Raw genomic sequence first — 63,844 nt, forward strand, 5'->3', positions numbered from 1 at the left:
CACAGGACTGGAAAAGGTCAGTTTTCATTTTAATCCCAAAGAAAGGTAATGCCAAAGAATGCTCAAACTACTGCACAATTGCACTCATCTCACACGCTAGTAAAGTAATGCTCAAAATTCTCCAAGCCAGGCTTCAGCAATATGTGAACCATAAACTTCCAGATGTTCAAGCTGGTTTTAGAAAAGGCAGAGGAACCAAAGATCAAATTGCCAACACCCGCTGGATCATGGAAAAAGCAAGAGAGTTCCAGAAAAAACATCTACTTCTGCTTTATTGACTATGCCAAAGCCTTTGACTGTGTGGATCACAATAAACTGTGGAAAATTCTGAAAGAGATGGGAATACCAGACCACCTGATCTGCCTCTTGAGAAGCCTGTATGCAGGTCAAGAAGCAACAGTTAGAACTGGACATGGAACAACAGACTGATGCTATATTTTGTCACCCTGCTTATTTTACTCCTATGCAGAGTACATCATGAGAAACACTGGGCTGGAGGAAGCACAAGCTGGAATCAAGATTACCGGGAGAAATATCAATAACCTCAGATATGCAGATGATACCACCCTTATGGCAGAAAGTGAAGAAGAACTAAAGAGCCTCTTGAAGACAGTGAAAGAGAGTGAAAAAGTTGGTTTAAGGTCAACATTCAGAAAACGAAGATCATGGCATCCGGTCCCATCACTTCATGGCAAATAGATGGGGAAAGAGTGGTAACAGTGGCTGACTTTATTTTTCTGGGCTCCAAAATCACTGCAGATGGTGATTGCAGCCATGAAATTAAAAGACACTTGCTCCTTGGAGGGAAAGTTATGACCAAACTAGACAGCATATTAAAAAGCAGAGACATTACTTTGCCAACAAAGGTCTGTCTAGTTAAGGCTATGGTTTTTCCAGTAGTCAGGTATGGATGTGAGAGTTGGACTATAAAGAAAACTGAGTGCCAAAGAATTGATGCTTCGGAACTGTGGTGTTGGAGAAGACTCTTGAGAGTCCCTTGGACTGTGAGGAGATCCAACCAGTACACCCTAAAGGAGATCAGTCCTGGGTGTTCATTGGAAGGACTGATGTTGAAGCTGAAACTCCAATACTTTGGCCACCTGATGCGGAGAGGTGACTCATTGGAAAAGACCCTGATGCTGGGAAAGACTGAGGGCAGGAGGAGAAGGGGACGACAGGAGATGAGATGGTTGGATGGCATTACTGACACAATGGACATGGGTTTGGGTAGATTCTGGGAGTTGGTGATGGACAGGGAGGCCTGGCATGCTGTGGTTCATGGGGTCACAGAGTCGGACAGGACTGAGTGACTGAACTGAAGTGATATAACTATAATCTGATATGAGTTATGGGCAAGGACAGACAGTAAAAGAAATTTTAGGCAATGTAATTTAAGAATACAGATGAAAACAAGACAAAATGAAATAGAATAGGACATAATTTTAGGAAATTGAATTGAGTATTGTTAAAAAATATTTTTTAAAATAATAATTTATCTCAAAGATGCAGAGATAATTCAAAATCAGAAAATCTACTCATGTAATTTTTGAGTTTAACAGAATAAGCACTAAAGTCTGTATTACTGCTTCCTGGATTCCGAAACAAATCCAGCAAAACTCAATAGGCATTAATGATGTAAAAGAGCTCTTAGAATCTTATTGAAGGGAACAAGCTAAATGCCTTAAAGCGTAAGTATAAAAAAATGTCCAGCAGACCTCTAATTTATGGTGAGGCTTCAGAAGTAATCCCATTAAAGTAAGAGTAAGGCAGAATGATAACCATCACATTTAATCAGCATTGGTTAGGAGACTCTGGTCATTTTATCATTTTTCTCTGTAAGAAAAAGGGGTTAACATTGTAATAATTGGCAAAAAAGTAATAAAACTAATCTTATTTTAAGCCAATATGGTACACATAGAAAATTTTTAAAAATTATCTGAAGTCAATTGATAGAAACTAATGCTAAGATTAAGATTGCTGGATCAATGTGTGAAAAACAGTAATGTTTCCAACGGTAATAACCGATTAGGTGTATCAGGTTTCTATGGAAAAAACTTCTAAATGATACTGAAAGCCTAGAAAATGTGATGAAATGGAGAAACACAAGTGTTACAGGTTCAAAAGCCTCAGATCATAAAAATGCCAATTCTGCCCAACACATCTATTAATTTAATGCACTTTAAATTAAAATCAACTTTCCTAGAACTTGATAAACTGAAAGAAAGTGAAGTTGCTCAGTCATGTCCGACTCGTGGCCCCGTGGTCTGTAGCCCACCAGGCTCCTCCATCCGTGGGATTTTCCAGGCAAGAGTACTGGAGTGGGTTGCCATTAAGACAATCCAAAACTCATACAGAAGAATGAAAGTTCCAAAATAGGGCAATTTTGAAAAGGAACTGAAATCACACATACAAAGGGGAAATAGCAACTATTATCCATGAAGGATTATTATAAAGCTTTGGTAATTAACCAATTAACCTGGTAACAAGGGCTTCCCCGGTGGCTCAGTGATAAAGAATCCACCTACAATAAGGGAGTCTCGGGAGAAGCAGGTTCTATCCTTGGGTCGGGAAGATCCCCTGGAGCTGGGCATGGCAACCCACTCCAGTGTTCTTGCCTGGAGAATCCAAAGGACAGAGGAGCCCAGCGGGCTGTAGAGTAGGACTTGACTGAAGCGACTGAGCACGCACTCACCCATTATTGGCACAGTGGGAGACAACTGGACGAGTGGCGGAAGGACAGTTGGCTATCCAAATAGAGCTCAGACTTTGATTCCTGAGTGTCCCTGGATATGGGACTGTGTTTCCTTCCCCCCCAGACAATCACAAACCTGCATGGACGCTGAGGGGGAGGACAGCAAACCAGACACGCGGGGACTGAAGGTAGGATGCTTGGGCTGGGATGGAAGACAAGCAACTGCCTTCCTCCCATGGCTCCTGCATTCCCTCCATCCAGACATTTACAGCCACGGGGTGCTCCTTGTTCTGTCCACAGATCATGGCCAGGGAGTATTCTATATGTAGGGGACTGCCAGTGGTAACAGGGAACGATAAGGCAAGGGAGATTCTAGATGGAAGGAGAACTGTACGGAATTATTGCATTTTGGGCTTCCCTAGTGGCTCAGATGGTAAAGCGTCTGTCTGCAATGCAGGAGACCCGGGTTCAATCCCTGGGTTAGGAAGATCTCCTGGAGAAGGAAATGGCAGCCCACTCCAGTATTCTTGCCTGGAAAATGCCATGGATCACATAGCTTGGTAGGCTTCCGTTTATTGGGTCGCAAACAGTCAGACACAACTGAGCGACTTCACTTTATAGAAATAACAACCAGGGCACTTAACCACTGGAGCATAACCAGCATTGTTTTCTGAGAGGGAGACCCTGTCCAGTGAGCCTCCTCCTCCTCCATTCATTAGCCAGAAGAGCTTGAGTGACCAGATAGCTCAGGCAACTTCTCTGTGCTCTGCTTGAGGTAGAATGTCCCTCCCACTGGGAACCCATTAGGGTTTCTGTAAAGAAAGACATGACTTAAAAAGAACAGGAAGTTTCTACCACCCATAAAGAGAAATGAGTAATGCAACAATAACAGAAAACTGGCCCAAAGATATGCACAAACAGGCATTTCTCAAAAGAACTGGGGTTGGACTAGAAACATTGGAAAGTGAAAGTAAAGTCACTCAGTTCAGTTCACTTCAGTCGCTCAGTCGTGTTCGACTCTTTGCAACCCCATGAATCGCAGCACGCCAGGCCTCCCTGTCCATCACCAACTCCCGGAGTTCACTCAGACTCACATCCATCGAGTCAGTGATGCCATCCAGCCATCTCATCCTCTGTCACCCCCTTCTCCTCCTGCCCCCAATCCCTCCCAGCATCAGAGTCTTTTCCAATGAGTCAACTCTTTGCATCAGGTGGCCAAAGTACTGGAGTTTCAGCTTTAGCATCATTCCTTCCAAAGAAATCCCAGGGCTGATCTCCTTCAGGATGGACTGGTTGGATCTCCTTGCAGTCCAAGGGACTCTCAAGAGTCTTCTCCAACACCACAGTTCAAAAGCATCAATTCTTCTGCACTCATCTTTCTTTATAGTCCAACTCTCACATCCATACATGACCACAGGAAAAACCATAGCCTTGACTAGACGGACCTTTGTTGGCAAAGTAATGTCTCTGTTTTTGAATATGCTATCTAGGTTGGTCATAACTTTGCTTCCAAGGAGTAAGCGTCTTTTAATTTCATGGCTGCAGTCACCATGTGCAGTGATTTTGGAGCCCCCCAAAATAAAGTCTGACACTTTCCACTGTTTCCCCATCTATTTCCCATGAAGTGATGGGACCAGATGCCATGATCTTCGTTTTCTGAATGTTGAGCTTTAAGCCAACTTTTTCACTCTCCTCTTTCACTTTCATCAAGAGGCTTTTTAGTTCCTCTTCACTTTCTACCACAAGGGTGGTGTCATCTGCATATCTGAGGTTATTGATATTTCTCCCAGCAATCTTGATTCCAGCTTGTGCTTCTTCCAGCCCAAGTCACTCAGTCATATCTAACTCTTTTTGATCCAATGGACAGTAGCCTACAAGGTTCCTTCATCCACAGAATTTTCCAGGCAAGAGTACTAGAGTGGGTTGCCATTTCCTTCTCCAGGGGATCTTCCTGACCCAGGGATTGAACCCGGATCTCCCACATTGCGAGCAGACGCTTTTACTGTCTGAGCCACCAGGGAAACTCAAAATGAACTAAAAAAGTGGGCAAGCGGTGGGCGTTCTTAGCAAATGAGGATGCGTCTAGTACTGATTTAGAACCCAAAACAAATTCCACACCACCCCCCCTCCAAGAAAGCTGGAGGTGCCCAGGATTGAACCCAGGACCTCATGCATGCTAAGCACACACTCTGCCACTAAGCTACATCCCCATTGGAAAAGCAGCCAACCCTACTGGCAGTTGGAGAAATGCATATTTTTAAAAAGATATTATTTTAAGCATTTCTGATCAGCATGGAATTTTGAAAGATTTAGTAAAATGCAGAGTTTTTAAGGTCAGGAAAATGGACATAGCGTTCTCCTGGTTGGTGTGTAGTTGCTAATGCTCCTTGAAAGACAATTGGGCTTGTGTTCCTTTAAATGGTCGAATGACTTCCATTATACAAACAGACTGTGTTTTATTTATGCATTCAACAATGAATGGACATTTGGGTTTTTAACCACTCTCTGTTACAAATAATGAAGCTATGAATATTCATGAATAATGTTCTGTGTGGCCATATTTTCATTTCCTTGGATAAATAGGTAGTAGAAAGTTGACTTATAAAGTACTTATAAAGTTTCCTTATAAAGTAAACTTGGATGGAACATGTTAGGAATCCGCTACATGTTTTCAACAAGGAGCTCTTCTGGGTTCTCATAACTGTAATACCTCACTATCAGAGCCATGTGGGTGTTGGTATAAACATAGAATAAATGCCAACATGTGCCTACCTTTCTCCCTTGTGGACACACCACACGCAGGCTGACATGTACTCTGGCTGCCCCACCAATTGTGACACGTGCACCTGGAGCAGACATGGGGCTGTTTACCTGCCTTTGCCCTGAGTGACACAGGAGGGCTCTTAAGACCAGGCAGCTGGGACGTCAGACTGGTCCTGCTTCTGCCACTGGTGCCCTGGAATGTGGGCAAGTCCCTTGGCCTCTCTGGGTCTCAGGTCCTCTCCTGTCCAAGGTGTTGTGAGGCTTATGCAAGTCACTGGAGGTGAACATGCTGAAGCTTAACCTCAGACAGGAGGGCTCCCAAATAAGAGTTCTGTGTGGCCATTGGTCCATGTCACCTATTATCTAGGACCGCAGGAAGAGGAGAGGAAGAAAAGAAATTGGTCATTATTTCCCAGGGGATAAAGGCACAGAAAGTGTGCGACAAAGACACAGAGAAAGCAGCAGGCAGCCCGCTTCTCCTAGAGAACCGGGGACTCCCGCAGCCCTGCAGGGCTGGGCTCCAGGGGAGGAGGTCAGGTGTCAGCTGCTGTGTGTATATAGCCCCAGGCCTCCGGGGCCGGGCTCAGTGCTGAGGCTGGTGCCAGGCTGTGAAGATGAAGCTGTCCAGCGTCATCCCTTGGGCCTTGCTGCTCAGCACAGGTAAGCCTGGCCCCCAGCCCCTTGCCCCTGGGGCCTCTCTGCTTCCTGTTCAACCTAGAGAGTCTGTGCAGTTTACTTGTTGCCCAAGAAGAGGGTCTGCAAGCTGCCCTCCTCCAAGGAGATGCCACCCTTAGCCTGGCCTGGAGGAGGAGTGTCCAGCAGGATGGTCATGACCCACGGCTGAGTATACAGTGATTTTAAAACATTTTCTGGGCTGTCCATCCTTGTTCTGGTATGCATTCCCTGGGACCTCTCTGCTTTAGCCAATGTCCCCTGGGATGCCCTGTGGGACAGCCAGCCCTCAGCCCAGACCTGGAGCAGGTGAACCAGACGTGGTCAGCTTTGCAGGGGTCTTGGAAGTGTGATGGTGTGAGTGTTGTAGGTGGGACCCTGGCTGGACCTGATTGGATGGTGGCATCCAAGGGGAAGTGGGGGCCCCTGCAGAAGCCCCAGGACAGGTGGGCTGCTCTGCCTCTGCCCCCGGGATGGAGACGTGGCAGCAACACGAGCTCAGGGATGACCGGCAGGAGCAGCAGCTCCCAGCAAGGCTGAGGATGTCCTACGAGGGGAGTGGGGATGGGGGTGGGGAGTCTTAGCCCTGCAGGGGGGCTGTGTACTGGGCCTGCACTGAACATGGAGGGACCCACAAAGATTCTTGGTGCTGGAGGGAAAGAAGAGATGGCCGTGCCTTCAGGGAAGCCTGTCTCCTTCCTCATTGCTCTTTCTGTCTCCTTCCTCCTCGCTCTCTCTGTCTCCTTCCTCCTCGCTCTCTGTGGGTCTTACTCTGTCCCGCCCCCTTCTCTGTGCTTTTCTGCTCCAGCTCCTCTTTCATCGACCCACACTCTCCTCCCCTGCTCCTCTGCAGGCTACTGTGCTCATGACCAGGAGCCGAGTGGACAGCTTGGGCTTGTGCTGTCAGTGTGTGGGCACAGATCCTTCTCAGCATTTATCCCTGTCTCCTGTGATCAGGACCTTCCCATCTCCCTGGTCTGGGGCTGTGGGGGGTGGGGAAGGGGAGCCCTGCTCCTGGGACACTTTGTGGGCAGCTTATAGGTAGAAACAGGTCCATCAGAGCCCTTCCTGCATCTGCTGTTTCTCAAGCGCCATCAGTTCAAATCAACAGATCAGGATGGCATGTTTTGGGGTGACGTGTTCTGAACTCCTCCAAGGGGCTGCTTGTTCCCCTGCTTCAAAGCCGGGACCTTAGATTCTAGATCAGAGGAGGTCACTGTATGTGCAGGTCTGTGGTGGGAAGTTGTGTGATTCTGCCCTTGAGATCTGCTTTCAGAGAAACCTCGATTTGTATTTTCCAGAGCAGACGAGACGAACGCTCCAGGGTGGGGAGGTTTCCTTTGTGGCCCCCAGCCCTGTGCCACTTCGGTACTCAGGACGGGCAGCTGGAGATGGACCCCAGTGTCCTGGTTGACATCTATGGTCACATAGCTTCCAGAGCGCTTGTTGATTTCGATCTACTGAGGAAAGCAGTGTCTATGGGAAAGGAATGTGGTGGGAGGTTGCCAGTGGCAGGGAGCATAGTGGACAGCCTCTCTGGGATGGGCACCGAGCTGTGTGCACGTGAACTGTCCTCTGGAACCAAGGAGGCTGTTACTATTAAATTTCCAGTTTACAGGTGCATGGACTGAGGTTTGTGAGAATAAATACCTTGTCTAAAGCCACCCAGCTCTCACCCGAGGCGCACTGGGCCCCAGTCTGTTTCCTGAGCTGGCTGTGCCCACTTGTCATGCCCTGAGGATAAACTACAAGCCACAACACCAGAGGAAACAGTGATTGCTGTCAGGTCACTGCCTCAGTTCCCTGATATGGTGAAACTTGCATAAATTAAGAATTCTTATTTCTTCTCAGCTGAGATTTTTATTCCATGTATTTACACCAAAAGCAAATTCATCATTGGTCTCATTGAAGAATTACAAAAAATACTCAAGTTATTTTTGAGTGCCCCTCTGTTCTGTTTGGCCCGGGACTGAGAGGTTTCCTAGGAAACAGCAGGTTCAACCTGCTGAGCAGAAACTCCCAGGTTAACTGGAGAAGCCACTCAGCCTCCTGAGAGCTGACTTGTCTGACTGTGGCTCCAGAACCAGAACATTCATTTTCACTGAGTGGGCCTGAGAAACAGACAGTCACAGCTGAATAAGCGAGTCCTGATGGCTGAGCGCCAGACTTCCTTCCTGCTCTGTCCCTGCAGGACCCAGCTCTTCCGAGGATGAGGGTAGCCAAGTATTGTGTGCCCAGCACGATCCCTGGAAACACAGCCCCTCCTCACAGGGTGCTCACTGTATGTGCTATATAACCTTGACACTTCAGTAACTTCCAGCTTTTCATTTGTTGTTCTCTTTTGATGTCTTTCCAGCCACAGTGGATTCAATGGACTGGCTCCCCCGTAAGTACCGTCTTAATGCTTTACCACTTTATGCTCCTCACGGGGAGCAGTGCTTTAGGGCTTCAGTTCAGATGCCTGTCCTGGAAACACTGGTGTCGTTTACCTTTTGGTTAAAGGAACTTGGCGTTTCCGGAGCTGACCGTCAGCCTTGGTCTTAAAAATCCCTGGGGTCCCATAACCTGACCTCCTACGACTCCCACCTTGTTCCTTCTCCCTCCCCTCCTCACCTCCACAACCCAGGAGCTTCCCCTGCCCTCCTGCCTGCACAGCCTCATGAGGCAGGAATGGGACCACCTCTCCACAGCGCAGGTGTCCCAGGACTATGGAGCCACCTTCAGTGGCTGGAGCCTGGAGGGCTGAGGGGCATCACCATGTCCAATGTCAGATATGAGAGCCTCCAGGCAGAGGGTGCTTTGGCATCAGGGGGGTGCTGGGCAAAGAGAAAGCTTGCCCCCTGATGTGGGGGCTGATAGATGATTGAGTGACTGATGATTGATCAATCGATGATTGACTGATTTCCCTAGTGATTTTCAGGTCCAGGTAAAACTTGAACTCATTTGATCAAAACACCAATGACGAAAGTGCTATTTTATCTTCACTTTGCAAACAATGGGCTTCTCTGGCGGTTCAGCTGGTAAAGAATATGCCTGTAATGTGGGATACCTGGGTTGATCCCTAGGTTGGGAAGAGCCGCTGGAGAAGGGAACAGCTACCCACTCCAGTATTCTGGCCTGGAGAATTCCATGGACTGTATAGTCCATGGGGTCGCAAAGAGTCGGACACGTCTGAGCGACTTGCACTTTCACTTGACAAACAATGTTTTGCTGACAAGGTGTTAAACTCTTATATTTTTCAGGGATCAAAACAAACTGCAGTAAAGGGTATGGATCTCTTTAAAATTCTGAAAAGAGTAAAACCTTGAAAACCACATTTTCCTGGATGCTCAGACTGCATGGTGGATGTCTGTTTGTGATTGGGGAGTGGGAGTCAGGACCACCTGCAGTGGGGTGGGCGAGGGGTGGCACAGAGCCCAGCAGCCTGGTGCACCTTCTGGGAGACTGGAATCCTTTCTTCTGTTATAGGGAATACTAACTGTGGGGGAATCCTCAAAGAGGAGTCTGGAGTGATCGCCACCTATTACGGACGGAAAACGAACTGTGTCTGGACTATCCAGATGCCACCAGAGTACCATGTTAGGGTGTCTATCCAATATCTCCAGTAAGTACTCAGTTGAGTGTTCTTTGCTGATGGTGTGGTTTTATGGGAAGGTGTCCCTCTTTGCCCCTTCCCGTTCCCCCTGCACCACCCAGCACACACATCCAGACACATCCTGACTCCAGCTCACTCCTGCTGATGACCCTGCATGGCCCCCTGCCCTCTGCATAGAGCTGACCCTCCTTGCATGGCTTTCAGATCCCTCCAGGGGACCCCGACCTCCCCTCCCTTCTAACCTCTTCTCCCCTCTGTCCCCTCTCTGAGCTGAGCCAGCACACACTGAGCTGTGGACCCATCAGACTGTTGGGCAGCTCTAAGCCTTTGCTCACACTGTCCCCTCTGCCTGAAAGGCACCTTCCACCTCTCCCAGACTCACCACCTGCTGCTTAGGGTCCTCATTTCCTAGTTCACGAGTTCACTGGAAGAACTTTTCCATCACACATGAAACCCCTGCTCTGACTCTGTCCACAGCTGGGCAGATATTTCTCGGATTTGTGCTCCATATATTACCTGCTTTGGGAAGATCCCCTGGAGAAGGGACTGGCATCCCATTTCAATATTCTTGCCTGGAGAATCCCACGGATAGAGGAGCCTGATGGGCCACAGTCCACAGGGTCTCAAAGAGTTGAGTGACATGACTGAGCGATGATGCACGCACCATTCCTGCCCATGTCTGAGTTTGTGCCTACAAGAAAGGGAGTCTTATTTTTGGCGGTTAAGAAATGTTTTCTAACTAGTGACTGAGTGGATGAATGAAAGACTGAATGAACAATTAAAGGACAGGGTGAATAATACTGCAACAGAAAGCACTGTCAAGGTAGCAATAAGCTGCAGCTTTTCTATAGAAGGTTACTCTTCACAGATATTAACACAGGGGCCACATTGCCACCAATTGCAGACCAAGTGATGTATTGTCCACAGTGGTGGCTGAGACACGTGATGTTATCTTGTGACTGAGGGCCCTGTCCCTCCAGACCTTCCACAGGGTCAGGTCTCCACTAGATGGAGGAGCTGCTCTGTGTGAGGACCACCTGGCAATGCCTGCCTCACAGCAGGGCTCAGACCATCTACCGAAACCACACACCAGGGCTGAAGGAAGCAGGCGTTTCCTACATCACCATCTCTGTTAGGATCAGAGGGGTAGATTATTCTTAAAATTTTCATTATTGTTCCTTTGACCCTCTCCAAGGCCAGTTTTGTATATGACTGTCCTTGGGACCAGGAAGAATCAGTCTGTCCAAGAGCGAGCTAGTATAGAGGGAGCTGAGTGTGTGTCCTGGTGAGATGTCCCTTCCGTGTCTCGTTTTAGCCCAGAGAGGCTCCAACCTCGCTCCTGGCTGGGACACACGCTGGTGGCTGAGAGAGGAAGACAGGGTGGGGTGAGGTCTGATGGGCAGGAGGAGGAGACAGAGACCTCAGCAGGAGTGTGACACCCCGAGTGTGCACTTTGCCCACAGCAGGGAGAGCTGGACGCCCCTCTCGCCTCTCTAGATCCTGGAGGCTAATAGGGGGTCCTGGGTTCCTTGTGCCAGGGGTGTAGAAGGTAAAGCAGGAGTGGAGTCACACACGCATGTCTGGGCCTCAACTGACTCCATTCTTGTTGCCCAAGGAAACAGTCCTCAGGGTTGACTGTACTATTCCCTCCAGTGGCTCCTGATCCCAGAGTCCTGGGTGGGCTTCCCTGAGCCCCATCAGTGGGGCTGCTCAGGAGGCAAGGAGTCACCTGCAGCCCTGGTGTGGGGAGGGTCCTGGGTGACCACCATCTCCTCCTCCAGAAGCGTGAGTCTCCTTCCCTGTGGGCACCATGCCTGGGAAGTCTGGTGAGCAAAGCTCTGTGATTGCATTGGGTCTAGACAGGGGAGGCTGCCTGCCAGAGGGACCATGATTCCAAAGGCTGATGCCTGCCCTTCTTTCTGCTCCAACAGACTCAACTGTAATAAAGAGTCTCTGGAGATTATAGATGGGCTGCCAGGATCTCCTGTCTTAGGGAAGATTTGTGAAGGTTCACTCATGGATTATAGATCTTCTGGCAGTATCATGACTGTCAAGTACATCAGAGAGCCTGAGCACCCAGCTTCCTTCTATGAAGTGTTATACTTTCAGGATCCACAAGGTAGGTAAAAGGAGGCAGGCACCTGCTGATAAGTCCTCCTTCTCTGTGCATGGTACAGGGAAGTTGGGCGTGTGGTATTTATATGATTGTTGAAATAAACTCCATTGTCAGCAGATGAGCCAGAGGCAGTGTGACCTAGTGAAGTGAAGTGAAAGTGAAAGTCGCTCAGTCATGTCTGACTCTTGCGACCCCATAGACAGTAGCCTGCCAGGCTCCTCTGTCCATGGGATTCTCCAGGCAAGAACACTGGAGTGGGTAGCCATTTCCTTCTCCAGAAAGATCCACCAGTTCTATGACAGCCTTTCTGCATCCACAGATCTTGCAGTTGTGAAGATCTGACATGAAAATTCTTTTACAAGTTTTATTTTACATCTAAACAAGATGATCATTTCCTCTCAAATATAAAATTTCCCTTCCTGATCATATTAAAATCCTTTAGGCATATATCTGGAGAAGGCAATGGCAACCCACTCAGTACTCTTGCCTAGAAAATCCCATGGATGGAGGAACCTGGTAGGCTGCAGTCCATGGGGTTGCGAAGAGTCAGACACGACTGAGCGACTTCACTTTCACTTTCATGCATTGGAGAAGAAAATGGCAACCCACTCCAGTATTCTTGCCTGGAGAATCCCAGGGACCGCAGAGCCTGGTGGGCTGCCATCTATGGGGTCACACAGAGTCTGACACGACTGAAGCGACTTAGCAGCAGCAGCAGCAGCAGCAGCAGCAGCAGCAGGCATATATCAGTCAGTTCAGTTCAGTCACTCAGTCATGTCCGACTCTTTGCGACCCCGTGGACTGCAGCACACCAGGCCTCCCTGTCCATCACCAATGCCCAGAATTTACTCAAACTCATGTCCATTGAGTCAGTGATGCCATCCAGCCGTCCCATCCTCTGTCGTCCCCCTCTCCTCCCACCTTCAATCTTTCCCAGCATCAGTTAGTTCTTGGCATCAGGTGGCCTAAGTATTGGAGTTTCAGCTTCAGCATCAGTCCTTCCAATGAACATTCAGGACTGATCTCCTTCAGGATGGACTGGTTGGATCTCCTTGCAGTCCAAGTGACTCTCAAGTTTTCTCCAACACCACAGTTCAAAAGCATCAACTTTTCTGCACTCAGTATTCTTCACAGTCCAACTCTCACATCCATACATGACCACTGGAAAAACCATAGCCTTGACTAGAAGGACCTTTGTTGGCAAAGTAATGTCTCTGATTTTTAATATGCTGTCTCTGTTGGTCATAACTTTTCTTCCAAGGAGTAAGTGTCTTTTAATTTCATGGCTGCAGTCACCATCTGCAGTGATTTTTAAGCCCCCCCAAATAAAGTCTGTTTTCACTGTTTCCACTGTTTCCCCATATATTTGCCATGAAGTAATGGGACCAGATGTATATGTAACCTAAAACAAACCAAGCACAGTCCCTCAAGAGTGTATTTTTTCCTCATTAATGATTGACTGCAATTTCACCCACATGTCAATTGGAAGAAAATGCTCCTTAAACTCTACTTAACCTGTTCTCCATCCCACAGCTTAGTGATCTCTGCTCAGGCCTGAGTGGACAAGCGTTGCAAAAGAGAACAACATTCCTTGAAGACCCTCTGGAATCAGCTGCCCACAAGGAGAAGCATCTTCTGATCACCTGCTCTCAGCCTGTCACCTCCATCCTTTCCAGCCCCTGGTCTCCTAACTGCAGAAAGATTCCTTACTACTGGGCTTTAGATTGTTGCCACTCTTGTGGTTAGTTCCTTCTCTTTATCATTATAATCATTTTGAATAATGTCTCTTTACCTGAGTCTGGATTTTGTTTTAGTTTGTGAGTCCTGGTGTCACAGGGTTGGAACCCCAGGCATCGCTGAGAGTAGTTGAAACCCCTCCTGAAGGTCTTTATGCCCAGAGGGCTTCTCATTGGTCTGAGGTCTATCTCAGGACAAGAGCTCTGTCTATTTATGATTTTCCTCGCCTGCACAAGGAAACCCTCTACAGCATAGCCTTGAGACGCTGGCCTGGCTCCCTGCCAAGTTTCAAGCAATGTGCTTGAGGATATAGAATCTTTAGTGAGGATATGTTGAGTATCTTCTGATTCCCACCATCTAACTATCAATTATATTGCATCATAGTCCCTTTTAAAGGTCTGCAGAGAGTAAAAGATAAAGTTCACATGGTTTGCGGGCTCATTAAGTCGGGTGATGTTGCATTTTTTCAGACCAGGAGTTGGGAGGGTCAAAAACAGGGCTGGCACAGCCCCTTATAAGCCTGGAGCTGCTTCCGTGTCCCTTTCTTCTGTTCAGAGAGGAGAGGGAGTGTGGGGGTCTTTTCATGAACTTGTGGGGAGAACCATCAACTCCCTCAGGCACAATAATCTATGTGTGTGGACCATCCTGTTGAGGTCAACTCAGAAAGTCACGCTGGAATCTCCCTTCCTCAAGTGAGTTCTCTGAAGGTGATTTTTCTTTGTTGATATTGTAGATTTTAGGATCTTTTCCAGTTCACCCCCCGTCATCCAGCATAGGCATCAAACCACAATCCAGTTCCATTTTTCACTTCCTGTTGAAAACCAGTCCGTAGAGTTTACCCACCTTAGCAGAGTTTTATCAAAGCCTTCTTCACCTGACCTTCCCTCCCTTCTAATGTCTTCTCCCCTCCGGCCCCTCTCAGGGCTGAGCCATCACACACTGAGCTTTGGACACGGCACACCTTTGAGCAACTCTGAGCCTTTGCTCACACTGTCCCCTCGGCCAGGAGTCCATCCTTCCAACCTTCCAGACACATCTGTCTGCTGCTCAGGGAGCCCCATGAAGCACATCCTGGTTCAGCTGAAGGGCTGACTCCACCATTGCATCTTTGTGCCTCTCTCACTTGCCTCATGTAGATCTCGATGAGATTTAAGTATACAGGGGCTGTTAGTCACTCGGTCATATTCGACTCTTGGCGATCCCACAAGTGGAGCCTGGGTCGCCTGCATTGCAGGCAGATTCTTTACCATCTGAGCCACCAGGGAAGTCAAGTATACAGTATCAGTTGCTTATTTATTCAGTGCGTACCATTGTGGCACTCGAACTTTAGGGTCCTACTAGTAATTCTTAAATGAATGAATGAGTGATAAGGTCAGAGTTGTGTTTTCAATGTTCCAATGAGGCTCTGCATTTCTCTCCAGGCAGTCTTCAGCGTTAACATGGGAGTCACGTTTCCCTCAATGGTAGGCTAAGCCAAACACAGACCAGAAAAGATGCTGAGACAGAAGATGTCATCTGTGTGAGGAAGGGTCTCTGTCCTTCCAGATTTGACGTGGGGTCTAGACCTACACTAAGTTACTCTCATGTGCCCAAGGATGAAACGCCTTGCAAATGGCTGCAAAACGGGGTTTAGACTATTCAAACGTTGCTTCTGTAAACTTGAAATAGTGTGGTCAAGAATCAAGACTGGGGTGCAAACTCAAGGAGGTGGGATTGACAACACACGCATTTCCCATGGTTTATGTAATTTCTCGAGGGTTCAGATGGTTAGATGGCTCTGAAAACTTCCCTGCATTGGCCCTTTGCCATTTTCAGAGATTTCGGGCTCTTCCTGTCCTTATCTCTGGGAAGGCTCTGTTTGGTTAAGGGTTAAACCTGTACAGAAGGTCCTGGTTCTTCCTGGACATGTCCCCTGCCTCCTGCTGGATTCCTTAGAGCCTCCAGCCTGTCTCTTGTGAGCAGGGCATGTGCTTGTGGCTAAGTGAGGATAAAGGAAGGGATCGGGAGTTAAGAGCAGAGAGGGCTTTGAAGGCCAGAGAGAGAAGCAGAAGGACCTCCTCAAGACTAGGATGGTGCTCCACAAGAATATGGACACAACTTGTGCCTCTGATCCTGCTCTTGGACGCAAGATTGGCTGCTGGAGCCGGCAGCCCCACCCCCAACCCCATCTGCCAGAGGAGTGGGGGGTCAGAAACCAAGGAGTGGCTACACACTCAGGTCAGAAGGAAAGCTCTGCTTCTGAGGACAGAACAATGAAAGGCTTTATTTTCTGCAGAAGCATTCATCCATCTCTGCGAGGCACTCGTCGATTGCTTCCTGGGAGTTCCTTCTCCAGGGCAGCACTGTTTAACCTCAGTTGGTGTATTATGTTGCTTTTCCCTAGCATCTACCTAGAGAAAAGAATTCCTGGGTAAACAGCTCATCATGAAGCCCCTTGATGATTCAAGGGTGTGGGGATGGCAGGCAGGTGACAAATGGAATGCTAGGGACCGGCTAGGGCATGGCTATCTGGAGCAGAGCCCCTCGGAGACTCCCCAGGCATTCGTGTACAGCCCAGAGTCCTAACACCTCCAGGGTGACCATGGGGTTGTCATAGGCCTGAGGGAGACTGACTGATGGTCTTGGGCGATGTTGCTATAATGACCTCTGGCTGTCACAGAAGGGGCCGTGGACATGTGGACAGAAAGCCTTTGGCCACACTGATGTGGGCAATGGCCATGCATCGGGGTGTCCCCAAATGCCATGGGTCAGAAAGATCATGATGACGTTGACAGTGACTCCTCAGAGGAATCATGCGAAACATCGGCCCAGAGTCTATTTCTCAAAGTTGCTTCAGCTTTGATTCCAGCTGGACACATCTGTGCTTTAGATCTAACCTTCCTTCTCTCTCACACAGATGCCCAGCCCCAGACCACACACTGTCCAGGTGAGAACCCAGCATCCCATCTCAGAATGTCCCTTCTCTCTCTGCCCTTCCCCCACTATATAAACCAGTCCATGAGTCCCTTCTGGACATATGGCTTATTCTACCACCGGCAATATCCACGCTCAATAGGGCTTCTTTTCAAGGATTTGCAAGGCCTTGCAGAGTTTACACTTGCTTTCTGTGTGTGTGTGTATGCTCAGCTGCTTCAGAAGTGTCTGACTTAGTATGATCCCCTGGACTGTCTCTGCACTGGCAGGTGGATTCTTTCCCGCTGTACCAGCTAGGAAGCCAAAATGAGCATGGAAGTGAAAGTCGCTCAGTCGTGTCCGACTCTTTGCAACCCCTTGGACTAGAGAGTCCCTGGACTTTTCCAGGCCAGAATCCTGGAGTGGGTAGCCTTTCCTTTCTCCAGGGGATCTTCCCAACCCAGGGACTGAACCCAGGTCTCCCTCATTGCAGGCAGATTCTTTACCAGCTGAGCCACCAGGGAAGCCCGAAAAAATATTAATATATATGACTGAATCACTCTGCTGTACACCTGAAATATTGTTAATCAACCCCATTACAATATAAAATAAAAATTTTTTTTAATGAAAAGTTCTTTAAAAGTAAAAAAAAGAAAGAAAAGAAAGAAAAAGACACCTGGGCAGAGCTGCAGGAGTAAGAAGGACCAGCAGGCTGGGTTACCATGCAGATAAATAAAGCTTTAATAATGATGGGGAGCAACTTTGCACATGTACTCTTTCCAGGCATTCTCTTCTTCCAGACGGGTGGCCTGTGATGCGTAACTGGGGTAGATCCCCCGAGACAGAAAATCCTGATTCATTAGCATGAGGTCGCCAGGAAATTCTGACACGTGCAAAAGACTTCTGTTTGTTAAGCCAGTGATGGACCTTTCTGCTTTCTTTGCAGGGAAGAATGGTTTTAGATCGTTTGGATGGTACGTTAGGCATTTTTGGGGTTCTTCTGACTTGAAAATGACGTTCATTTTAATTTCCTGTCTTTTGGAGGTTTTGCTCTCCGCCTCGCCTCTCCCCTTTTGATGCGCATCGTTGCCATCGTCGGCGTTGCCGTCATCCTGGCCTTCCCCAGCCCTGGCCCTTGCCATGGGGCCCAGGCCCCCTGAAGGCAGAAGCGATGAGCCCCTAAACCTTTCGATGTAGGGTAGCAGCTGCTTGCTCCGCAGGGCTCTCGCCAGCTGCATACGCTCTATGTGCTTGCTGACGTTCAGCCTCTCCCGCCGGGGCATCCTGAACTCCTCCGGGGACACGATCACCTTGGCCGTCCACATTTTCCCCAGGGACCCACAGGTGGCACAAGGAGGGGTGTGTTGCCTTCTACAGCCCACCGCCCGCTTGTAGTCTGCAGACAGCGTCTGTAGTTCCTTGAGCATTTTCCGTTCTTCCTCTTGCTTATAAGTCAGAAACCTCCGGGCTGCGACGGTGTGAACGCCACCTAGACGCTGACAAGTGGGAAAAGGTGTGTGAGTCGATCAGTCGTGTCCGACTCTTTGCAACCCCATGGACTAGAGCCTGCCAGGCTCTGCTCCAGGCAAGAATACTGCAGTAGGTTGCCATCCCCTTCTCCAGGGCCAATGGGCAGGGGGCTGGGGGGTGAGTGGGGAGAGGTGGTGGTTAAAATCTCAAGGGGATTGATGTGTTCATTTGTTTGTTGGTTAGTTTTTTATAATCCACATGTGGGTGAATTTCTACAGTACTTGTATTTCTCAATCTGATTTATTTCACTTAGTATGGGCTTCCCTGGTGGCTTAGAGGGTAAAGTGTCTGCCTGCAATGCAGGAGACCCAGGTTTGATCCCTGGGTCAGGAAGGTCTCCTGGAGAAGGAAATGGCAACCCACCCCAGTATTCTTGCCTGGAGAATCCCACGGACGGAGGAGCCCACCAGGCTGCAAAGAGCCAGACATGACTGAGCAACCTCACTTCACTTAGTTTGGTACATCAAGGGTTAGTAAAGGGGAGAAAACAAGAGTAGTGGTTACCAGAGAAGGAAGAGTGGGGAGGGGAAGGAAAAGAGGGTAAAGGAGATGAGCTGTAAGGTTATGGAGAAAACTAAATTTTGGTGGGGAACACATGTAGCACATAGAGAAATATGAAACCCAGCGTTGTACACAAGACGCCAATGTAATTGCTGAGTCTTGCTGCAGGTCACAGGTGTGAGGCCCTGTACCAAGGCCACAGAAGCAGAGCCCAGAACCAAAGCTAACTGAGCCCCTTTGTAACCTTACCAAAGCCAACCGGGCCCCTTTGTAACCTTACCAAAAGTCCCCTTGATCATCACTAACAAGCTTCCTGATTCCCAGTTAGGCAAAGACGCCCACTCCAGTAAACACCCTGTCACACTCCAATCACCTAACGCCAACCTTCCAGTAGGAACTGTCTTTGTCTTGAGGCTATAAAAATTGGCTATTAACTCATGAAAGTGGTCAACTCTCCCTGGCTTGTCAGGAGTTGTCAGCCTGTTGCCCTCGAAATGCCCACTTTATCTCTGTTATTTTTTTTAAATAAAAGCACTCCTTTCTGCAGTACTCTGTGTCTGGAAATTCTTTTCCCACCTGCTCTCAGACTGCCTCAACAATAATGTCCTAAATCAATGTTACCTCAACAACAACAAAAACATAAAAATATAGCATTTACTATGGAAAATTTTAAAAAAGTTCTCAATGGGACAGGAGCAAAGGACACCCACAGAAAGAATTATCTAGTGGCTCCCTTGCCCTCCATCCGTGAGGGTGCCCGAGACCCTGTATAGTGAGAATGAGGGTAGATCTTTGGGAACAGATGAGCCTGGGTTCAAATCTGACTCTCCTTCTCACCTACTATGAATCTGAGAGAATTGTATTGATCTTACAGGCCCCTGTGAGGTCTCCATGAGATAACATATATGAAAGCGACTAGTGCAAGATAAGGGCTCAAGAAGAGGCCGCTTCCGTGATTCGTTATCACTTGTAGTTACAGTCCTGCTTGGGACTTTGTAATAAGAGAGTATTTTGCTTTTGCTAGGCAAATATGGAAGCCACTAGTTAACTCAGCCAACTCTCCTCCACTGCTTGGGAGACTCACACCTGTGTTGCTGGTGGTTTTTGAAACTCTGACTCTCCTAGCCTAACTGCCTGGATTCCGTGGGGCCTCCCTGTATATAAATTTCACAGCACTTACTAGGATCTCTTTCTCCAAGGGGGAGTATTTCCCGAGGGCGATGCGTGGGTCTGACTTGTAGAACTTGGTCCATATCCTGGAAGGCAGAGAGGTGTATTAGAACTCGGAAATGGTCTTCCTAGTGTTGCCTTTTGGAGTGGGAAATCTCACAAAGGGTGATGCTCTGTGATCACGGTTTCTACAGCCACAGGGTGGGCTCTTCCATTTGGCTTCAAATCTGACATGGGTGGGAGGGAATGGACCAGAAGCACAGTTACACTCACCCCAGTGGTGAAGCAGGGCATACATCCCCTTGGGAGGACAGGGACTCTTTATTCAGGAAGGAATCGCTTATATTGAAAACGCGCGCCGGTATTCCATTCTTATTTAACTTCCCCTCTGTAGTCACCCTCTCTTGGGCCCTTGAATCTCTAGCCCTCTGTTTTCCAATCTTCGGACAGCCATTCTCCCATTCTCTGATCATACTCTGGCTCCAGGCTAGGATGGGAGGTGTCAGTGCCTGGAGTTTCTTCCTAAGACAGCTTTAATGAGAACCCAAATGACAGTCACAAACATCTTGCATCATAACTGGCCTACGTGGCAGCTATTGTGAGGTCTGAGTTTAGGCATCAGATGATCCCCTGGGGTGAAATGGACACACACTACCATGGTCTCGGTATGTTGGAGTCCAGAGGAATAGAGTGGGCAGAGAAGTATAGCTGGGAGACGATCTGACCACGTCAATGCCACTTATAAGCCCATAAAGACTGCTCAGCTCTTTCTGGATGAACACTCATCACCTGAAGTCTCTCCCTGGTATTGGCTTGCCTCTCCAATCTTAGCTCCAATCTTAGTTCCTCATGCTCCATCCATGAACTCTATCCATGGTTCTTGGAATCAGCTTCTAGACATACTCCCCTCTTGTCTCAAATACGCCTCTCTGCCTTGACAACTTGCTTATCTTTTAGGGCCCAGCTTACCTGGAAATATCTCTGAGAAATACTGTTAGTGCAAAAATCAAGGCACAAAAGTATATAAATTGTAGACAACCTTTTTGTATTGAAAAGGAAAAAATAAGCATGTATACTTGCATTTGCATAAAGAAACACTAGAATAATACATGCAAAAAATGTCATAAATGGTTATCAGAGGTGGGTACCTGGCAGATATGGATAAGGTGGTAATGCGTCTTTTCATTGTGTACATTATTGTTTTGTACAGTATTGTTTAGAACCATGCGAGCCTATTACCTTTTGAAAAAAATGAGTTTAAAAAGTAAAGAAGCAGCTCATGGAAGACGATGTCTCTGACAAGTACTGGTCCTGAAGCTTTCCTTTGCTTCTACCAGAAAACACCCCTAAGTGGGAATATGTCCAGAGCTCATGCCCACAGCAGCCATCTGAAACACACCAATGCTCCTCTCACACACCCAGGCAATTTCAGTTCCCTAGAACAGCTGTGAACCTGGAAATCAGCAGCCAGTGCCGCGGAGTGGTATAGACAGTGCCTCTTGCCCTGTATGCATCGACTCACACATTTGTCCTACACACAGCCGTTTGCACAACCCACACAACACCTGGCATATTGCGTGCACAGCACAAATGTTTGTGGAACAACCAATGACTGGTACATGATGGAATACTAAAGACTGTACTTTCTGGTGGTCCAGAGGCCAAGCCTGCACTCCCAGTGCAGGTGGCCTGGGTTCAATCCCTGGTCAGGGAACTAGATCCCACACTCTTACTAAGAATTTGCATGCCTCAACTAAAGATCCCACTTGCCACGGTGAAGACTGAAGACTGTGCCGCAACTAAGACTTGGCACAGCCAAAAAAATAAATTTAAAAAAAAAAAGATTATTATGGACCTCGGTTCAGATGGTAAAAATATCCACCTGCAATGCAGGAGACCTGGGTTCAACCCCTGGGTTGAGAAGATCCCCTAGAGGAGGGCATGGCAACCCACTCCAGTATTCTTGCCTGGAGAATCCCTATGAACAGAGGAGCCTGGTAGGCTGCAGTCCAGAGGGTCGAAAAGGGTTGGACACGACTGAGCGACTAAGCATGGCACACATCAAAAAAATCAAGTCTTAGTCAAATTTCCAATAATACACTCGGGATGTAATGTGATATTTTTTTAAAGACCATACAAAACTTATATAGAGTATGATCTGGCTGTGTCAATACAACAGTATTCAAGAAGAAAAAGGACTAGAAGGAAAAACACAGAGATACGAGCAGTGGACTGTGGACTAGTGGAGGATATTCTAGGACTGGCCATGGACCTGCAGCCTGGTCCCATCCAGGTATTGAGATGGAGTAGCTATGGCCTTGTCTCAGCAGGTTCAGGTAGAAAAAGGTGGCACAGCTCCTCCAGGCATCAGAAAGTCAGTGATAAAGGGCACCCTGCCATGCTGCCCAGAAGTGATGTCACCATGACTATGGTAGGTTTGGGGTGGGAACTGGAAAAAGAGAGAAATTTATTTTAAGAAATTAGCTTACATGATTGTAGAGGCTGGAAGGTCCAAAATCTGCTGGCGTGGTCCAGCAGGCTGAAGACTCTGGGAGAGCCCATGTAGAGGTTCAAGACCACTGGGAGAATTGCCTCTTATTCAAGGAATGTAAGTCTTCAGTCTATTCATGCCTTCAGCTGATTGGATGAGGCCCACCCACATTATGGAGCAAAAGGCAATCTGCTTTACTCAAAGTTTGCTGATTTAAATATCAATCTCATCCAAAAACACCCTCACATAAATATCCAGAATAATGGATCAGACCAAAGCATGACTGGGCATACACGTGTGCTAAGTTGCTTTGGTCGTGTCTGAATCTTTGCGACCCTATGGACTATAGGCTCCTCTGTCCATGGGATTCTCCAGGCAAGACTACTGAAGTGGGTAGCCATGCCCTCCTCCAGGGGATCTTTCTGACCCAGGGATCTAACCATGGTCTCCTGTGTTGGCTGGCAGGCAGTTTCTTTACCACTAGCGCCACCTGGGAAGCCCTGGCTGGCACTATGACCCAACCAAGCCAACACATGAAAGTAACTCTCAAATCTACTTCTAAGTATTAGGTTTTAATGATTTGCTTAATTTTTAAATAGCTTTTTAATATCAGGGTTTTCATTTTTGTGCATAGTTTTGCCCATATTTGAGCTTCCTATTAATAGATTCATACAGTATGAATTCTTTCACACCTGCATTTCCCCTCAGCATTGTATTTTCCAGGCTGTTATGCTTGTAGTTCAATCATTTTCATTGTTATTTAGCATGATCGTCTTATTTATTAAACAGTCTTCTGTTGCTTACATTTGGATTTTTTTTTACTTTGGGGAGCATGATTGTACAGGTTTCCATGCAGTTACTCTGTTGGGTGCATACCTAAGAGTGAAATTGGTAAGCCCTCAGATATGTGTTGGAGAAGGCAATGGCACCTCACTCCAGTCAGTACTCTTGCCTGGAAAATCCCATGGACGGAGGAGCCTGGAAGGCTGCAGTCCGTGTGGTCGCTAAGAGTTGGACATGACTGAGCAACTTCACTTTCACTTTTCACTTTCATGCATTGGAGAAGGAAATGGCAACCCACTCCAGTATTCTTGCCTAGAGAATCCCAGAGATGGGGGAGCCTGGTGGGCTGCCATCTATGGGGTCGCACAGAGTCAGACATGACTGAAGTGACTTAGCAGCAGCAGCAGGGTATGTGTAACTTCAGTTTCCTAGAGAATTCTCAGCTCTGTTCAAAAATGTCTTTATAATTCACCCTCCCACCGATAAGGTATGAGAATTCCTTCTTGCCAACACTAGTGGGTATGTTGTGATACGTCATTGTGGCTTTAATTTATACTTTTATGATTACAAATGAAGTCAAATACTTTTTCTATTGCCCATTGAGATTACCCTTAGTGAAATGTCTATTCAGGACTTTTGTCCATTTTTTCTAGTAATTGCTTTTCTTATTGATATGTACAACTTCTTTACATATTCTTTTTATAAGCCTATTGCCAGTAAAATATATTGCAAATATCTGCTCCTACTCTTGACTAGCCTCTCCCCTTTCTTAAAGACGCCTTTTGGGGGTGAGAAGAGTTGGGCGATTGGGATTGACATATATGCACTATTTATACTATGTATAAAATAGATAACTGATGAGAATCTAGTGTATAGCACAGGGAACTCTACTCAAAGCTCTATGGCAACCTAAATGGGAAGGAAATCCGAAAAAGAGTGGATACATGTACATGTGTAACTGACTCACTTCTCTGTACAGCAGAAACTAACACAACACTAAAGCAACTATACTCCACCAAAAAGTAATTTTAAAAATATACACACTACTGTATATAGGACAGATGATCAACAAGGACCCACTGCACAGCACAAGGAAGTCTACTCGGTATTCTGTAATAGCATATATGGGAAAAGAATCTGGAAAAGAATGGATATACGTATATGGATAACTGAACCGTTCTGCTGTACATCTAAAACTAATGCAGCATTCTAAACCAAATATACTCCAATACAAAATTAAGTTTAAAAAGACGTCCTTTATTCCAGCTGCACTCCAATTTATGAGCCTTTTCCTGAATGGTTATTGCTTTACATGGCTTGTTTAAGAAAGCATTTCCTGTCCTAGGTAGGAATGATAATCTATATACATACTGCATATATATTTATGATTTTTCATATCCTTCTCTAAAAATTTCTTTTCTTTTGAACTTCTTAACTTCCTACCTTTTTTCTTTAAGTACATTTTCCAACTTAATATTATAATGACTATCAAGGAGTGCTCGTACATGTGTGTGTTTGCGTGTGTGTGTATGCAGGTCATACACAAAAAGTCCAAGATTCTCTTCCCCCGCTAGCCACACCTGTCCCTGCAGTCACCTCCTGGGCTCTGGCGCCCTCTGATGGATTTTGCCACTCAGTGACAGCTGGCTCTGCAAAGACCCGCCAGCCACTCCAGCTCTCCAGGGCTAAGATTCCCTACAGACATGGCCCCCTTGGTTTATAAGAATGGTGCTCTTTTCTAACATTGCACTATATTCAGACGTTTATATGAGAGGCTGTGGGCTTTAGAATCATAGTTCCCTTTACAAAGCCATTGGCTCTAGGCAGACCAGCCTCCTAGAAAGGTCTTCTAGGCCAGTGATTCTCCAAAATTTATGTGTATATAAATCCCCTGGCGAGTGTTACTCACTCAGTCGTGTCCAACTCTTTGCCACTCTATGGACTGTAGCCCATTGGGCTCCTCTGTCCATGGGATTCTGCAGGCAAGAATCCTGGAGCGGGTTGCCATGTCCTTCTCCAGGGGATCTTCCCAACCCAGGGATCAAACCCAGGTCTCCCGCATTGCAGGCAGATTCTTTACCATTTGAGCTACCTGGGAAGTCCATATAAACCTCCTAGAGATCTTATTAAAATGAAGTCACTGACACATAGAAAACACTTAATAAATATCTGTGGAATGAAAGCAAAAAGCTTAACTAAGATAGCACTGTAAAGTGAAGCAGGGAGCTCTGGGCCATAGAGAGGCATGATGTCCTTCTGTGGGCTGGGGTGTAAAAGGAGGGGCCGCAGGTTGAGTGAAAATAGCCCTCAGATCCGGACAGTATGCATCTCTAGGGCTTGTTTCTGGTTGCCTGGTTGAATCACTTAGGTGAGGCCACACCACTGTGTACAGGAGGTGGAGGCATCTTCCTGAAAGCATCAGGGGTGAGCCCAGTCCTCTGGCAAGAAATGGGTGCATGGAAGGGCTTTAAACTAAAAGAATTACTGCCACTCTCCTGCATCTAGATCTTGGAAAGGTCTAACCACTCTTGCCGGTGGCCCTGGTGGTGAGGAAAAGGTGGCCTCTAACCACAGGGAGCCAGCTCGGAGCAAAGTCAGGAGCCAGACTGAGAGCCCCATTGTGGCGGCCAGAGATAAGCTGAACCTCGTGGTTCCATGTGCTTTCCTGATTATGTCTGCTTCCCTGAAGGGCGAGCCCGTGCTCTGACTGCTCCAGTCTGGTCTCGGTCTAGGATTACGTTGGGGCTGCGGGGAGGGGTGGTGGGGCAGGAGTGTGGACTGTGCCTCGGAGGCCAGGACCCTGGGGTCAGCAGTGGTTAGTGAGACCCCTCTCAAGGGGAAGCGGAGATCCAGGAAGGAGCGCTTGGGGGTGATCCCTGAGATCCACACTCTCATTCCTGGGCAGTCCCTCCCCTGCCCACCTTGGGGAAATCTGGGCTGGATCTGATCTGTCTGTAGATGAAGTGACACATGCCCTAAGGACCCATCAGGAGGGCAGGAGGGGTGGGCATTCCACACAGAGGAAAGAGCAAAGCCAGAGAGAGCCTGTGAGTTCACGGAACTGTTGGCAGAAAAGGGCGTGTGGGGACAGGACAAGGGGCCAGAAAAGGATGCAGGCAGAGACTAGAAGAGCCTGTCAGGGCGTGCAGACAAGTTGGCACTTTCACCCTGAAGAGACTAGCATTGCAACTTCCTTCGAAGGAGGCAGCATGCGTAACAGCTTAGTTCTTTAAAAACAACTTTATCAGGATAAACTTTTGTTTTTGTTTAGTAGCTGATGTCCAACTCTTTTGCAACCCCATGGATGGTAGCCCGCCAGATTCCTCTGCCTATGGCATTCTCCAGGCGAGAATACTGGAGTGGGTTGCCATTCTCTTCTCCAGAGGATCTTGCGGAGCCAGGGATTGAACCTGTGTCTCCTGCTTGGCAGGCAGATTCTTTACCACTGAGTCATCAGCGGGAAGCCCCAGAGTAAACTTTATCCACCATAAAATTTGCCTGTTTTAGACATGTCATTCTCTGATTTTTAATAAGTTTACTGAATTGTATGATTGTTTTCACAATTCAGTTTTGGAATGTCTCCCCCAAAAGATCTCTCCTGCCCATTTACAGTTAATCCCCTGGAAGCCAGTAGTCTGCTGGTCTACTTTCTGTCTCTACAAATTTGCATTCAAGTGCTTTCTTTTTGAAGTGATCCCTTTCCAGTATTCTGGCCTGGAGAATTCCATGGACTGTATAGTCTGTGGGGTCACAAAGAGTCAGACACCACTGAGCGACTTTCACTTCACTTGACTTCACTTTCTGGCTTTCAGCTGCAGAGTGCCTTGGGGGTTTTGTTGCCCCTCCGTCAACGCTGGCGGCACTGCTAAATCCTGGCTCATTAAACCGGAAGTACCAGCCTGGGATAATATGTCTGAGCTCACTCTGAGAGTCAGGCTGGGGATGGTCCTATCTTACCCTTACTCCAGCTTAGCAGTTCCGAGACTCCATCAGATTACAGAGGAGGGTGTGAACTGTGGTTTCCTTTATCTTTAAATAACAACTTCCTCTGTTAGGCTGGCGTGAAGATGGCGCCAGACAAACCAGACATTGATTCTGCTGGTCCCACTGCAACCAGACAAGGCAGGAGGTGGGGGGATGGGCGGCCTTCCTGTATTTAGAATGCTCCTTCTTGCCTGTCACTCCTTGTGAAATCTGGACATAGATAAAATAGGAGAAAAGACCCTCCTTGCTGGGCCACACCAAGTCAAGTCCATAGGCTGTGATGTTCCTTTCTCTCCCACGAAGTGGGGGAATGGGAAGAGGATGGGAAGGGTATGACAAAGCAGGGTCCAGGCTCCATTCCTGTCTTGCGTCCCAGCCCTGCTGACATCTGATTCAGCTCTGTCCCCCATCTGGGTTGCTACATACCCCACCTGAGAGGCAAACAGCCAAAAAGAGCATATCAGAGGAAAGGAGTTGGCCGTGTCTGGGAGGTACGTCCCAGCTGCCTCACCAGATGCAAGGCTGACAGGGTGCTCATCCGACCTGTGGAGACTTAGAGAAGGAGAGAGAAAGAGGAGTCACTCAAGACCATGTGGTCTAACGGCAGATCTGAGTCCCCAGGGCAATGAGAAGAGGTTTTAAAAAAGAGAGAGACGATGAATTACTAACTGCAAATGAGAAAAACATCATTTTCGTCCTCTAACTAAGGCAACGTGCACCCCAGCAGTGGAAACCCAGGGCTGCTGATATGACCAAAGCCCTTAAGTCAGCTCAAGGCTCTGCTTCCAAGGGTGCCCCATACAGATGAGCCAAGAAGGAAAAAAGCCCCGTCTTCTTCATCATTTTGAGAGGGAAACTGTAGCTTCTGGTGAAGAGATTTGTCCCAGGTTCAGCTCTCAGCTCTGCCCCTCCCGTTCTGCGGGTGCTTGACCCGTAACGGGAAAAGGATCTGAAAAAGAGGGGATATGTCAATCTATGGATGTGTAACTAGTTCACTTTGCTGTGCAGCAGAGAGTAACACAACATCAAAATTCAACTATACTCCAATAAAAAACTTTTTTTTCTAAGTGAGACGTGGCCAAGATATAGCAGGGAAGGAATGATGGGGAAACTGGGAATCAACTTACAAGGAAGCTGAGCCCAGTGCTCTGTGCTGACCTAGAGGGGTGAGATGATGGGGGTGGGAGGGGGGCTCGAGAGGGAGGGGATACACGTCTAACTATGGCCGATTCACATTGTCGTACAGCAGAAACTAACACTACATTATGAAGCAATTATAATCCAGTTTAAAAAAAAAAGAATTTTTTTTTTAAATTTCAAGGAGGCAGACATGGCCCCAAAAGAGAACAAACAGCTCTCCCCACACAGAGAGAAGTTACAAATATGAATGATTTTGCGTTTTGGGGTCTTGACCTCCAGGAAGTCCCATTTATGAATCTGGAAAAGAAGACAGCAGGAAAGGACTCACAGAAGTTGTCTCTAATGTTAACACAGTAAACAGGGCTCTCAGCACTGTTGCACCGGGGTCTCTGGGCAGCCCCCTACTCATTCTTCCTCAGAAGGTCCTTTGATGGAGTTTTACAGACAAAGAAGTTGGCCACTTTGGGGGAAAGTTTCAATGATTTGCCCAAGGTCACACTATTTAAAACTAGAAAAACAAAAAACCCACCAATCTCAGTACAATCTGAGGTTAGAGTCCCTCCAGGAAATGATGAGGTGCTGAATGGATACAAATTAGTCTGATAAATCTGAACAGGAAGCTAATGAAATTCACACAGGAAAATGGTTAGAGGCAAGGGTTTAGCAGCCCCAAAGTCACCACCCCTAAACCACAGGTCTGATCTGAAATAAGGAATGCCACCAAGATTAGCAATAATAATTAACACCCACAGAGCATTCACAGATAGGCAACAGTCTATCAACTATACATGCCTTAAAATATTTAAATACTTTAAATATGCATATTTATTTAAAACAATATTAATGAGAGTTCTAGAAGGCATTTGCTTCCAAAACAAAGCATATTAAGAGCTTTAGTAATCTGCTATGATGGTGTGTGTGTGTGTGTGTGTATGTGTATGCTCAGTCATATCCGACTCTTTGCAACCCCATGGACTGTAGGCCACCAGGCACTACAATTCCACTCTGTTCATGGAATTTTCCAGGCAAGAATACTGGAGTGGGTTGCCTTTTCCTAGTCCAGGGAGATCTTCCCAACCCAGGGATTGAACCTGTGCCTCTCGCGTCTCCTGCATTGGCAGGCGGATTCTTTACCACTGCGCCACCTGGGAAGCATAGTCTGCTATGATAGGCCAGATGATAACAGCAAGGTTGTAGCCTTGGCACAGGGCAGATCGAGGGCTGCTGAGTAGATGTATTTCTGTGTTTACGTTTTATGTAGGGAAGGTCTGAACTCAGGAAATGGGCTGAATTCCAAGTGGTTCTAGGGGCATGCAGGAAGCTCCTTACCCACCAGTAAGAAAGGTCTACAGTCTTTCTATGATGGTAGAACTACATATGGCACCCTGGTGGCTCAGACAGAAGAGAGTCTGCTCGCAGTGTGGAAGACCCAGGTTCGATCTTTTGGTGGGGAAGATCCCATGGAGAAGGAAATGGCAACCCACTCCAATATCCTTGCCTGGAGAATCCCATGGACAGAGGAGCCTGGTGGGCTACAGCCCACAGGGTTGCAAAGAGTCGGACACAACTGAGCGACTTCATTTCACTGATGGAAGACCAGCCCTGCTGGCAAGTCTCAATTCTCAACCATCTTCCGTTTTTCTGGAAACTTCACCAGGTATCACGAACATCTTGCAGTGGAACTCCCTGTATGTTTCATAAAATGTAGAGTATGACCTCCAACTGTTTCTTCCTGCCTGGAAATGTGACGGTTCTCTATTTAGAAGTACCCCTGCTTGCTTTCCCTGGGCTTGCAAGTGACTGTGTGAAACCCTGGCTTTTTCCGCCAATTGAGACGCAGCTTAAGAGATGTTTGTAAGGGCTTGGGTTTTCTCCATATCATGAGACGATGGTCTTTCTCTGAACTTCCCCAGAAACTCATTGCCCCCTGGGGACTTACCCAGGGAGGAAGCATGTTCTTTTGCAAAGGCTGAACCCAATCGAGCATGCATAAAAAGATTTTGTGAGCCACGGTGTACAAACATGAAACCATCTTATCTTAAAACCCCAGTTGGCAAAGCATCGCCTAGAACTCCCATGGCGGGTAAGAGGGAGGGAGTTACAGTCTATCTCCTTTAGGATCTAACCCCAGAAAGAGTACATGCTCATGGTCTTTCAGTTGTGTGTGTTGGAACAGAGTCCTGGGAACAGACCTGAATGGCTAGGGTAGAGAATCCCAAATTGGCAAGAGGAGTTCTTACTCGAGTTGTGCAATGCTTTGTCTCTTTTTCATGGAAAAGCCCATCGGTTCTATAAGTGGGAAATTAATGGTTAATATTTTTTTAATAGCAGTGTTCAAAGCAAACACCATCTGTGGAGTGTCACCACGGCTGCTGGCTTCACCATCCCCTTCTGCTTTGTCCCTCTGACCCTTGCAGTCACAGGCAGGGCTTCAGCTTCTTGTAGCTGTGCACTGTTCCCCGCTAAGGTGCCCTCATGGCAGGCTCCACCACCCCACCATCACCCCATCTCCTCAGTCAGTGGTGGAGCCCTCAGTAGCAGCTACAGCCACTGCCGTGACTATGGCCACTTTAGAGGGAGCCGTCAGTGCGTCTTCACCAGCTTCGCTGGCACTGCACCCCGACTGCAGCCACTGTCGGTGGGCACTTGAAGTATCAGGCATGACCAATGTGGCATCCAGAAGTGGACACATCCCGGCAAGGAGGCCAACTGGCCATGAAGCACGAAGGATAAAGAGGATGGAGAGGGTGCTTTGAGAATGGTGATGTCAAGAGATGGGTCGATGGCAAAGCAGATGAGTGCACTCGTGACCCTGACGGCCCCCAGGAGGCCAATCGAGCCTCAAGAGGAGGGATGAGAGGAGGAGAGGGCAGAAATGCAGGTGAAGAGTCATGACGTGGCACGGTGGTGAGGACATACCACTTGGTCTTGGATGGCTTTCCCCTGTAATTGAGGATTTTGTATTTGCAGCTGTGTGGTTTGACTTTGCTGATGATGATAAAGACTTCAGCCTTGTCTGTGCTGGCTGCCCATTCAGTCCATGCCATGTGTCGTGAGCTGAACTGTCTTCATCCCATAAGTCAAAGTCCTGACCCCTAGGACCTCAGAAGGTGACCGTATTTGGAGACAGCAGCTTTATAGAGGTAATCGAGTTAAAATGAGGTCATTACCGTGAGTACTAATCCAATAGGACCAGGATCTTTTTAAAAAGGGGAAATCTGGAGGCAAACAGGCACCCAGGAAGAACACAAACTAAGGAAAAAGGCAGAGACTGAGGTTGTGCTTCTACAAGAAAAGGAACAAAAAGTACAGATGAACCTGTTTGCAAAGCAGAATTAGAGACAGACATAGAGAACAAATGTATGGACACCAAGAGGGGAAAGGCAGGGTGGGATGAACTGGGAGATTGGGATTGACATATACACAACTACTTTGTATAAAGAAGGCTGAGCACTGAAGGACTGACGCTTTTGAACTGTGTGTTGGAGAAGACTCGAGAGTCCCTTGGACAACAAGAGAGCCAACTAGTCCATCCTAAAGGAGATCAGTCCTGAATATTCATTGGAAGGATTGATGCTGAAGCTGAAGCTCCAATACTTTGGCCGCCTGATGCGAAGAGCTGACTCATTTGAAAAGACCCTGATGCTGGGAATGATTGAAGGCAGGAGGAGAAGGGGACGACAGAGGATGAGATGGTTGGATGGCATCACCAACCCAATGGACATGAGTTTGAGCAAGCTTTGGGAGTTTGTGATGGACAGAGAAGCCTGATGTACTGCAGTCCATTGGATCGAAAAGAGTCGGACATGACTGAGGGACTGAACTGAACTGAACTGAATGGGAACTGACTGCAGAGCATTAACCTACTCGGTGCTCCGTGGTGACCTGAAACAGAAAGAAATCCAAAACGAGGGGATGTATGTATATGTGTACCTGATTCACTTTGCTGTACAGCAAAAAATAACACAACATCGTAAAGCAACCATAGTCCAATAAAATTTTTTTTTGTTTGTCAGCAAGCCACCAAAATCTAGGGGAGATTCATAAACAGAGTCTTCTTGATAGTCTTCAGAAAAAAAAAAAACAACCCTGCCAACAACTTAATCTCATCTCCAGCCTGAAGAACCGTGAGACATAAATCTCACAATTTACTGCTGTTTAAGCCACCCCGTTAGTGGTACTTCATTATACCATCCCTAGCAAACTAAGACTTCATCAAGTTCCCCCATACAGACTGTGCCCAAATAGAACTCACATTCTACTAGGAACTTGTTGATCTTGCTAAAGAGCATGCTTGTCTCAACCAACCTCTGTTAGATAAGGGGATAAAGTCCTCGTTGTAACATAAGAGCCTGGAGAATGTGAATTTAAAAGAAACCAAGAGCTGAAGAGAGAACTGCTTGAGGGAAGGAAGGAGAAGGCAAAGCTGGAGGAGAGAAGGTTGAAAGAAAAGGTGATCTTGCAAGAGTGGTTCTTGACCCCGGTTGCATGTTAGATTCACCTACAGTGGGGAGGTACGGTGATGTGAGAGGCTACACCAAAATCACATCAGAACCTGGGCTGTAGGAGCCAGACATCAGTATTTTGTAAAGCTCTCCAGTGTGCAGATCTCTGTGACTCCAATGTGCAGCTAAGGTTGACAACTGTTGTCTGGAGAGTTCCTCATTTTTGGTAAACTGTGTTTTAAAATGTTTAAAAACATGCTGAAACTATTCTACTGCTCCCGAATAGCCCAGAATTATGTTTTCAGAATAGCCCAGAATCATGTTTTCGGATGTTGGTGAGTCTATGATTTTCACAGCGGTATTTTTTCTTGAACCTAATGGTATTTCACAAATGAGGTGCTGAAAGATAAAATGTGGCCAGCCTAGGAGTTTGAGATGAAACGTACACACTCGTATAATTAAAATGGATAACCAAAAGGCCCTACTGTATTAGCACAGGGAACTCTGCTCGATGTCATGTGGCAGCCTGGATGGAAGAGGAGTTTGGGGGATAATGGATACATGTTTACGTATGACGTAGTTGCTCTGCTGTCCACTTGAAACTAGCACATTGTAAAATCCGCTACACTTCGATATAAAATAACAAGTTTTAAAAAAATAAAGTTTAAGAAAATGAGGCCAGCCCACTCATTCTGGTTTCTTCTCCAGAGGAACAGACAAGCCAGGCTGAGTGGTGCGTCAGCCTGCCCTGGAGAAAAGGAAAGAAGGCCGCTCGGAAAAGTGACAGAAGGCAGTAAAGATGCAAAGGACATGGAAATGTCTGAGCAGTGAGTAACTTAGCTTCCCTTTGGGCTTTCCTGGTGGCTTAGATGGTAAAGAATCTGCCTGCAATGCAGGAAAGCCAGGTTCGATCCCTGGGTTGGGAAGATCCCCTGGAGAAGGAAATGGCAACCCACTCCAGTATTTTTGCCTGGAGAATTCCATGGACAGAGGAGCCTGGCGGGCCGCAAAGGGTCGAACATGACTGAGCAACTAACACTTCCACTTCCACATCAGCTTCCCTTTGTCATTTCTTCAATTATTCTTGAGAGTGGAGATCTGGATACTTGTGTTGAAGCTACCTCTGCTGTAGATTACAAATCAGAGCACTTTCTCCAAGACTATCCAGTCCTGCAATCAATAACTAGTTCGTAGGAGATCAAAAGATAACTGTAATAGAGAAACTCAAGATGCTGGTGATGGAAGGGACCAGAAAGGAATCAAAATACATCCATACCCAGCAGAGCACAAGCTGTAGTGGGTCAGAATGTGTGTATATATATATCTTTGAGAAAAACCTTGAATGTAATTGCCTGAAATTTAGCTCTCTCTATGACTTAAAGCTCGCATTAGATTTTTCTTGTTCAAAGAAAGAAAGCCTTTTGGTCAAAAATGAGTTTAAAAAAAGAAAAGAGCGAGAGCAAGCCAGTTTCTCCTACTTGGAACTGGGATCATACACGGATGCAGTCTGTTCTGTAATGTCTGTTCACTGTCGTTATAATTCGATCTGATTAGAAGTGGGGTTAAAGATGTGAGATTTTTTAGAATTGGCATCTGAGATCACTATTTATTTAGAAATAAAGGTTTTTAGAAGGACCAATGAGTGGTTTTTAGGTCAACTTCCCTTAGTGTGCCTTTGCCTCTTGGTCAGGAAAACACAAGAGACAATAATTGTCTCTCTGGGCAAGAGACATTCCACTTTATTTCAAAGATCTCTCGAGTAATAGAAGTCTAAAATATCTAACAGACCCACATATCATGTTCGTAATATTAGTTGTTTGGTGATTTACATGACAGTCAAATGAAGTAGCTATATGAAGTTCGTCTTTTTATCACTAGACAATTAAAAACTGTTTATTTTAAAAAATTAGTAAGTGGGGACTTCCCAGGCAGTCCAGTGGTTAAGACTCTGAACTTCCATGGCAGGCGGCATAGGTTCCATCCTTGGTCAAGAAACTAAGATCCCACACGGCATGTGCAGTGCAGCCAAAAAAAGTGTTTTAATACATACAGTGCAATCTCTTTATACAGCTGGCCGAGGATACAGGGTGTACATCTATCCACAGGCCAGGCGGGCCCCATGCTGTGCAAGAGGGTGTGGTAAGTACCTGGGCTGGTGGAGCCACGTAACCATGACCACCATATACACAACCATCATGTCTACCTAGAGTTTTGAAACTAAAGCTAATCTCATAAATTATAATAAAATTCTAATACATCGTGGAGAGAGAGAGTGCCCATCCAGTCTCACATGGCCTTTTCAGGACACAGGGACAGAGAACACAAGAGCCAGCCGACCTGCGTCCTCATCCTACAGCTTCCTTCCCTCACCAGCTGACCTCAGGCATGAGAATCCATTTCTCCTTGCCTTAGTTTTCCCATCTGTAAAATGGAGAGAAGAATATCTGTTCTCCTTACTCACAAAACTCTTAAAAGAATTAAGTAATGAATGTGAAACACTCAGCATGATCAGTATATACTAGGAAACATAAGGGGTTACCCGACTCTTACTTTATTTATATAGCAAATGCCCTTTTCAGATTTATTGTTTTAGCAATTTTGGCGCTTCATCTTCTCTTGGCTTCTGGTTATTTTCCTAGACTTATTTTTAATTTTTGCTTTACTCCAGACTCATTTAGTTTTCTTCTACTTTTTTTCATCTTTTTGAAATTTGTGTGCATTTTTATATCAGCCTTAAGTTGTTTTGTATTGTTTTCCTGGAAAAAGGTAACATGAGCAAAAATAAAGAAATAATACATTGGATTCACCCAGCTTGAGGAATCATCTTGATGAGTAATATTATATTGGAGTATTTGGTTGGTAAAACACTTCCTTCCATTTCCTAGAGCTAGACACCTGCTCCAGAAGGTATGTTCTCTGCCCGAAGACTGTTATGGGACTTTCCTGGTGGCATATTGGATAAGAATCCTCTTGCCAATGCAGGGGACATGGGTTTGATCCCAGATCTGGGAAGATTCCACATACCACGGGGCAGCTAAGCCTATGCACCGCTACTACTGAGCCCATGTGCCCAAGGGCCTGTGCTCTGCAACAGGAGAGTAGCCCCTGATTGCTGCAACTAGAGAAAACCTGCACTCAGCAATGAAGACCCAGCACAACCAAAAATAAATAAATAAACACAATATCAGATGAAGAAGAAGACTGTTGTATCCCAAGGCTCAGAAGAGAGAATTCATTGAGATTATGGGATAATTTGTTACTGTCAGTCAATGATCTAAGCAGAGAGAAAATACCCATTAAGGAAGCAATAATTTGAACAACATCGGATGTCAGTGAGTACTTCAAAGTTCTGCAGGTATTTCGGTCCAAGGCATCATGCTAGGCAATAAAGTCAGCAATATTATAAATAGGATATAAATAATAAAAAGAGAAGTCTTGCCCTGAGAGAATTTACAAGCTAATGGGGAAAACAAGACTAAAACACTAGCAACTACAATGCGGAATGTTTTGAGTGACGTAAGAGTGGAGAATGCAATTTGAGAATGCAATTGAGAAGGGAAGTGAAAGTCGCCTAGCCATGTCTGACTCTTTGTGACCCCATGGATTATACAATCCATGGAATTCTCCAGGCCAGAATACTGGAGTGGGTTCAGTTCAGTTCAGTTCAGTCACTCAGTTGTGTCTGACTCTTTGCGACTCCATAAATCACAGCACTCCAGGCCTCCCTGTCCATCACCAACACCTGGAGTTCACCCAGACTCACATCCATCGAGTCAGTGATGCCATCCAGCCATCTCATCCTCTGTCATCCCCTTCTCCTCCTGCCCCCAATCCCTCCCAGTATCAGAGTCTTTTCCAATGAGTCAACTCTTCGCATGAGGTGGCCAAAGGACTGGAGTTTCAGCTTTAGCATCATTCCTTCCAAAGAAATCCCAGGGCTGATCTCCTTTAGAATGGACTGGTTGGATCTCCTTGCAGTCCAAGGGACTCTCAAGAGTCTTCTCCAACACCACAGTTCAAAAGCATCAATTCTTCGGTGCTCAGCTTTCTTCACAGTCCAACTCTCACACCCATACATGACCACAGGAAAAACCATAGCCTTGACTAGACAGACCTTTGTTGGCCAAGTAATGTCTCTGCCTTTCCCTTCTCCAGGGGATTGTCCCAACTCAGGGATTGAACCCAGATCTCCCACACTGCAGGCGGATTCTTTATCAGCTGAACTACAAGGGAAGCAAATGAGAAGAGAAAACTCAAAAAAAAAAAAAAAAAAAGGAGGAGGGGTAGATTGGGCATTGAAAGATGAGCAGATGTCAGCAGCTTCTTCTACTAGGAACTATCACCTGCCAAAGAAATGATGCCTTCATTGATATATAGGGCTCCTGGTGGTCTCTGTCTCCTGATTAGGAGCTGGAAGGTCCACCTGCATAGCCAGACATCAAGCCACAACTTGTCTTTTTTTCTTCTCTCTGATTTCACCTCCCAATGGTTCCATGAAACGCCTCTACTAATGGAATCACCCTTTCCCCGTTGCAGATACACACCAAATGCCACAACAAAAAGCCTGCCAATCCAAGTCTGAAAAGAGCATCAGATTGCACTGCCTGCCCCGCCACCCGCCTCAGGGGAGACTTGAGAACATATAAAGCTGAAACTCCATGTTTCCCAGGAGCTGGAAGCCTTCCCAACATGGGCCGCCCAGTCCTCCTCCTTTGGCTGCTGCTCTTCCAGACTGTTATTCTACAAGAAGCAGGTACCAGAGCCAATGCCCCCAGGCTGTTTTGCTCCTACCTGTTCCAAGCTTGAAAGGGAAAGGATGGTTATTTGCACATAGTTCACCAGCACACTGGAAGAAAGCTTAGCATTAAATCCAGACAAATAGAACTTTACTGTTCAACGCAATCCAACCACCATTGAGATGTTGCTGGAATAGTAACCAGATGCATAATCATGATTGATTAAGGGAAGTTGCATCGAATCTTTTCTATAAGATTTTTTCTTTTCCATGGACAAGGCACTGGCCAATTTTTTTGTTCTTTAAGTCCATGGCTCTGTTTTTAGGATTTGGGGGAGAAATAGATAATGGAGAAATACTTGTCTGCAGGATAATTAAATAGGAGTTTTGAAAATGTTCTTTGGCTTCTATATTGATATCTACTGCTTTTTTGTTGTTGTTTAGTCACTACATCATGTCTAACCTTTTTGCAACACCATGGACCATAGCCTGCCAGGCTCCTCTGTCCGTGGGATTTCCCAGACAAGAATACTTGAGGGGGTTGCCATTTGCTTTTCCAGGGGATCTTCCCCACCCAGGGATTGAACCCCAGGCTCACTGAGCCACCAGGGAAGCCCTATTTAGCTCTAGAGGTACTGAATTATTGCCATGATTTCTTTACTGTTGCTGAATGGAGTTAAAAATGTAAAGTAAAATAATATCTTAGCCTGAAGTATTGGACTTGGCACAAAATTATCTGGACTAGACTCATGAAGCCTTCTAATCTGAAAACCTGTGTCTTTCCAAATCGATTTTACTTTCTTAGTCTTAATCTGTATTCCACATCTAGCCCTCTTCAAGAAATTTTAATTTACTTTAGAATTAAAGTAGTTTAAAATATCTATATAATTTCAGTTATTTTTATTCATTATTTTGTGGCTCCGGGGAGAAATATTAAAGTCCTTTACTATTTAGCTTTCCCATTTATACTAACAAATGGAAATTTGGAAATACTCTTGACCAACTAATAGAATGTAATTTTCATTAATTTTAAAGAAAAACATAACAGCAACCACAGAATAATGTTTGATTGTAAAGTTTATACTTTTTTTATTTTTTAAGTAATTGTATAGATATGTTTATTTCAGACACTAAAACATTATTTATTAAAACACATTAGTGTGTTAAGAGATTGAGTGAGTCTTTTAATCCTTTGGGGTTCTGGGCCTTATTTCTCACGTATATGCCTGAGGAGGTATGAGTCTGGAACTACAGCTTATTTAAAGCCAGAAAGGTCTGCATAACTCTATACTCCTCACCATCTGAACTTGAGCGAGGTTTTTCATCTCTCCATGCTGCTATTTGTTCTTCCACAAAAAGGGGATAATTCACTGTATTGTTGGGGAGATTCAATATTCATTGTATTGTTGTTTTGTGGGCTTCCCTGGTGGCTCAGCTGGTAAAGAATCTGCCTGCAATGCGAGAAACCCTGGGTTGGATTCCTGGGTTGGGAAGATCCCCTGGAGAAGCAAAAGGCTACCCACTCTAGTATTCTGGCCTGGAGTGGATTCTATAGTCCATGGGGTCTCAAAGAGTTGAACACGACTGAGTGATTTTCACTCACTCACTCACTCATTGTTGGGGAGATTTAAAGAAATAATGTTTGTAAGTTACTTGAAAGAGTGTCTCAGGTACAGAAAACACTCTTTCAAGATTAAATGTTATTATAGAGGCTGTAAATTCTAAGTTGTGCATTGTAAGCTGATGAAAGATGACTATATAGATTATGAGATTTCGATTTTAACATTTTACCATGATATTTCCATTCCCAAGAAACCAAGAATTTTCCCTTTCAGTATTTCAGTCTAGGTTTCAACTTAATTAACTGGTTTAATATTGTCAGTATGCATAGCACAAAAGGAGTTCTTTTCTTCTAGCACATCAATACTAAGCAGGTAGGTGCTCTGGAGATTCATGAACTAAACTGAATGTAGGTTGGAAAATGGGGCTTTCTGAAACATATTTGGAAATTTCTGAGAAAATTCAATTCTTATTTGCTACAATTGTGGCGAAGACGATGCTGACTTTGATGGTGCTGAAAGTAACAAAGTACTGCCTTTGAGAATATAGTTACAGGCAGGACTGAAAGTGACCCCTGGGCCAGTCTGGAATGAGGCTCAGTGAGCTCTGTGCCCAGGGCCTGACTTGAAGTATATTGCTACTCTTAGGAAGCAGACGTGCATATGATTTAATGTGCCTGGAATCAGATGCCCGAAGGATTTAGGATGGACATGAAGGAGGCAGGGGGAAAATGGAGAGACAACCTCCAGTCTGACATAAGCAAGTTTAATAATTTCTGGGAACTGGAAAAAAAATGCCATCTTAAAACCTGGTGATTTTCTTAAGACAGCACCCCAATAACTACTTAATAATGTGTTGAGAAAAGCAGAGGATGAGTCCCTGGGAATAAAGATCAGCCTCAATTCTAACCCCATCCCCTACCTCCCATCACATTGAAAAACCAAGTATCCATGAAACAAATCAGCCAAAGGAAGGCTATTTATTACATTGAATTGGGCATGGTGATAACTGGGCTTCCTTGGTGGCTCAGACGGTAAAGTATCTACCTGCAACGTAGGAGACCTGGGCTCGATCCTTGGGTCGGGAAGGTCCCTTGGAGAAGGAAATGGCAACCCACTCCAGTATTTTGCCTGGAAAATTCCATGGGCAGTGGAGCCTGGCAGACTGAAGTCCATGTGACAACCTGGTTACAACAATATTCAGCTCTTGTCTCCTTCTGTCTTATCTTGCTTTCCTTAAAATTTGAAAACTCACCACCAAATGTCAGTGCTATTTGTCATACTGAGGGTAACACATTGTCACATTTATGAACCCATTTCTTAGCGCAGTTCCTGACACAATAGAGGGCTCTCCATAAGTAGTCTGAACAAATGAATGAACAAACAATGAGCAGGAATGCTTGCAAATCATGTCTATACGCTCTACTGGTATCTGCTTACTGGATCTTCTCAAAATAAAGACAGTAAGATCATGGGGTTGTTGCCCCTGTGTTGCTTCAAATCTGAGGATATTTGAGAGGCTCAGTGGATCTTAGACACCACTTGCCAGTATTGTTTACACCAGGGCCACTTTCTCCCAGACCTCTGGCTCCTCCTTAATCTGCACTCCCTCCTCCAAGCCTTTTAGCTGGGCTTATCCTCTCCCCCAGGATGAGCACCTCACCCTACAGTCTATAGGGAGGTGCCCCTGAGTCTCCAGGGGCACATGGATTAGTGGCTGATATGATCCTACAGGCTTTGCCAGGCTCCTCGTGTGGATTGCACAAGAGACGGGCAGACAATGGGGCCAGTGAGAGCTTCGGAGAACAACCACCCAGAAACACAACTGCAGTTCAGGGCAGTCCTCCTGGATATCAGGAGGAATTTGGGGACCTGCAAGCCACTGGAGTTTGGTTGATACTAGGGTGATTCATGCGGAAAAGGTGAGGACAAAGGACAAATTGTTGACTGCCAGAGAAAGCAGGGCTATTTCTGAAAATGTGATTGTTCCCTGTGTTGACTTCACCTGATCAACACAATCCAAGTGAAATATTTTAACAAAATAGTCCCTAAAAACCACCTTGCAAATGGAGTTTGGAAAGTTTTGATTCTCAGCCTGATTAAACATCAAATCCCTTAATGGGTGAGCTGCTAATCATGCCCTTCCTTTACATGCACGGTGATTCATGATCCTGTCTAATGACATTCCAAGACCGCTTATCTTTCTCTGGTAGTGAAGATATAGACTCAAATTTCACCGATATGTTTATATAACTGCAGATGCTCAAACCTGGAAGAACAGGATTTTAGAAGAATGAATAGAAACAAAATGTAAACAAAATTTAGTCCAGAGCAGGCTAAGATACCACATAATCCACATTCAGAACTTGGTTCCACTAGTAGGGAGTTGTGTGGTCACATAACCTCATACAGTCTCAACTTCCCCACTGATAAAATAAGAAGAAAGAGAGCACCCAGTTCACAGAGTTTCTGAAAAGATTCTCTGGTGGGTCCAGTGGTTAGGACTCCAGGCTTTCACTGCAGTGGCCTGGATTCAGTTTCTGGTCCAGGAACCAAGATCTTGCAAGCTGCACGGTGTAGCCAAAGGAAAAAAGAGTAAATCATGGACAGCACTTAGCCCTGCATCCAGCTCATTGCAGAGGGTGGTGTGCTCCACCCACACACTCAGCGCAAATCCCCTGAGTGGTCCCTGACTCCGCCTTCTCCCACAGCCTTTACCCAATCCTCCGGGAAACCGTCTAGTCACTTCTTATCATCCCACCTTGACTCACTGTCTCATCTTAGATGGGGCCCCCACCTCCTCTGCCTTGATTCCTCCAGTCACTGTGGCTGGTCTCCCGGCTTCCACCCCGTTCTCCCAAGTCAGTTCCCAACACAGCAGCCAGAGTGATCCTCTGAAACTCAAGTCAGATCATGTCAGTTTTCTGCTCCAAGCCCTGCAAAGCTTCCTTGCCTCACTCAGGGTAAAGGTCAGAGGCCAACAAAGCCCTCGAAGGCCTGCTCCCTGGTTACCATCCCCACCTCTTTTCATTCCTTCTCATGCTTCTCTGTTCAGGCTCCTCAGTCCTTCCGTTGCCCCCCCGGGAACATGGTGGGCAGGCCAGGGGGTGCTTTGCCCTGGACGCTCCCTCTGCCTGGCACAGTCTTCCCCACATATCAGCAAGTCTTACTCCTTACTGCCTGCAAGTTTTTCTCAAATGTTAATTTCTCCTAAGACCTACTCTGACCATCCTTGCTTTAGTCGTGTTCGACTCTTGTGCGACCCCACAGACGGCAGCCCACCAGGCTCTCCTGTCCACAGGATTCTCTAGGCAAGAATATTGGAGTAGGTTGCCATTTCCTTCTTTGTAATTTGCATGATAAATACTAAAAGCCTCTAATAGTCCTTGGCACATAGCTGGTACCCAATGCTAACCTTTGAATAAATGAATGTAGGTGTTCAATCAGTGTTAGCTGATTTTTTTCTCTTTTTATTTACTTATTTATTTGGTTGTGCCAGGCCTTAGTTGCAGCATAGAGAATCTTTTAAGTTGCAGCACACGGGATCTAGTTTCTCAACCCGAGATCAAACCTGGGCCCCCTGCAATGGGAGTGCAGAGTCTCAGCCACTGGGTCACCAGGGAAGTCCCTGATTTGTTTCTTTTTTGGAAGCAAAACATTGAGATATTATTGGGTAGAATATCTAATATGTATTCCCCAATTCAAAATATTTTCTTTCACTCAGTCCTTATTAAAAGAGGGTTTATTGTTGTTCTCTCAAATACCTGATTGCCTCAAAATATTGAAATCATCATCAACCTCTATTTTCATTCTTTTCCAATTCCTATCTTTCATGGATAACCAAGCCACAGATTTTCATGTCTATGATTATCACATGAGAAGTTTACATAAATATGTTTATATAAATATGAGCCATAATTTACAGAAAAGGCCTAGGAATCAATATTTTAAGCAGTTTCTCAGGTAATTCTGATGAAGGCCGCTGGAGGATTAACCTTCAGAAACATTGTCTTACATTTTGTTTGCTCTCCTCTATATACTTGGAGCTGCCATCACACACAACCCAAGCCTTCAGGGTTTCCTGGCTTATCCACTAGCGTCATCTGCACCCCGGTTTTCTCCCTGCCTTTGTCTCTCACTCACCTCTAGCTACCCCTGCACTGGGCTATTTGTCATGTCCTTTCTCTGAGCAAGAACCCAAAATGGTGCCTCCACTGACAACTTGAAAAGTCTGGACTTACTTCCAAGGATTCAAAATCTTAAAAAGTGAAAGCCTCCTCTTTGTCCCTCCTTGTGCCCACTTTTTATCCAACACAGCCACTGTTCTAGTTCAGATGGTTCCCTTTTGAGTCCTACATTTAAAAAAAAGTCTCATACCGATCTACCCACTTCCTCTAAATTTAGCCAAGCCATTCTTCAAGGCCGGCTTGACATCCCACCCCATTAATTCATTTGCTAGTCAATTTGGCAGTGTCCAGTAGGTTCCAGGCACTGTGCAGGGAGGATGGTCCCTTCCATCCAGGCCCACCAATCTGCTGGGGGAGATAAGACACGAACACAGGTAGCCCCAAGTTAGTTGCCAGCCAGTGAGTTATTGACACAGTATTATTTGCTGTTGGATCCCGAGGGCTTGGCACATAGAAGGTACTCAGTGATGCTTGTTAAGCTTGAATGAACTAAGCATAAGTACTTTGGGAAGTTAGGTTTCCAGTTGAGGGAACTAGGAAATACTTTATAAGAGTTTCCGATTTGAGATTGGTCTTGCTCAGGATACCATGTTGATATGAGGGGGTAAAGACATTCCAGAGAATTTTGATAAGTTAGGAAAAATCATATGAGGTAGGCAGAAGGAGCTTCTTTCTGAGGAGAGGAGAACACTGTGTTAGTAGGTGAGAAGCTGGAAAGGAGGCTGTGAATCTGATTATGGAGGGATCTTAAATTGAGGCTCAGAACTCTGGATTTTATCCAGTAGATGGTGAAGATCCATAGTAGGCTGAGGGGTGATGCTAAAGTGACTTTTCAGATGAGTAAACACTTAGTTTGGACTAGAGTGAGAAGAGACTGAATGAGGGGAACTGGTTTCTTAGACTGATTATGGTGGTTCACACACACATTAAAAAAAAAAAAAAAAACCCTAAGTAGAAGTGTCTAGCATGGGTTTGGATGGTAGGAATAGAAAGCCTGCTTTCTTTTCTTCTTTTATTTTTGAATGACTATCTGTAATTCAGAAAACGAAGATCATGGCATCTGGTCCCATCACTTCATGGGAAATAGATGGGGAAACAGTGGAAACAGTGTCAGACTTTATTTTGGGGGCCTCCAAAATCACTGCAGATGGTGACTGCAGCCATGAAATTAAAAGACGCTTACTCTTTGGAAGGAAAGTTATGACCAACCTAGATAGCATATTCAAAAGCAAAGACATTACTTTGCCAACAAAGGTCCGTCTAGTCAAGGCTATGGTTTTTCCTGTGGTCATATATGGATGTGAGAGTTGGACTGTGAAGAAGGCTGAGTGCCGAAGAATTGATGCTTTTGAACTGTGCTGTTGGAGAAGACTCTTGAGAGTCCCTTGGACTGCAAGGAGATCCAACCAGTTCATTCTGAAGATCAGCCCTGGGATTTCTTTGGAAGGAATGATGCTAAAGCTGAAACTCCAGTACTTTGGCCACCTGATGCAAAGAGTTGACTCATTGGAAAAGACTCTGATGCTGGGAGGGATTGGGGGCAAGAGGAGAAGGGGACGACAGAGGATGAGATGGCTGGATGGCATCACTGACTTGATGGATGTGAGTCTCAGTGAACTCCGGGAGTTGGTGATGGACAGGGAGGCCTGGCGTGCTGCGATTCATGGGGTCGCAAAGAGTCGGACACGACTGATCGACTGATCTGATCTTATCTGATCTGTAATCCAAGTCACCTGGCTGGGCTTTACCAGCACAGTCACAGGGCTTCTTTGATAAAATGAGACAATGGGTGGAGAAGGTGCTTTGGAAAGGGATAGTTTTGTGCAGACATAAGGGAAAATCATACCAGGGAAAGGGTAACTGGGAGAAAGACCTGACCAGATGGTAGGAGATGGGAGGTGTGGAGGGAAAGAAGCGGGAGTGCCCAGGAACATGAGAGGCTGGGGAACTTAGTGGCTAAATGTCCAGATTCTGGAACTCAAATCATTGCATTGCCTCTTAATAGCTGTGGGGTCTGGGAACGTTACTTGACTTCTTGCGTCGATTTCCTAATCTGTTCAATGGGAATAGAAACAATAGAGTAGTTCTCAATAAGACATGGAAATTGCTTAGCCCCATGGCAAGCACATAGTAGGTGCTGAATAAGGGTTAACTATTATTAACAACACCAACTTCGTTGACTTCCAGAAGTCTCTCCACCCCATGGGGAGACCTCTCTTAGGTCTTGCAGCCCAGACCACATATCTAGTCACTGGGTTACACTGGTCTGGTCTAGTGCTCAACCGGTATAGTGAATGAATATAGATTTCTTTCCAGCCATGGGTACCAGGCTCTGCATGTCTGTATGGTCGCAGAAGCTTAGACTTGTCTAGTTTAAATGGACAGCTGTGAATCTCCTCAGACCTGACAGCATCACAGCCTTTGTCCTTGGGTGTGTTTACAGAACATGGTTGAAAGAAAGAGGTGGCAGCTGACAGAGATACTCATGGTGCAAAAATCTATCAAAGGGACCACTTTGGAAGATATTTCTTATTTGTTTGGTCAAAGCAATGGTTAGACCAAAGTTATTGTACTTAACCAGAAAGAGTTAGGAAAAACAAGACTGCTTTTTTTGTGTGGCTACTGCTGCTGCTAAGTCACTTCAGTCGTGTCCGACTCTGTGCGACCCCATAGACGGCAGCCCACCAGGCTCCCCCATCCCTGGGATTCTCCAGGCAAGAACACTGGAGTGGGTTGCCATTTCCTTCTCCAATGCATGAAAGTGAAAAGTGAAAGTGAAGTCACTCAGTCATGTCTGACTCTTAGCAACCCCATGGACCGTAGCCTACCAGGCTCCTCCGTCCATGGGATTTTCCAGGCAAGAGTACTGGATTGGGGTCTTTTTGTTGAGCAACAGATAAATAGCTCATCCTTTACCCAAGCTACCTTTAAAAGACAAATGCAAAATGTAAAATTAATTAAATAATATTAATTAAAAACCCAGCCAACAGAAAAATCTATGTTGAAGATGAAAATAGAAAAAATTTTTAAAAAGCAAAAAAGGGAGAAACAATTGTAAAAAGGCAAACTCAGGAGATATTAGAAAACATCCAGTTAAAACTAAGAAGCATGATTGAATTTACATGTAAAGTTTAATTAAATAAAATGCCTCCAGATTAACTACAGAATAGATAAAGACATGTAATAAAATACATTGACAAAAAGTTGGAATAGCTGATGAAAACACTTATTTGATGAAAAGTAATAGTTAACAGACCAGCTATACACTGCAAGGTAAGAAAGTCATTTCCCAACTTGGCTGAACAACAGAATCACTGGGATTGATAAAAATTCAGATTCCCAGGTCCCACTCTGCTGAGCTTGTGTGTCAGTGGGATTGGAGTGGGGCCTGGAAGCTGCTGTCTGATGCCAGACCATGATCTCTGCTGGGAGGTTATTTCTCTCTCCCTGTTCTGAACACTCAGGTTCTAACATGGCTCATGCATCTCAGTTTATTCCAAGGGGGATGGCAGAGGACCCAGAGAAAACCTGTGGAAGAGACTGTCTAAGAGAAGCTCCATGCCGGGCACACCTGCGGAGCAGAGAGATGGTGAGTCAGAGCCAGATGGTGGCCTGGGTGGCTTGGCCCTGCAGGGCAGAGGATGCAGAGAAGCCCGGAAGACCCCCTGGGGATGGGATGGGTAGTCCCCAACCTGCAGGGCAGGCTGCTCTCCCCTGGAAATAAAGACACTCCATTTTTACTTCTGCTTAACAAGCTAGGAATGCACTCAGATCTTTATCTCATTTCATGGTTCTTACACATTAAAGACTCACTTACGGGTCTCTATATCAGGGGCTCTTACATATCGGGATATACCATAGTCACCCCCAAGATCTTGTTGAACATGCAAAACCACAGACCCCAGTCCCAGGTGTGCTCCAGGGGTCCACTTCCCCAGAGACTCGAATGATGGAGGCTGGGTGAGGACCACACTTGGAGAAGCGCAGCTCTGTGCTGCTGGGGAGTCCAACCTGCTGAGGGCCCTCGGTCAGCAGCCGGCCCTGGGAACTTTTATCAGTCTAGTTGCCTCTCTCATTCCTGGGTAAAGAGGAGATAATAAAAATTGCTGCTCATCAAGTGGCTATTCAGTACCTGGACCTTTATGCATACTTGGTTCATTCATTTCCTTAGAGGCAGGTACTGTTATCAGCATCCGCGTTTTGCAGACAAGCAGAGTGGGAGGTTACCTGCCCACACAGGCCACACAGCTACCGAGACGAGAAGCAAACCCAGAGTCCGCTGGGCGCTCTGAGACCCTTCCCTACCTGCTCCTGGGAAAGTTGAGGTGCCAGCGAGGTGTTCCCAGCAAAGTCCTCGGGAGAGGTGAAGGGCGGGAGCAAGCTGATGGGAGAGAGTCCCACACTCTGCGGAAGATGTACAGCCTGGAGCCGGGCAGGGAACAGCGCCCCGGAGGAAAGCACAGCGCATGCGTCTATTGCAAGGGCTTTTTTTTTTTTTTTTTCTGGTAACTTCGGCTACACGCCGGCCATGACTCAGTGCAAAGCGTCCTAGAGTCAAGAAATATTTAAGCTAAAATAGTAAGGAGCCCTGAGCTTAGAGCTTCTGTCTTCTTAGATGTAGATATTCTTGCCAGTGGGGATGGGAGGATCGAACGGGAAGTGCTTTTGAAAAGAACAAAGCAAAGCCGGATGTTCCCCCACGAGGCCAGCCGAAGTCAAGTGGATGACCCCAGCCATAGCTGAGGACCCTATAGCAACCTGATGGAGGACCCCCGGGAGCTATCGGGATGCGCTGTGGTTCCAGTTCGGTCCCTGTTTCCTCCTCCTTGGTCAAATGGGGACAGTAATCCGCGATCAGGAAGTCCTGAGATGTCCGCTGCAAAGGGCTTAGCCCCGTGCCAGGAACCCGGATGGCACCTGATGAACAGTAGTTTCTGTCTGGTGATGACGGGGGTGAGGGAGATATTGGCTCCGGTCACCAACGCTTTGGCGGGGACTGGGGGACTGCCTTTCTCCCAAAGACTGGCTCGTTGTGCAGCTCGTGGAAGGTTAGGGAAGGTGCTCTGGCCGCATCGAGGTGTATTTTGAAGGCGTGTGGTGCACGGTGTGTGATGACCTGAGGGGCGAGAGTGACGCGCAGGTGGTGTGCCGGCTCTGGGCTGTGGGGCGGTCGTCTCGGCCCCCGGAGGGGCCCGCTTCGACCGGGGCGCCGGCCCCATTTTTCTGGACCAGGGGCGCTGTTCTGGGGTGGAGTCGTGCCTGGTGTAGTGCTCCCACGCCGGCTGGCTCATTCTCAACTGTGCGCCCGGGGAAGACGCCGGCGTCATCTGCTCCGGTAAATGGCTCTCTTTCCCGAGAGTTGATGTTTCATTTTTTTCCAGTCGCTTCCTCAGTTTCTCCTTGACTCACCTTGTCGTTCAGTCACTCAGTCGTGTACGACTCTTAGTGACCCCATGGACTGCAGCAGGTCAGGCTCCCTTCCCTGTTTTTCACCATCTCCTAGAGTTTGCTCAGGAAAAGGCGATGGCACCCCACTCCAGTACTCTTGCCTGGGAAATCCCATGGACAGAGGAGCCTGGTAGGCTGCAGTCCATGGGGTCGCGAAGAGTTGGACACGATTGAGTGACTTCACTTTCACTTTTCACTTTCATGCATTGGAGAAGGCAAGGACGACCCACTCCAGTGTTCTTGCCTGGAGAATCCCATGGATGGGGGAACCTGGTGGGCTGCTGTCTATGGGGTCGCACAGAGTCAGACACGACTGAAGTGACTTAGCAGCAGCAGCAGCAGCAGAGTTTGCTCAGACTCATGTCGGTTGAATTGGTGATGCCATCCAGCCATCTCATTCTCTGTCATCCCCTTCTCCTCCTGCCTTCAATCTTTCCCAGCATCAGGGTGTTTTCCAGTAAGTTGGCTCTTCAGGTGGCCAAAGTATTGGAGCTTCAGTTAGACACTCTAACTCTAACCCCAACCTTCTTGTGTCTGTTTGAGAAGCCAACAGTAATCATTCTAGGAAAGACTACTAGGTTTGAAGTGAAAAGACTTAGTCTAGTTGCAATAATTGCAGATACCAGTGAAAAATGATTATGTGCATCTTTTTACAATAATTATTGAGAATTTCAAGCGCCATCATCAAGAGCCAAGCACCCATTCATGGATGCTTGGTGGGCGACCCAGCAGTGGACACAGTGTCCATCTCCTGTGGAATTGACTATTCCATGACTTCCAGACTATTCCATGTGCCAGCTTCTGTCACAAAGGAGTGGACTCACTTCTCTTGGTGACGACTGAGACAAAACCTGCCCTTCAGGAACCTTTCCCGCTGAAGGTGGCTCTGGCCTGAGAGTAGAATAAGGGAATGGAAGAGGATTCTGGTCCATTAAACAATCATTCCCAACCGTCTCATCACCTCCGCCTCCCCGCCCAGGGCAAAGGCAGTTCTGGTCCCTCCAAACTCCTGGTCCCCTGGCACCCACTTCATGGTTAGACCATGCCAGACACTCCCAAGACCTTTCCTGTACAGGCAGAATGGGCTTTGGCATGTCTGGGTGCTCCAGGGGGCTTGGCCCGGTGATAGGAGGAGTCTGCTAGTCTATTCTACAGCATGTCCTTGAGGCCAAGCACCTAGGTTGGTGGTGGGGGGTAGTGCTGCATACAGAGAGGGGCTGAGAGTAGCCCAGTTAGCGAATCATTAAAGTCGCTTACTTCGGGGGAATTGAAAACCACGTTTCAAGTAGGATTTTGAACAGTTGTTCTCAACCAGGGGTGATTTTGTCCCCCAGGGGATATTTGGCAGTAACCTCAGATATGTAGATGACACCACCCTTATGGCAGAAAGTGAAGAGGAACTAAAAAGTCTCTTGATGAAAGTGAAAGTGGAGAGTGAAAAAGTTGGCTTAAAGCTCAACATTCAGAAAACAAAGATCATGGCATCTGGTCCCATCACTTCATGGGAAATAGATGGGGAAACAGTGTAAACTGTCAGACTTTATTTTTTTGGGCTCCAAAATCACTGCAGATGGTGACTGCAGCCATGAAATTAAAAGACGCTTACTCCTTGGAAAGAAAGTTATGACCAACCTAGACAGCATATACAAAAGCAGAGACATTACTTTGCCAACAAAGGTCCGTCTAGTCAAGGCTATGGTTTTTCCTGTGGTCATGTATGGATGTGAGAGTTGGACTGTGAAGAAGGCTGAGCGCCAAAGAACTGATGCTTTTGAACTGTGGTGTTGGAGAAGACTCTTGAGAGTCCCTTGGACTGCAAGGAGATCCAACCAGTCCATTCTGAAGGAGATCAGCCCTGGGATTTCTTTGGAAGGAATGATGCTAAAAGCTGAAACTCCAGTACTTTGGCCACCTCATGCGAAGAGTTGACTCATTGGAAAAGACTCTGATGCTGGGAGGGATTGGGGGCAGGAGGAGAAGGGGACGACAGAGGATGAGATGGCTGGATGGCATCACTGACTCAATGGACGTGAGTCTGAGTGAACTCTGGGAGTTGGTGATGGACAGGGAGGCCTGGCGTGCTGGGATTCATGGGGTCGCAAAGAGTCGGATACGACTGAGCGACTGAACTGAACTGAACTGGAGACATTTTTGATTGTCACAAGGGGGTGCTGCTAGCATCTTGTTGGTGGGGGCCAGGGATGTTACTCAACATCCTGCCGTACCCAGAACAGCCCCCTTCCCCCCCGAGAGAATGTTCCAGAACAACGTGTCATTAATGCTGAAGTTAAGAAACCTTGCTTTAGAACCAGGCATGTGCCATTGAATTTGTTCATTTTAATAAGGACTTATTAATTTATATTCATTGGTGGTAAATAATTAATCATTGTTTTACTAATGAAGCAGACTTAGCTACAGTTCCATCTTCAAATGTCCGCTTCAGTCCAGTTATTTTTCCAATAATTTCCTCCGATTCTCCCGCTGTGGATTAAAGTTGAGTAAGTTTCCTCTGTCATTTTTCTGGGGAGAGGAATAATCTAATTTCTTTCCAGTATGATATGTTGACAGACTGACTGGATCTTTATTGTAATCTTAGCCTGTTGCTTTTTCCAAGTCCAGGTGCTTTGAGTCTCTTGAACGGTTTTGCCTGAGAGCCTGCCTTAAGCGGTCAATCCTGACATGACTCATTAATCCCAACATAACCCATTTTCTAGACACCTTCTAGGGCTTTCTAGACACCTTCCAGCCACTATCCCTCGCCATCCTTACCAACTCAGGGGGGCTTGTTTTATGATCTCTGTTTTACAAATAAAGAAACTGAGGTTCAGGGGCAAGGTTAAGTCAAGGTCATGTTCCTCAACCAAAGTCACATGGCAAATATTCAGGCCTCTGGACTCCACATCATGTATTCAGTCCCCTTCACCACATATGCCTGCCTTCTGGAAAAAATTGCCCTGGGCCTAAACAGAATTGGCAAATGTGTGGAGTTGTCTTTGTTGCTTTGCTGCTAACCTCAACCTTCTCCCTTACCTCATGTGACCCCAATCTCCCCTCTCCCCCCACCAAACACACACACAGTCACACACCCTATAGTCTGGCCAGCTCCCCAGCCGCCCTCATTTATTAAAACCAGAGTCTCCAGACCCACCTTCTCCTGTCTTTGCAACTCACTCTACCGTTTCCCTTTTCTTGAAGTGCTCTTCCCGCCAGGGATGTTGGAAGAAGGTCAGTGTATGTTAATTGGAGAAATGAGTGATTGACTGGTGGGTGGGTGAAGGGACCAGTTTGAATGGAGTAACCAGTTCCCGTGTTTCTCAAACAAATGATCCTGAAAGCGTGGCCCAGAGTTGCCTGTCCAGAGCAGAGACTCTCTTTGAGATCCTATTATCTTAAAAAGTCACCTGGAGTTGTACTTCTCAGTCATAACAAAACCACATTTATCGTGGTATAAAAACAGTGCTTTGAATATGTGACATTTGGTAACATTAAGATGCACCTGTTTAGCCTGCAAGTGTCTCCAACCCCAATCTCAGGTTGAGAAACAGAAAAACCAATCCTAGTTGAATGTGTTGTGTTATTCCTGAGTATGAAGTTCGGGGCTTCCCTGATAGCTCAGTTGGTAAAGAGTCTGCCTGCAATGGAGGAGACCCCAGTTCGATTCCTGGGTCGGGAAGATCCGCTGGAGAAGGGATAGGCTACCCACTCCAGTATTCTTAGGCTTCCCTTGTGGCTCACCTGCTAAAGAATCTGCCTGCAATGTGGGAGACCTGGTTTGGGAGACCTCGGTTCAATTCCTGGGTTGGGAAGGTATCCTGGAGAAGGGAAAGGCTACCCACTCCAGTGTTCTGGCCTGGAGAATTCCATGGACTGTGTAGTCCATGGGGTCGCAAAGAGTCAGACATGAGTGAGTGACTTTCATTTTCACTTTCTTTTTTTCATGAAGTTTGGATTAAGATGTTTGTATTTCAGCAACTACTGAAATAGTCAGAAGGCCTTTCCTTCCAATATTCCTTTTTGGAGAAACCGTATAAAAGACTAATTCCAGGCTGAACTGCTTCGCTGGAGTCTTAACAGTGGGATGATAGCTGAACCGTCCAGCAAGTGCAGGACATTCCAGAATCTTAACTGTCTCTGCTAGACCCAAGTTACAATCAGCTTTCTTTTCTTTCTCACAGATGATGAATACGAAACTTCAGGAGCTTTTGGTGAGAAACATACCTTAGTATATCTTTAACAGAGCACCCCAAGCGCCCCATCCTCTGATGATATTTGCCAGCATAACCCACTGCAGGAGGTGGGGGAGGGGCCGAAAACAAATAGTGAATTTAACCGAAAGGACTAAGTAAGGGAAAGAAAAGAAGCGGTCGATCCCTGGCCTTGAACCATGCATAAAACATTTTCTCCCCTTACTGTTTTGTTCTTGTTGCCTAGATGCATTTTAGAAAATTATGGAGAGAGGCTATGGATATGATTTAATCGTCATTCAAAGATATAATTAAACTAAAATCAGACACAAAAATCCTGACTTCAGCTGCCCCAGTAATGCCTGTGGCTTTGTGGGTGCTCATCATATCTTACGGAAAAACCCAAACGAACTTTTTGGCCAACCCGATACTACCAGTTTCTAGAAAGAACCTACCAGATATACGCCTGGAATCACGCTTTTAGCTTAACGTCTACTCCACGGGGCTATCATCGCATACGTACAATGCTCACCAAGAAACTTGGGTGGACTGTTTTTCAGTGACAGCAATGATATCCCGTTTCTTCCTCTTTGCTCTTAGATGCTGAGATGCTGACACCATTTCCCGGGGGTGAGTCAAGGTTTTGTAACTCCTCATTTGATGTGATTTGGTGGGTTGTGCGCTTTTAAATGGTGAGTAGGTCCCAACCTTACAAGTACTACCAAACAGAATGATTGCATCTGGGGATTTCTATGCATTCTCATCACTCATAACTTCTGCCTTTTCTCAATGCATCAAGGAAGGCTCTGCCTCTACTCCATCCCTCTTTATCTACTTAACTCCGTCCTTCTCTTCCTCTAAGCCTCAGGTCTATCATCCCTCCTTAGAAAAGATATCCTGGAACCCCTACCCCTTATGCTCTCAAAAGATTATGAACATCTCCACTTTCGCTTCTTAGCACCTTGCAGAATTGTAAGTTTAAACTTAATGTTGGATCAATGGGGCTGCCTCCTCTAGTCTCCTCAAACTAAACTCTAAACTTTGGGCTGGGAAAGACCAGGTCTGGTCTGTGAATCATAGTAGCCACAGGGCCATCTACTGGGATCCAGCATGTGTTCAATAAGTCTTTATTGAACAGCTCAACAAACGGGTTAATGCAGAAAGTGTCCCTTCTCCTAACATGCAATGTTTTTTTTTTTGGAAGACTGGCTGCAGTTGCAGCTGGTGAATGGGGCAGGCAGATGTTCTGGAGGTGGGGAGGTTTTCTACCACGGCCAGTGGGGCAGGGTCTGTGATGACCACTGGGACACACATGAAGCCGAGGTGGTGTGCCAGCAACTGAGTTGTGGGCATGCCCTGGCAGCCCTGGTGAAGGTCCACTTGGGGGCAGGGGAAGGCCAGTTTCTGCTGGATGGTGTGGACTGTACAGGAAGAGAGAGTTTTCTGGGACAGTGTCCCCATGCCGACTGGTACATCCGTAACTGCAGTCCTGGAGAAGACGCCAGTGTCATCTGCTCAGGTAACAGTCACCTCTCCCGCCAGGGACGCACATCCCATCATCCAGACAGCATCTCCACTAGTCCCATCAGCAGAGCTTGCACTTGTGTGCAGTATTGTTGGAAGTGTGTGTGTGCATGTGTTTGTGCGTGTGTTTTGTTTTTTTTATCATATATTTTGTTTCTCTTTTTCCCCTCTTTGATTTGCCTTTGTTTTGTTCTATTAGTGGGGTTTTTGGTTTAGAGTGCCATAAAATCATGTGTGTAGACCAACTATGACCACTTGTAGGAGCCCAAAGTCAAGAGGCAGTTGTCAGGTGAGGCATTCAACTTGAGCGCAGGAATTTTCTAGCAAATAGATGTTGAAATGGATTTTAAACAGAGAAATATAATGGAAGGTACTGGGGTTTCCATTACAAGGACTGGATTCCAAAGTGACTGTGAAAAAACACCGGAAGTCAGCAGTGACATAATCATTCACTGAGTGCGTTCTATTTCCACAGGGCACGGTGGGGAGCTAAAAGATAAGCTTTTCCCACTAAAAAGTATGCAGTCAAATGAAGGTGTAGAAACCAGGAGTTTAGGAAATTAGAATAGCGCTGAGTTTTGTTCTATTGACTGTCAGTCCAGGCCATGTATTGCTAATCACAAGTCTTTGACCAGTTAGTAATTGTCTTGATTGTTTTAGCCCAGGGTTTCTCAGCCTCAGCACAATGGATGTTTGGGGCCACATAATTCTCTGTGATGAGGGCTGCCCTGCACATTGTAGGATGTTAAACAGTGTCCTGACGACTACCCACTGAAGGACCACCCCCCAAACTGTGGCAACCAACCATGTCTTCAGACATTATCCAGTGTCTGCGGGGTGGGGGTAGGGGAAGTTGCCACTGATTGAGAACCAGTGGTCCAGACAAACAAATGAATTTCCACCAAACATGTGACTGATACTTACACAACCAACCCTGAAGTCACAAAGGTGTGTACCAAAGGAAACAAAGGAAATCATCTAGCGGATCTAGAGCAAATAACTGGGTTATTTGCTAAAAATCCCAGTTGTATTCAACCAGAATGACTGTATCCATGACAATGTAAAAGTTTCTAAAGTCCATTCAGGCAGCTCAAATATTGGTGGAAGTGTGTGTGTGCGTGTGTTTGTGCGTGTGTGTGTTTTGCTCTTTGTCATACATGTTTTGTTTCTTTCTTTTCCCTTTGATTTGCCTCTGTTTTGTTCTATTAGTTGGGTTTTGGGTTTAGAGTGCCGTAAAAGCAGACAATTCTGTAGAGCCACTGGTTCCACCTGTTTTGTGTGTGTCAGGACCATCTGCCTCCTATTTGGGGACATTGCAGAGTCTCCGGGAGGAACTAGCACCGCCACGATCGTGTAGGATGTGTTACTAGACACACTGGGCTAGTATGTGTCCGTGTGTCTGATGGTTAATTAAAGTCATCTGAACTAAGGCAGGGAGCATCAGCATTTTTATTTCCGGGAATCATAGTCTTTCATTTTAAAATTCATTTTGAATTGAAGCCTCTCTAGAAACAATATCCCTTTTCCTAAAAGCAATCTTTTCTTTCTCCATATATTAACAGAGACTGAAAATTTAAAGCCAGCATGGGGTAAATGCATGTTTTTGTTTTATTGACTTGACATTTTTCATTCTATGAACCACCCAGGAAGGTAATAGGTAGATCATAAAGTAAACCGTAGAATAAACAATGGGATGGATCAGATTGCCATTTTTTACTATCATTATTTGCTGTTTCCACTTTCTTGAGCCATTGACATGATCCCACCTGTAAGTTTTTATTTACAAAATATGCAGTATGCTCAGCTGGTAAAGAATCTGTCTGCAATGTGGAAGACCTGGGTTCAATCCCTGGGTTGGGAAGATCCCCTGGAGAAGGGAAAGGCTACCAGCTCCAGTATTCTGGCCTAGAGAATTCCATGGAGTGTATAGTCCACGGGGTCGCAAACGGTCAGACACGACTGAGCAACTTTCATTTCACTTCACTTCACTTCACTTCTCTCTGCCCAGTTTGGCTCATCAGTTCCAACCAAAAAAAAAAAAAAACAAACCCTTTAACTTTTAAGTCAAAAGGAAAATTTGCATCAAGTAAGTTGAAACTGCTATTGGGCCACTTTCATCCCTCCATAAGAGTTAGCTTCATTTTCTTTTCAATCATAAGGGTTTTAAGTTATCAACTAGTATTAATATTTTCTTTTTGCCAATGGAGTTGCTACTAAAAGCCTTATTGCTAACACCGTATTAAGGGAAAGTCTTGGTAAATCTTCGTGTAGCTTATGCAGCTGTTCAACCTATGTTCATTCCCACTATGTGGGTTCAGAATGAATATTTTACATCTTAACAGCCACTGAAGTCTTGACTCCTCTCCTTGAAAAGAATGCTAATGAGTCACTGCCATTGCCACAAGGTAGAAAGTCTTTTCACGTTGAATTTGCAATATTAGTCCTTATTTGATGCAAAATTTCCTTTTGACTTAAAACTAAAAGCTTTTCTGGTTGGAAATGATGAGCCAAACTGGGGAGGGAAGACATACTACATATGTTGGACATGAATCATCCATTTATTGATGGACTAGGACACTGCTGGGAGAAGGCAATGGCAACCCACTCCATACTCTTGCCTGGAAAATCCCATGAATGGAGGAGCCTGGTAGGCTGCAGTCCACAGGGTCGCTAAGAGTTGAACACGACTTCATGCATTGAAGAAGGAAATAGCTACCCACTCCAGTGTTTTTGCCTTGAGAATCCCAGGGACCGGGGAGTCTGGTGGGCTGCCGTCTATGGGGTCGAACAGAGTTGGACACGACTGAAGCGACTTAGCATTAGCATTAGCATTAGGACACTGCTGAGTCTTGCATCGTGCAACTGGTAAACTCAGTGGGAACGTGTTGAAGACAGGCGTGTATTACCCAGCTGAGCTGTGGGTTGAGGGAAAGACCATGGGTTTAGCAGTAGAATCTCCATGTTTGAGTTCCACTCTGCATTTTTTGGGCTTCCCTGGCAGCTCAGATGGTAAAGAATCTTCCTGCAGTGCAGGAGTCCCAGGTTCAATACCTGGGTCGGGAAGATCCCCTGGAGAAGGGAATGGCTACACATTCCAGTATTCTTACTTGGAGAATCCCATGGACAGAGGAGCCTAGTGGGCTGCATACAGTTCATGGGGCTGCAAAAGAGTCAGATACGACTGAGCAACTAACACTTTCACTGCCATTTATTTAGTGTAGCTTTGGGCAAGCCATTTTTTTTACGGGGATTAAAACATCTCTCTCTTTTCTTTTTTAATAAAGAGGACTAAAACATCTGCTTCACTGTGCTCCATTTGGGTTAAATGAGATCATGTACATGGAATGATAAGAGCAAACTGTATTGAGTGTCAGTGACACTTGGGGCATAGTTCTAGGTCTTGGCGTGCAGAGTTATTATTTAATTCTCTAGTTTGTTCATGATAACTAGCCCGCTCTCAGGGGGTGAGCATTCTTTGGAGCCAATATCACAGGTTGAAGCTACTACCTTTAGAGTCTCTTCCTCAAATCAATCAAATCAGCAAATATTTCTGAGAGTCTATTATGTCCAAGGGGCTGTATTTCAGCAGGAGTTCACTATGTTTCACATTTGGTATTTTTGACCTGTCACATTATTGATTTGTTAAAAATGATTAAGTAGGTGAGGTAGAAGTTATTTGATTTAATTGAGCATTAAATATTTTCATTTATTTGTACCCAATAGGTGATGGAAATTCAGAAACTGTACTGTCAGGTAAGAGAACATTTTTGTGCTCTTTCCTGGGACATTTCTGATTGCTTGTCAAAATACAGGAGAAAAATAAATGAAAGAGTTGCTGTTGAGCCATTTTGCTGAGTGATTCATTATGTGTGCTGTGCTTAGTTGCTCAGGCATGTCCAGATCTTTGAGACCCCATGCACTGCAGCCCGCTATTGATCCTCTGTCCTTGGGGATTCTCCAGGCAAGAACACTGGAGTGGGTTGCCATGCTCTCCTCCAGGGGATCTTCCCAACCCAGGGATCAAACCCAGGTCTTCCACATTTCAGGCAGATTCTTTACCGACTGAGCCACCAGGAAAGCCCAAGAATACTGGAATGGGTGGTCTATCCCTTCTCCAGGGGGTCTTCTCAACCCAGGACTCAAACCAGGGTCTCCTGCACTGCAGGTGAATTCTTTACCAGCGGAGCTACCAGGGAAGCCCAATTCATTATAACCTGCCCTTTATAATGTAGCTTGTGTGGGGTGATTTTCAGAGTGTTGCTCCAGCTGATTCTTAAAAAAAAAAAAAGGGAGATAACAATGTCATTATTTTAAACAAATACTAGAAACTATTTTGAACATCAAAATTTTATAATTAAAAAAAATAATTATTTTTTAATTTAATTTTATTTTTAAACTTTACAATATTGTATTGGTTTTGGCATATATCAACATGAATCCGCCACAGGTATACACATGTTCCCCATCCTGAACCCTCCTCCCTCCTCCCTCCCCATACCATCCCTCTGGGTCGTCCCAGTGCACCAGCCCCAAGCATCCAGTATTGTGCATCGAACCTGGACTGGCAACTCGTTTCATATATGATATTATACATGTTTCAATGCCATTCTCCCAAATCTTCCCACCCTCTCCCTCTCCCACAGAGTCCAAAAGACTGTTCTATACATCAGTGTCTCTTTTGCTGTCTCGTATACAGAGTTATTGTTACCGTCTTTCTAAATTCCGTATATATGCGTTAGTATACTGTATTGGTGTTTTTCTTTCTGGCTTACTTCACTCTGTATAATAGGCTCCAGTTTCATCCACCTCATTAGAACTGATTCAAATGTATTCTTTTTAATGGCTGAATAATACTCCATTGTGTATATGTACCACAGCTTTCTTATCCATTCATCTGCTGATGGACATCTAGGTTGCTTCCATGTCCTGGCTATTATAAACAGTGCTGCGATGAACATTGGGGTACACGTGTCTCTTTTTTTAATCTTCATCTTCGCAACTTCTCTGAGAGTTTTCAAAATCCCTTAATTTTCATAAATGATACATTTCAGTTTTTCTTTGGAGGAAGCATCATTTGATCACATGTAATATTTGCTTATTGTATGAGTTTCTGCCTTAAAAGATTGCCATAAACTTAGTGGCTTAAACAACACACATTTACTATTTTACAGTTCTGAAGGACAAAAACAGGTCTTAGTGAGTTAAAACCCAAGGCTACACCAGGCATTGTTCGTTCCAGAGGCTCTAGAAGCGGAGATCCATTTCCTTGCCTTTTCCAATTTCTAGAGGCCACCTGCATTCTTTGGCTCATGGCCTCCTGCCCATCTTCAAAGCCAGCAATGGGAAGAATATTAAGACCCCAAACATATCATTATTGTAAAAAAAAAAAAAAAAAAACTGAGCACCTGAGCTTGGCCATCAAGCGTGAGACAGAGAGAGAGAAAGGGGCTGGTTAAATCTCACAGGACTGAGGACGGGTGGCTGAGAGGTGGTCTAGTATCTCTGTCAGTCCCACTCTGTACAGAGTGGGAGGAAAAGGCAGGATTGTGTTGTGTGGGGGCGTGGGGGTGGGTCTGTGTGTCAATGAATGAGAACAGGAGGTTCCTAAAGAGTCACCTCATATCTTTAAAATTTACGAAATAAATCAGAACATCTGGCCTGATGTCTGGGAAGTGGCCAACCTGGAAAGGTTTCACTGTTTCCCTGAGTCACTTGAAGAGGGGACGCGTCTTCCTGGTCATGGTGTGTGCAGTCACCACACAGGTCATTTTATCTTTGCATGGTGCGAGTCCATGCTCTCTTCCTTCTCCATCATCTGTGAGGCTGCCATGTCAGTTACACCATCAAATGATTCACGCCCTGAGGATGCTGATGTGATCTTCAGTGAGCCCTCGGACCTGCGTTCCATGTGGCTCTGTGGGGCTGAAACCCGCTGTGCATGTCAGATACACCCTGGATCTTTGGTACCCTAGGAAGAATGTAATACTGCTTCATCAGCATTCTTATATGGATGGCATGTTGAAATGATCAAAATTTGGATGTATTGGGTTAAGTAAGGTACATTACTGAAATTAATTTCACCTGTTCCTCTTTACTTTTTAAAATGTGGCTGCCAGAACATTTTAAATTGCCCAGGTGACTCATGCGCTGCGCCTGGTGGACAGCACTGCCTTCCTCCACATCAGTCCCTGTGTTCACTGCCCCACATGGATTTTCTTATCTGATCCTCCTGACAGTCAAATAAGAAAACTTCCGTAATCTCCCTTCTCTCAACAGGGAAACTCATACTCAAATAGGTTAAATATTATCCCCAAAGGCAGTGGAATGATAACACAGGCAATCTGACTTCAGAGCTTAGAGATTAATCTCTGAACTATTTTTTTCTCCCTAAACCACATTCAAATCCTATTAACTACTAAAAACACTGACTAGGCATGCGGCCTATTCAGAGATTCTGAGATGAGGAAAGTGAAGAGTAAAGAGAAGGGACCTCTCCAGTCCCCCACCCCAGACCGGCAGCTGCCATCCCTCCTCTGGACTCACAGTTCTCTGTCCTCACTTAGCTCTATTCCTTTCCTGTACAGTTGTGTGTCCATTCATCTCTCCAATGATGTCATCAGCTTCCGGGAGCAGAATCCGTATCTTTCTCATCTTTGACATTGTCCCCAGCCAAACACACACACACACACACACACACACACAGGGTCTCAAGAATAGCATCTGCTGTTTGATAGGCATTCAGTGCTCATTAAATGAATACATAACTAAATGCTTGAATAGTGAATACTGCTCCACCGATCCCAGTTTACAAATGTGCATTCACTTCCAAATGTTTACAAAAGAAAAGGTGGGCCCAGTCAGTTCTTCCATCTCCTGTCTAAGTGGCTCAGATTTCTTCTGAAATTGGAGGGGCATGGCCCAGGCTCTTGGCAGGATGGTGCTCAGTGCCAGCTGCTGGTCTCTGGGTTTGGAGCGCCCTCTCCTGCCCCCCAGCTGTGGGACCCTCACCGGGTTTCTCTCCCCCTTGGTGCTTCAGTTTCTGTTCTGAAACATGGGCTGATGACTGTGTGTTTCAAGGAGCGTTTGTGAGCGTTAAGTCAGTGAGTTCGTGTTAAGAGCCTGGTGCCCAGTCAGGCACCGTGAGCCTGGGTTTCTGGGCCTTGAGGTGTGTCCAGTGCGATAGTGTCTCTCTAGAAGAGGAGATTCTGCCCCATGGTACTCAGTTGGGTCAAGAGCGTGCAGCAGGTCTGCTCTTTGCTAATGGCCTCAGCCATTGTGTCATCACAAGTCCTCCCCCCAGCACTTGGCCGCCTCCAACTTGCTTTCTATCTCTACGGATGTGCTACATCTGATTAGTTCCTATAAGTGAAATCATACAACGTGTGGTATATGAAATCATACAACATGTGCCTTTGGTGTCTAACACAGTGTTTTCAAGGCTGATGGTTCCTTTTTAAATGCTCTGTATTGAATGACCTTGTCCACAGCTAATTGAATTCTTCTCCTGGAAATGTGAAGCAGGTGAATAAAGTCCTTCTCTTTCTGTGCTGTGTTTAGTCACTCAGTCGTGTCCGATTCTTTGTGACCCTGTGGACTGTAGCCTTCCAGGATCCTCTGTCCGTGGGATTTCCCAGACAAGAATACTGGAGTGGGTTGCCATGCCCTCCTCCAGGGGATCTTCCCAACCCAGGAATCGAACCTGCATTGCAGGCGGACTCTTCACCATCTGAACCACCAGGGAAGCCCCCTTGTCTTCCTGTTTGGTATTAAACGTCAGGAGTCATTTCTCTTATACTGTTGCTTTCCCAGCAGCTCTCTCAACTTCTGCCGTCCCAGAAGATGTGAACTACCCAGCTGTATCCTCAGGTAGGTCAGTGAACTGTGAGGTAAAGCAATGAAGATGGGTGTGGTACGTTGTTACATGCCACTTCAGCATTTTAAGCCCAGAGGAAGGATGAGTTGTAGGTCAGGGCTGGGGACAACTCACTGCCAAGGGCTCTATAGGCAACGTGGTGCCCAGTGTCACCTTCGGAACCAGATTTTAAGCTCCAGAGGACAAGGGTTTTATCTGCCTTTCTCATCACTGTATCTGCAGCACTTGTCACAGTGGTTGGCACATTAGAGGCACCCAGGGAAAGTTCATTGGATCAGTAAATGAATGTGTAAGCCCTGCATGGGTTTCCCAGGTGGCATGGTAGGAAAGATTTCACCTGCCAGTACAGGAGACACAAGAGATGCAGGTTGGATCCCTGGGTCAGGAAGATCCTTTGGAGTAGGAAATGGAAACCCTCTCCAGTATTCTTGCCTGGAAAATTCCACAGACGGAGGAGCCTGGCAGGCTACAGTCTGTGGGGTTGCAAAGGGTCAGACATGATTCATCGACTGGGCACGTGAGCCCTGCATGTGTGGATGGGCTGTCTGGCCCTGCTGGGGTAGCTCTGGTCTTAGTTAAGAACAGTCCTTCTAGACGGTGCATAGTGGCGGCAAGTCCCTCTGCTCAAGAGACCCAGGCATCACTCTGGAAAATGCTGGTAGCCCCCTGTTGGTGCTCACATCCCTCCTCAGAAAGAAGTGCTAGGATTTCACATGTGAGCAAACTAATGAAGCCAAATTCCACCAAATATTTTTGTTTTTTCATCTCAGCAGATAATGAAGAGTTACCAACTGACATACCAGGTATGACAATGATTTCATCACTGGATCTACAGATACACAGCCTTACTGTGCAGATGGGTGGTACCTGGATGGTCATGTCATCAGATTACACAGTGTCTTCGGAGGGGTCGACGATCAAATCTGTCTGGATACTATGATTCTTAGAACTTTTGCCCGATTCTTCCATGATTGTTTTATTACTGCTGAGCATCCTTATGCAGAAAGGGGACAAGGCTTTGGTTGGGGGGGGGGGGGCGGCGGGCAGCAGAACACATTTACAAGCTTTCTAACAGCAGCCTGAAGGTCACCCCAGCCTCATTAGAAACAGGTCATTTGTTATGACATGTGGCCAGCCCAGAGGTTCTGGTAGTGCTGTGGCATAGCTGGCAGCTGTTCACCAGCTGCTGGTTGAGTCCTTTTCCAAAGTGCTCTTGTGTCTGGTCTCAGAAAGAGATGCTTCGGTCCTAATCACTGTTTCCCTGCTGTTCTAGTTCTACCTGTGGTCGACTCACCAGCACAAAGTCGAAGAGCCAGTTTTCCTTGGCCCAGCCCATCAGGTCAGAACCTTCCTGGCAGGATGTACCACTGCTCTCGTGAAACCCTGGGGGGATTATCAGAGTCCAGGAAGGACCCTACGGAGTTGCACGCTCAGAGGCCTCAGAGGAGCTCAGGGCAAGACCATAGTAAGACAAGAAGGGTCACGGCCTCCAGGACTGGGGTCGGTCAGCTAAGCCTCCGTCATGGTTTCAGCACTGGATCATCCTTCTTTCCAGAGAAACATTTTAAAGTTCAGAATACACAGAGAAACAAGAAGTCAACAACCACATTGATGTCCCCTTTACCTGGACATGACTGATGCTTACATTTTATTATACTGATGTTTCAGTCTTATCAAAAAATAAAGCATTATAAAAATTATAAAGATAAATTGAAGGTTCCCCAAATTCCCCAACTCCAGGCTCTGCTCTCTCCTTCCTCAGAGAAGCACTGTCCTGAATTCTGTGTTTATAGTTCATTTTTAACATTTTATGAATAGGAATC

The 63,844-nt window shown here is 46.1% G+C and overlaps 2 protein-coding genes across 2 annotated transcripts; one reads left to right on the forward strand and one right to left on the reverse strand.

Annotated features, from left to right (window-relative positions):
• The first annotated feature begins 5,581 nt into the window (after positions 1-5,581).
• Positions 5,582-13,629, forward strand: LOC133239504 (spermadhesin-1). The gene is made up of 5 exons (XM_061403773.1): positions 5,582-6,115; positions 8,484-8,513; positions 9,596-9,731; positions 11,654-11,841; positions 13,372-13,629. The coding sequence occupies exons 1-5, from the start codon at positions 6,070-6,072 to the stop codon at positions 13,374-13,376; spliced, it is 405 nt and encodes a 134-aa protein (XP_061259757.1). The 5' UTR covers positions 5,582-6,069; the 3' UTR covers positions 13,377-13,629.
• A 3,555-nt stretch (positions 13,630-17,184) lies between these two features.
• On the reverse strand, positions 17,185-20,208 carry C26H10orf120 (chromosome 26 C10orf120 homolog). The gene is made up of 3 exons (XM_061403767.1): positions 19,942-20,208; positions 19,679-19,754; positions 17,185-17,963 (listed from the first exon to the last, which is right to left on the reverse strand). The coding sequence occupies exons 1-3, from the start codon at positions 20,139-20,141 to the stop codon at positions 17,208-17,210; spliced, it is 1,032 nt and encodes a 343-aa protein (XP_061259751.1). The 5' UTR covers positions 20,142-20,208; the 3' UTR covers positions 17,185-17,207.
• Between the last annotated feature and the right edge of the window lie 43,636 nt (positions 20,209-63,844).

This window comes from Bos javanicus, chromosome 26 (genome assembly GCF_032452875.1).
Source record: "Bos javanicus breed banteng chromosome 26, ARS-OSU_banteng_1.0, whole genome shotgun sequence".
Classification (NCBI taxonomy): Eukaryota; Metazoa; Chordata; class Mammalia; order Artiodactyla; family Bovidae; genus Bos; species Bos javanicus.

What these genes read in the sequence shown, in the direction of transcription:
- C26H10orf120 (XM_061403767.1), bottom strand. Translation starts at nt 20,141, where the DNA reads ATGATCAGAGAATGGGAGAATGGCTGTCCGAAGATTGGAAAACAGAGG. An exon ending in TGCCCTGCTTCACCACTGGG is followed by an intron (nt 19,755 to 19,941) that starts GTGAGTGTAACT and finishes TCTGCCTTCCAG; the next exon opens with GATATGGACCAAGTTCTACA. An exon ending in CCTTGGAGAAAGAGATCCTA is followed by an intron (nt 17,964 to 19,678) that starts GTAAGTGCTGTG and finishes CCCACTTGTCAG; the next exon opens with CGTCTAGGTGGCGTTCACAC.
- LOC133239504 (XM_061403773.1), top strand. Translation starts at nt 6,070, where the DNA reads ATGAAGCTGTCCAGCGTCATCCCTTGGGCCTTGCTGCTCAGCACAG. An exon ending in TTCAATGGACTGGCTCCCCC is followed by an intron (nt 8,514 to 9,595) that starts GTAAGTACCGTC and finishes CTTCTGTTATAG; the next exon opens with GGAATACTAACTGTGGGGGA. An exon ending in GTGTCTATCCAATATCTCCA is followed by an intron (nt 9,732 to 11,653) that starts GTAAGTACTCAG and finishes CTGCTCCAACAG; the next exon opens with ACTCAACTGTAATAAAGAGT.